Raw genomic sequence first — 72,089 nt, 5'->3', positions numbered from 1 at the left:
ACATGTTTTCCCAGCCCAACAAAATATGCTCTTATATATTCTGCCAACTAGACATTACTATAGCTAGGTTAAAAGACACCCTTCCCATCTCTCCCCAAATGCAGTATGGTAGATGAAAGAGTCCTGAATTTAAAGTCTTGGGATCAGAGACCTAGAGCTGGAAGGTCCTTTGGGGTCATCTAGTCAATTCTCATTTTACAAATGGGGAAATCAAGGATCAGAAACTTAATACAATACAAGTTAAGTGACCTGAAGTCACACAGGCCGTAAGTATCAGAGTTACGATTAGCAAATCTATATTAGTATTCTAGTTCCAACACTCACTGAAGGCCAGGGGCAACTCACATCACCACTTGTGGTCAGATTTTTCTCATTTGTAAAGCAGGAATTACAAGATGCAATACCTATCTAACAAGATGGTTGTGAAGAAATCATAAATCATAAATTCCTATGGAGAAGAGAATAATCATATATTAAGAGACTACAACATACCCAAAACTAAATACTTTGTAACATAACTATTATTTCGTTTGATCTTCATGACAGCCCTGAGAAGTAGATACTATTATTATCCCTACAGCTGAGGAAACCAAGGCAAACAGAGGTTAAGTGACTTACTGAAGGTCACAAGGCTAGTAGTCTGAGGCTAGATTTGAACTCAGGTCTCCCTGACTTCAGGCCCAGCACTCTACCTACTGCACTGCCTAGATGTCTCTATTTCCATAGAAATGTAAATTATTGTTACAGTATAGTAGGAAGTTCTTTGTGACATATAATACTGGAGTTTTACAACTAGAAGGGACATCACTAATTTAGTTTAATGGAAAAACAAAAGAATGGTGGAAGGTTGGGGAAGGAACACACATTAACTGGCAGGATGTTGCTCAGCAATTTTCAGCTGTGCCCAATTCTTTGTGACCCCATTTGGGGTTTTCTTGGCAAAGATACTGGAGCGGTTTGTCATTTTCTTCTCCAGCTCATTTTACAGATGAGGAGACTGAGGCAAACAGGGTTAAGTGACTTGGCCAGGGTCACACAGCTAGTAAATATCTGAGGCCAGATTTGAACTCAGGAAGATGAGTCTTCCTGACTCCAGGCCCAGTGCTCTATCTACTGTGCCACCTAGCTAGGCAGGCTGTCCACTGGGCAACTGCTGTACCTTGAAGAACATAGATAGCCACCTTCTGCCAGGTGTTAAATTGTGATACCTCCTAAGCTCTCATAATTTAATTTCTCCTTTCATACTTTTGCATTCTCTCTCCAGCTACCTCATTTTCATTTTTGCAATGTTAATGGGAGCTCTTTGGAGGAAAGCTGATTTGTAAATCTTATAAATATTCATACAAATCAAAGGACCAGGAAAGGACAGGCTATCACTTCAAGATGATAAACTACACCAGCCTCAAGTATTCCAAAAAGCAACCTGAATAGGAATGAAAACATCCCATTGAATAAACAAAACAACTCAATTTCATTTGGATTTCTTCTTTTTTTTATGCTACATTATTAGGAGTTGTAGATAAATATAAACTAATTAAAATGACTGGGAATCATTTTTGAGATCCAAAGTTTTAGTGTTGCTTAATATTGTGGCTTCTTGAAACCCCACAATAGGCTGTATACAGCACACATACAGGCTGAATAGCTGTGTGGTATAGTCAAAAGAGTGGTGGAGTCAGAGCCTAAAGAGCTGAGTTCAAGTCCCAACTGTACCATTAACTGGAGGAATCACTCGGTCTCTTTAGGACTCAGTTTCCTCATATGTAAGAAGACAGCATGGGATTAGATCTGTGGCTTCAAAACAAATAGAAATGGATCCCTGTGGGTCATATATTGACTTAGAAAACCACAAATTAACAATATGTTGTATTTTTACTTATTTTGTTAAGCATTTCCTAATTACATTTTAACCTGGTTCTAGGAGTTTTGTAACTGGGAGCTTGACACCTCTGTACTAGATGGTCCCTAAGGCTACTTACAACCATGCAATTCTGTGAAGTTTTTCCTCTTCTCTTATGCTCTCTTCACTTATTGGCATTTTAAGTTGGTGTCAACACTCTCCACTCCTCACCTCCCCTCACAGTCATTACAGTAACAGTGTCTACACCTAAAAAGTTGTAATAAAGCTCATATTTATTTGTCACGTGAATGTTGCAAAGTGCTTTCTTTACAACTCTGTGGGGTAGGTTATATACACCTCACAGAATTATTATTTCATTTTGCAGATAAGGAGACTAAAGATCAGAAGCTAAGTGAGTTCCCCTTGATCAAAAAAGGTAATAAGTATTAGAGTTTAGCTTTGAACCTGGGTCTTCTGATGACAAGACTGGCCCTCTGATTTTCTGAACATTATATAATGGAGTAGGTCAACCATTTCCTAACACAGCTTTCCTTACCCTGACAGAGCTTTCTCTACATGCACAACCCCTCTGTCTCACACACACACACACACACACACCCATTTCTTCAGCACCATCTTTCCTAGCATCTTCCCTGATGAAGCTATCTCCCCCACAAAACCTGATTCACTAGGGCCAATGAAAAGTCCAAGCCATTTTGGGTTTTGCGGCTCTTAAGCTTAGTGTGTTGCCAAACCATGATGTCTTACTGACTAGACATTTCTAAATGGATGTAAGGGCATCCAGAGAAGCTAGGTGCCACTATATCCTTATTGCATATCTTTTTCAGGGAAAGTAAGCCTCTTCTTTTGATAAATATTCAGTGACTTGTGAGTGCCTCAGTTTGTCCCTAAACTGAGCCTGAACCTTAATTCAGGGTGTTAGCTTTAAAGTAACATCTACCACTCTACTCAGGTTTACTGATGAATCCTTCAAAATGTATCTCTAGCTCCAGCCCTTAGACTGTAATAATTCACAGTTTAACCAAGGCCATCTTCCCACTGTTTCTTGACACATATACTCCTGTTGCTTCTCTCTGCTTAATACAATGTCCTCTGGAAAAAGTAATCAAATCAATACCACCATTGTGTCTAGAAAGGGGGAATTATGGCTCCACTCACCAAACTTGGAATCTTCATCACTTCCTGACCATGACTCCTCCATATTTGGCATCTCTCCCTATTAGAAAATGGTGAATATTCTTATATTCTATTAGAATACCTTGTGGACAGGAACTGCTTCTCTTTTACATTTGTTTCCCCAGAATTTACAAGCATTGCTTCATTGAAGCTATTACTATAAATTAGATGAATATAATTCTTGTTCTTGAATTATTGGTCATCCATTTTGTTTTCCCTATGTAGATTACGCCAGAGACTATATATGCACATCACTCTAAAATTATAGCAAAAACATGTTTTTATACTTTCTAAAGTATTATGTTTTGTTTTTATTTTGGCTTCTTTTGCTTTTCAGATTTAAAAATAGTTTCTTTATTACTAATGACTATCTTGTTCTAGATTAAGCAGTCTAGTGGAGTAGAAAAATGCTGGGTTTGGAGCCAGTGGATTGCATTTGAATCCTGACTGGCAGAATTAACTTCTTTTAAATTGATTTTCCTACTCTGTAAATTTTGAATAATGTCTTCTACTTACCACATAGAGTTTTCATAATGAAAATATTTTATAAACTCTAAAACCATATAAATATGAGCTATTATTACCAGAATTGTCATAATATCCGATTGTCATTATAAATAAGAATAATAATATAAGATTTCTTCCTTCCTATTTTTTTGCTGTCAATCACCATAGGTTTTGTGCCACATAGAGCAAAAAAAGTCTTCATTTCAATCATGTCTGGTTCTTTGTGACCCCATTTGGGGTTTTCTTGGCAAAGATACTGGAGTGGTGTGCCATTTCCTTCTCTAGCTCATTTTCCAAAGGAGGAAACTGAGATAAACATGATTAAGTGACTTACTCAGGATCACAAAGCTAGTAAATATCTGAGGTCAGATTTGAACTCAGATCTTCCTGACTCCAAGCCCAAAGAGTATAATATAGAGGTCTCATCAAAGGGAAAATCCATGAATATTGTGTTGATTTAGTAACAAAGGTTTGTGAAAAGAAAATTCCCATGAAATCCTAATGCAATATCTCCTGATGGAATTGAAAAGACCTGGGCCTTGAAAAAGGCTAAAACCTCCTCCTCAAGATTGGGTTAGATGGGGGCCCAACATTTCCACTCTGGTTAAAAACAAGGCAGCTGGTGGTGTAGTAAAGGGACTTGAATTTTAATTTTGTATCAGATAACTACTGTCTGGTGATGAGTCTATTTTCTGATCTATCAAATGGAGATGATAATCATACTTTACAAAGATGTTAGGATCCGATTCACTAGTATATGAAAAGGACTTTGTAAACCTTGAAGTCTAATATTATTAGCTCAAGTTATTGTTGTTGATAGCTAATGTTCTTGTAATTATCATTATTAAAGACTTAACAATTGCATAAAATAATAGCAGCTAAAAATTAAACAGTACTTAATATGGGCTAGGCACTGTGCTAAGCACTTTACATTATCTCATTTGATCATCACAATAATCCTGGGAGGTAGGTGTTATTATTATCACCATTTTACAGATGAGAAAACTGAGACAAACAGAGGTTAAGGTTAAGTGATTTGCCCAAAGCTATGTAGCTAGTAAGTGTCTGAGGCTGGATTTGAACTCGAGTCTTCCTGACTCTAGGTCTGGTGTTCTATTCATTGCTCTGATTACACACACACACACACACACACACACACACACACACACACACACATTATCCATGCTATAAAATAATTTGAAAAGTAATTAAATTCAATTAAACATACTTTTATTAAGTACTTACTGTAAGCAAGGCATTGTGATAGGTATATATGATAAAATAGTCCTTACCCTCAAGAAGCTTATATTCTTATATATGTATTATGGATGATAAAATATGTAGAGTAAATGCAAGGTAATCTGAAGGGGAAAAGAACACTAGGAAAGGTCCCAAATGCTCCCTTATCTCTGCTCTGGGCACAGGGCATGCCTTGCTTCCTATTACTTCCATATTTGGACATTTTCTAAAACTTTCAAAACCTTGTGCTTGGCTTTTTTTGGTTCAGTCAAAGTATTTGTATTAGTTAAAGCTTGACATTTTCCTGCCCATGCCATCAGAAAGAGAAACCAACCAGACTGACCTGAGCACTGAACTACTTGTCCCCTTTCACCAGCAGTTATGTTGTATACCTAATCTGTTCCACTGATGGATTTCTCTATTTTTTAAAATAAGTACCAAATTATTATAATAATGATTGCTTTGTAGTATGAAATCTGCCTTTTCTTTTCATCATTTTTCTTGAGATTCTTGGTAAGAGAGAAAGAAAGGAAGGAAGGGAGGGAGGGAGGGGGAATGTATGGAGGAAGGAAGAAAGAAGAAAGAAGGGAAGAATAAGGGATGGAAGGAAAAAAGGAGGGAGGGAAAGGAGGGAGGGAAGAAGGAGGTATGGAAGGAGGAAGAGGAGGAAAAAAGGAAGAAAGAATAAAAAGAAAATACTAAAGAAAGAAGGAAATTAATGAATTAATAAACAAATGATTGAATGGATAATTTTTAAAAGGCAGCTGCCAAAGAAAAATTGTTTCTTGGATATTAGTAGGCAGATGACACCTTTGGACAACAGCCAGGAGCTGCTAGAGCAGAGCCGTGGTAAACAGGGCAAAAAGGTGTCATAATAGCAGGGCATATTCACTAATCACATTTTTGTGATAGAATTAGGGTGTTGGAAGGAATTTTAGAGATCGTTAATGCTGCTCCTTCCATAGGAAAGAAAATTTAGGACTCCAGTAGTGGAATGACATAATTTCTCACATCATTTGGGTATTGCAGCCCATTTTAGTGCATCAGAGTAAAAAGTACAGGTATGAGTTACAAATTTCCCAGTGCCCGAACAAATCAATGATCTAACTGATGTGATATTCTTTCCGGTGGTGCAGATTATAACCCCATCCATGCCTGCCCATTCTGTGTGACAGGTCCACAACCTGTCATACAGTTAGCCACAGAGAATTGACCCAACATTCAGGGGACATTCTCTGAGTTCTTTTGACACAGAGAAGTTAGAAATGGAGCATGTGGATTTTCACTGTTTATCCTTTACTCTCCTTAGATAAACAGCCCCTCTTTTATTTCATTCATGCATTTTTTGGTGCTATCTTTGTTGGACTTGAAGCTAGGTCGATTTGAGTTCAAATCCAACCTCAGACACTTAGTAGCTGTGTGACTCTAAGAGTCACTTAACCTCTATCTGCCTCACTTTCCTCATCTGTAAAATAGAGATAACAACAGCACCTACCTCCCAGGATTGTAATGAAGATAAAATGATATTTGTAAAGTACCTTGAAAACCTTAAAGCATGTTGTTGTTGTTGAGTTGTGTCCAACTCCTCATGACCCCATTTGGTGTTTTCTTGGAAAAAATGCTGGAGTAGTATGTCATTTTCTTCTCCAGTTCATTTAACTGATGAGGAACTGAGGTAAACAAGGTTAAGTGACTTCCCAGGGTCACACAGTTAGCAAATGTCTGAATCTAGATTTGAACTCAGGAAGATAAGTCTTCCTGACTTCAGGTCCAGCACTATATCCACTGTGCCACCTAGCTACTAAGAGCACTGCCTAAATACTAGCTATTATTGAAGAGATCCTGAGGTTTTGGGGTGCTCGGAACCCCAAGATCATGGTGCCGGGCCCTGCCTGAATGAATTCAACTGAAATCTTCTTCCAGCCAGAGAAATAGTTTATTAGAGATAAAACATATAGGCCACTCTTAAGGAACCTGAAGATTAGTAACACCTCTTAGGGACAAGAGGGCATGAGAAAATCTCAGCCTCTGGGCATGAGAGATTCTTAGTGTTTGAATGGGGGCCAGGGTGGATCTTATATACACTAAAGTAACTTTTGGGTGGCTAGAGGAAGGGGGGTTGGTTGGGAATAGGGTCTAGATGAGAATTCTGATTGGAAGGTCTGAGAGATTGAATAAACAATAGGAATAGATAATGAAGGGAACTGGAAGGAGGAAGTTTGAAAGGATCAGAAAGTGGGGTTGGGGCTTTCAAAGGGAGATAAAAAGAGTAGATAAGGAACCTAAAAGTTTAAGGGTTTTCTGGGACCCATAGACAAACAGGAGCCAGATTCCTTTTAGGGCTAGGGGCAAAGGTGCATCTGAATAAGATCAAAAGGTAAGGCTAAGGCTTTCAAAGGGAAATAAAGGGAGTCTATAAGGAATTTAAAAGTTTAAGGGTTTTCTGGGGTCTGTAAACAAATGGGAGCCAAATTCCTTTTGGCTGAAAAGGGGCAAAGGTCTCGGCTTCTGAAACTGAATGATACCCCATCATTATGATTATAAATCCTGTATTGCAGCTACCTCACATCAACTATAAGCCTCTCCAATGCCCTTTGGTAACAACATAAGCCATGAAATCTGAAATTAAATCTGAAAAAATAATTACTGTAGATCTTAATGTTTTTTGTTTGAAAAGGAATTGGCACTTGACACTAGCTGTGCCACCCTGGGCAAGTCATTTAACTCTGATCGCCTCACCAAAAAGCCAAAAAAACAAAAAAGGAAAAAAAAGAAAAGAAAAAGAATTGGGTGAATTCTATAACTATTTTTTTAAAATTTGATATAGACAAATTTTTATCTTTTATAATATCTTCATCCTAATCATCTATGATAAAGTGATCAAGAAGAAATTACTCTTAACATGACAATCACATTTTCTGCTGAAATATTGCCTTTAAAAATTCTTGGAATATGTGTTAGATAGAGAAGTCTTAAGCAATTACATGTGAATCTCATATCTGAATTCAGCTACATTTGCAGCTGTGGTACTAAGCAAAATTGCCTTTCATTCCCCCCCCCCCAAAAAAAATACAGAGAGTGGTTTCCTTCTATAGCAAAAAATGATGGCATTCATTTATGATCATTTATATAATTTTGTGATAAGAGACAGGATAGAGAAGGAAAAAGCCTAGAGGGTGAGGTAACTTTTCATCCCTCTTTTCTCAGGGTTCAATTCCTAGCTTAAGGAAAGAAACTCCATTATTTGGTAAGGGGCTAATACCTTTTCATATGCAAAACAAAGTGTGTGTTTCTATTGAATTTAAAGATGGGAATCATTAAGCCTAATAAGAAGAAAACTCAAGTTCTATCTTTTCTTTATAATCTCACTTGTCTTAATGGGGTTGAATCATATTAAATAACACTACCTGAGGAAAAGAACATTGAAGTTGTACTGCAATTTTTTATTAACATTATTTTGTGTTATTAAAATATTGATCAAATACCTACATTTTCATGTGGTCCTAATCTATGCACAATTTAGGAAATAAGAAATTTGTCTTAATTCACAGTTTTATTTATTGAAAAAATGAACACAATTTTTGAAAGAAAATTTGAATTGTAAAGAAATGTTAAAGAGGGAGGGAGAAGAGAATCAATATAGTGGAGTAGGAGGAAACAGTGTAGCCCAGACCCTAAACTATTCCAACAAGTTATAAGAAAAACATGGACCAAGTATGTAGTGATAAGGAAAATGGAGGAGAAACTACAGTGGGCTTATTTCAGTCCAAGATCACAAATTCAGCATACAGGTAAATGATCAGGGCAGGAACTGTGGATCATAGTTCTGATCATAAGTCAGCCAGGATCATACCTAGCACACAGAGACCCCAGTTAGTCCAGTAGTATAGGGGTCTCCAAGAGGAGTGGAGAATGCAGAGCTCCTACAAGGGCCAGCAATGTGGGGGGGAACCTAAAATTGTCTCTAACTCACCTCCCTTCTCAGAGCAGCAGCAGAGGGATCTCCCAGAGGGGACAGGATCCCAGTTTCAGCCCCTAGAATTCCCAGTTAGGCAGGAATGCTACATTGCACAGAGTATAGAGCTGGAAGTATGACAAAAAAAAAAAAAGTTATTATGCAACCTGGAATCCTGAAATGCTCAAGATATAAACACACAACAAGGAAAATAATTCCAAAACTATTACAAGCAAGGCTTCATATATATATATATATAGCTCGTCCACAAGATCAGTTAAAATGACTAAAAGAAATTTTGCAAGAATTTTAAAATAGGTTTAAAATTATATGAATTAAATGAGAATGATAGAGGGAAAAGAAATTAAAACTATGGAAAGCCTTGGAAAGAGAATTAACAGTTTGTAAGGGACCACAGGCCCAGTATGACCTCTGGAAAATTACTAGGTTACAGTTGTCAAGGCCTCCTTGTGATAAGAACAAATTACTACCTCTTCCTGGAATACCCCTATACCTTTGGTGGTCCTTGTGATAAGAACAAATTACGGACAAAGCTGTACCTCTTCCTGGAATACCCCGCCCCTATACCGGTGGTGGAACTCCCCCACTCCCTCTTACGGTGTGTATAACTACCCTGAGCTTGCCTTCAATAAACGAGACTTGATCAGAAAGCCTGTCTTGTCTCCATTTCCTGTGTCCCCTGCTCACCTCCTTCTTTTACAGGTCCGGACCTCCGTTGATGTCCCGCGGGACGGGACAACACTTTAGCATAAATGATATAAAATGTTATCCAGGTAATAATCTCCAAGAAAATCAGGGTGGATCAAATAAAAACTAATAACCCCATGAGACAATGAGAAGTATTTTTTAAAAAGTCAAAAGATTTGGGGCAGCTAGGTGGCACAGTGGACAGAGCACCAGTCCTGAAGTCAGGAGTACCTGAGTTCAAATTCAGCCTCAGACCAAACACTTGACACGTACTAGCTGTGTGACCTTGGGCAAGTCACTTAACCCCAATTGCCTAAAAAATAAAAAAAAATTTAAAAATTTAAAAAAAGTCAAAAGATTGGAAAAAAATAAATTCATATAAAAAACCATAACTGACCTAAAAAACAGAACTAGAAGAGAAATTTGAAGCCCATCAATTAAGGAATGGCTAAACAAATTGTGGCACATGGAAGGTTCACAAGTATTGCACATTAATACATTGAAAGTACAAAAATGTGCAATCAGTTATACTTATTTTTTTCCTTTTCTTTAAGAATATTATTTGTTATATGTCATGGCTTTCTGAGAGGGAGAGGTCCTGGAGAAAAGTATAATGTAAAAAAAAAAATCAATATATTTTTTAAAAGTACATATATATTTTCCTCTGGAGAGCCTGGTTGTTAGACAGTTGGCAGCACACGCATGTGTTGTCACATAAACATTGCTCAAACTCTGCAGGAATGCAGTAGAAGGCTTTGAGAATGAAGTCACAAGCACATTGGAAGCCTCATCAAAAGTAACAGTAACAAACAACACTGGTATATGCATAGTACTTTAAGATTTGCAGAATATTTTTCATCCATGAACTCATTTAAGTCTCATAACACTTCTACTCCTATGCCTTTGGCAATCTGATGAAACTAACGTACTCCTCAGAATCACGTTTTTCAATGTACATACTAGAATATATAAAATTATAAAGGAAGCCAAATACGTTAAAGTTGTCACACTATTAAAAAAACGTTCCTCAACCCCAGGTTAAGAAATCCTGCCCAAGAGATCTTTTAATTCAAAATATAAATTTTATTTTCCTTAATTGTTTTACTCATTAAGCATTTTTTTCAGTGTCCCACATCTCTTCTGTTCCCTAACTGGAAAAAAAAGAAAGAAAAGCAAAACATTTGTAACAAATATAGGAAGTCAAACTAGACAAATTGCCACATTTAACAGGTCCAAAAATGTATCTCATGCTACATATTTAGTCAATCACTGCTCAGTCAAGAGGAGGGTAGCATTCTTCATCATCTGTCCTCTAGAATCATGGCTTATATTGTGATAAACAAAGTTCTTAAACCTTTCATAACTGTTTTTACAATGTTATTACATAAATTGTTCTGATTCTGCTTACTTCATTCTGTATCAGTTCATTTAAGTCTTCCCAAGTTTCTCTGAAACCATCTCTTCCAACATTTCTTTTTTTTAAATTTATTTATTTTTTATTTATTTTTACTTTTCAACATTCACTTCCACAAGATTTTGAGTTCCAAATTTTCTCCCTGTCTCATCCCTCCCTCAATCCCAAGATGGCATGTATTCTGTATGCCCTTTCCCCTAATCTGCCCTCCCTTCTATCTCACACCCCCCTTCTCTTATCCCCTTCCTCTTCTATTTTCCTTTAGGACAGGATAGACTTCTATACCCCATTCCCTGTATTTCTTATTTCCCAATTGCATGTGACAACAATTTTTTAACATGTGTTTTTAAAACTTTGAGTTCCAAATTTCCTCCCTTCCTCCCTTCCCACCCACCCTCATTGAAAAGGCAAGTAAATCAATACAGGTTATACATGTGTAGTCATAAAAACACTTCTATAGTAGTCATGTTGTGAAAAACTAAGTATATTTCCCTTCATCCTATCCCACCCCACATTTATTCTATTTTCTCTTTTGACCCTGTCCCTCCTCAGAAGTATTTGCTTCTGATTACCCATTCCCCCAATCTGCCCTCCCTTCTATCATCCTCCTGCACTTTTGTCCCCTTCCTCTCCTATTTTCCTATAGGGTAAGATAGATTTCCATACCCAATTGAGTGTGTATGTTATTCCCTCCTTAAGCCAAATCCTATGGGAATAAGACTCACTCATTCTCTCTCACCTTCTCCCATTTCCCCTCCACTGTAAAAGCCTTTTCTTGTTTGTTTCATGTGAGATAATTTACCCCATTCTACCTCTCTCTTTCTCCTTTTCCCGGTATAATCCTTTCTCACCCCTTAATTTTACTCTCCAGATATCAGCCCTTCATCTTCAACTCACCCTGTGCCTTCTATCTATCTATCTATCTATCTATCTATCTATCTATCTATCTATACATACATATAATTTTTACCCTCCAACTACCCTAATAGTGACAAAAGACTCATGAGTTACAAATATCATCTTTCCATGCAGGAATGTAAACAGTTCAGCCTTAATAAGTTTCTTATGATTTCTCTTTCCTGTTTACTTCTTCATGTTTCACTTGAGTCTTGCATATCAAAGTTAAATTTTCTATTCAACTCTGGTCTTTTCGTCAAGAATTCTTGAAAGTCCCTTGTTTCATTGAATGACCATATTTCCTCCTTAAGGATTATGCTCAGTTTTGCTGGGTAGGTGTAATCCTATCTCCTTTGCCCTCCAGAGTATTATATTTCATGCCCTGCGGTCCCTTAATGTAGACGCTGCTAAATCTTGTGGTATCCTGATTGTGTTTCCACAATACTTGAATTGTTTCTTTCTGGCTGCTTGCAATATTTTCTCCTTGACCTGGGAACTCTGGAATTTGGCTACAATATTCCTAGGAGTTTTCTTTTGGGGATCTTTTTCAAGAGGTGATTGGTGAATTCTTTCCATTTCTATTTTGCCCTCTGGTTCTAAAATATCAGGGCAGTTTTCCTTGATAATTTCTTGAAAAATGATGTCTGGGCTCTTTTTTTGATCATGGCTTTCAGATAGTCCAATAATTTTTAAATTCTCTGTCCTGGATCTGTTTTCCAGGTCAGTTGTTTTTCCAATGACATAGTTCACATTGTTTTCTATTTTTTCATTCTTTTGGATTTGTTTTACAGTGTCTTGATTTCTTATAAATTCACTAGCTTCCAATTGCTCCATTCTAATTTTTAAGGAAGTATTTTCTTCAGTAATCTTTCGGACTTCCTTTTCCATTTAGCCAATTTTGCTTTTGAGGCATTCTTCTCCTCATTGGCTTTTTGGACCTCTTTTGCCATTTGAGTTAAGCTATTTTTCAAGGTGTTATTTTCTTCAGTATTTTTTGGGGATCCTTTAGCAAACTGTTGTCTTGTTTTCATGATTTTCTTGCATCACTCTCAGTTTTTCCTCTACTTCTCTTACTTGCTTCTCAAAATCCTTTTTGAGCTCTTCCATAGCCTGGGACCAATTCATATTTTTCTTGGAGGTTTTGGATGTAGGAGCTTTGACTTTGTTGTCTTCTTCTGGTTGGATGTTTTGATCTTCTTTGTCACCAAAGTAAGATTTTATGGTCTGACTCTTTTTGTGTTGCTAGCTCATGATCTCAGCCAATTACTTGAGTTATAAACTCTTTGTTAAGGTAGGGACCTGCTTCCAGTGTGAAGAATGTACTGTCCCAAGCTTTGGAGGTTTTGTGTAGCTGTTTTCACAGATACTTCTAGGGACCTGTAAATTTTCAGTTCTTCCAAGGTGCTATGATCAAGGGTGAGGAGTTTACTCCTTTTCTGGCCTATGCTCTGGTCTATGAGTGAACACAAGCACTCTTTTCTGTCTTGGAACTGTGAGGAGGATTTCCTCTCCATCACACTACAAGCTCCACCAGGCTAGAGCTCCTCCTTGCCCCAGGACTACCACCCAGAACTGTGACCCACATCTAAGAATGGGCAATGCAAGAGAATCCTGCACCAGCAGAGAGATCCCTGCAATCCCACTCTCATCAGCCACTCAATTCCCCCTCAGTCTGTGGGCCAGAAGCTCCAGAGGCAGCCACCACCCTGGGGCAGTGCTCAGGGACTGGGGCTGGGACCCCACACTTCTCTCTATCACCATAGACACAGACCTTTCCTACTGACCTTCTAAGTTTTCTTTGGTGTTCGTGGGTTGAGAAGTCTGGAAACAATCACAGCTGCCTGTGATTCAGTCCTGTGAGGCCTGCTCCATGTTTGCTGAGACCTGTTTTGCCTGTACACCCATATTAAACTGTGTTCCTCTCCCAGCCCCACGAGATATACCTTTCTGATCAACCATGCAGGCTGTCTTGGGCTGGAAATTCTGTCTTTTTGTGGATTCTGCTGCTTTAGAATTTGTTTAGAGCCATTTTTATAGGTATTTGGAGGGGTTTGGAGGAAAGCTCAAGCAAGTCATTGCTTTTACTCTGCCATCTTGCCTCTGTCCCCCATCATTTCTTAGAATAGAATAGAATATGTCAATAAAACCACTTCTTTTTTTCAATGAGCTAACTATATCCTGCCCAAGATTGTGCATATAGCTATTGGCAAACTCAGCCCCAGAATTCAAGTTAATGCCTTCTCTTTTATCTTTTGCTAAGTTGGCTGGGACTTTTCTGTTTTACTGCTTTAGGATGAAGTACGCCCTAAGATAGTTCCACCTTATCCCCCAGTCATGTACCTAGGAGATTAGAATCCTATGACTTCACTCCTGGTATTTCTTCCTAAGCCCTGTCACGGCATAGGGTTACAAGGCCACTTCTGTCTTGGGTTAGTCTGGGTCCAAGTTTTATTAGAAATGTCTCTTGAATCATTGGCAGCTCCTTAATATTAGTGTACATGGGGGTACACGTAAAAGTTTCCTTTTCTTTCATTTATTTATACATTAATTCATTCAGAAATATTCATTAAGGTCCTATTGTGCTTGGTATGGGAGACCAAACATTTAGATAAGATTTGATTTCTGCTTTTCTAGAGCTTTTAGTCTATTAATGGGATAAGGTCTACATACAGGAGACTGAGTCTAAAATCAGAGAGCTTCTGTTCAAATCTCTCTGCTATCACTTATTAAATAACCTTGGACAAGTCACTTAATTTCCTTAAGCCTCAGTTTTTTAACATGTAATAGCATAGCTTCAGAATCAATGACCTTTTAGGTCCTTTTAAGCTCTAGATCTATCATCCTAATGGCATTAGAGAGTTGAAAAACAGTGTTATCTGTGTCTTGAGGTATAACATTATTACTCATTGGGTATATATACATGGAAGACTTTGTGGAAGAGGTGGCATTTGAGTTGGCCTTTAAAGAATGGAAAGAAATTTGACAGGTGTTGAAGGTGGGGGAAGACATTATAGGCATAAAGTCATCTTAGTTTTAGAGGCAAAGGGAAACTTAAAGATCATCACACAGCTAGTCAGGATACAAATCTTGCACTCTTTTTTTCCTATGCCACACATAGAGAACAATGTCAGTGAAGGCATAGAGATGGAGTGGCACAGTGTGTGTTCAAAGGCAGAAAGTAGTTCCATGTAGTTAAAGTGTGGTTGAGAGAGAGAATAACAAAGGACGAGATATGATTCTTACAAATCCATTTTGGTAAGATCAGTTACAAAACATAAATAGCCAGGAACAAGTATTTATTAAAACCAAAAGAGAATGCTTAAATTGTTTAAAAAAAAAAAAAGGAAAGACTGTGTCCATTTTAGCACAGCCATTTACCCTAGACAAGGAAAACTCTACCTTCTTTATCAAGTAGTCACTAAACATTGGTTAAGGGCCTTCTATAGGTACTTTATTAGATTGGATAAAAAAGATGAGGTCTTCCTGGGAGTATTGAGGTCCTCTAGGTTTTCTTTCACAGTCTTCAAGCAATTAGTGGGAAGGGAGGTCTTAAAGAAGCCATTAAGGTATATCAAAGAGGTATCACAGAAAGAAAAAAAAACAGCAAATATAGGACAAAATGGAGTCAGTTACATTCTCACAAAAATCCACTTTCAACAACTCATATATATCCATATTGTCTCCTCTGTTAGAATGTGTACTCATTTCAAGTAAGGATTATTTCATTTATTTTATGTGAAACCCTAGCATCTAAGACAGTGCCTGGCACATAGAAGCTGCTTAATAAATTCCTACTGATTTACTGATTGATCAACAAAATGATTACACTCCTACTTTTTGTACTAAAAAAAAACAGAAATGAGAACAATATTTTACTAAACAAACATGCATTTTGGCAGAAAAGTATAATTTGATTGAGATTTTAAAATGTAAACTATATGCTTAGGTGAGGTTTATTTTATATCTTGAGGTTGATTTTTTCTCCCTACAAGAGCACATCACTATTTTGATCAGAGAAGTAAATGGAAAAACATAATTCAGTTTCAGAAATATATATATAGTCATTTTTCAGAAATATAATGGATAGAGAAGTGTACTTGCTATCTGGAATTCAAATCTTGCCTCAGACATTTGACTCTGGACTGGTCATATAAACAGTCTTAGTCTCAGGCGCCTCATCTATGGAATGGAATAATAATGTCTCTATCTCACTGGGTTGCTGTGAGGATCAAATGAGGTAACATATATAAAGTAATCAATAAACCTTAATGTGCAATATAAATTCTAGATAGTAGGCTATTCCATAAATTGAGGCTCATGTGGTGGTGGCTAAATGGAACATATCTTACCTTTGTTTTGGTGTTTGTATTGAAAAAAAGAAGATATTTTGGAGATCACTTTTCTTAGAGATCTCATTATTTCCTAGAACAAAAATAATAATTTTCCTTTGGTGAGAACTAAGATTTCATTGCTAGAATGAGTTGGTGCTCATCCCTAGAGAGAGATAATCCCTTCTGGTTAAGCCAATCCTCAAGTAATATCACTCAACTTTGATTCTCTTTCTCTCATGGAAACAAAAGAGTTTATGTATTAGCAAAATGCATTTTATGTAACACTCCCAGGGTTTCTTATCAGCACTGGAAAATGACCAAAATTAAAAACATTAAAAAAGAAAGAAAATGAGAATGTAGATTACAGAAAAATTACTTTTAGGAAATAGCATATCTCAGAATCCTAAATGAAACTTATTTTCAGTATTTAAAATTAATAATGGAGCATCTATATAATGCATAGACTATTTCAAATAATTGAAGACCAGGTCTATTTAATCTTTCTTAATTCATAGGTTGCATAGTTCAGATTCAAACACTATCTTTGTCTATTTAAAAAGTTCTGATGTGTTTTTCTCTTTTCTTTCCTTCTATTTTATAAGTTGATAATTTAACCAGAAAGATTCATATACCATAGATCATCTTATCCTTTAAACCACTCATCCAACTGTAGGGACCTCAGGAGAAAACACTTTTGAATGATTTCCAACTATATTTTGGAGAGAGGAGAGGTTTGGCTGAGGTGTCAGTACATTTAAATATTATCTGAAATGAGATTGAAATGGGAATCTCCTAAGAATTACCAAACACTACTAATTTCCCCGATCAAGAAAAGAGTAGTGAAAAAAATTCTAGGAAGCCCTTTAGAAGAAAAGATTTTAGAAATTAGAACAGAACACATGAGGCACAACTCAGTTCCAAGAGAGAAATGGAAAGATAGCACTCTTTCAGGAAAACATGTGCAAGGAAACAAAATCATTACAATTTGAGAGCTCCTATTTAGCCAATCTCAAAATAGCAATACCATCCTTTACTCATTGCAACTCTAAAACATTCTGCAAAATGAACCTGACAAGTTTTGGGAATGATTTACCTATCAAGACTTCAGATTCTTCATCTGTAAAATGAGGATATTAAATTAAATGTCTCCTAAGGTGCCATTCCAGGTCCAAACCCATTACAGTGTGATCCTCTGATCTATTAATCCAAACAGAAAATGTCTTCACAACTTGGAAATTTCACAGTTGGCTTGTTGTCTAACATATCCTCTATTAATGCAGCTGAAAACGCAGACCATAGCAAAGAGGAGAAATCCATTTCTACCCCTATCACTATCAATATATTAACTGGACAAGCAACACCTACTAATTAGATGTCCAAAGTGAATGTCTGGTATACTATAGTTCCTTTATTTGGGGTATGTAAATAGAACAAGAGTTTTCTATTTCTTAATCTTTGTCTTTCCTTAAACTGTCCTAAAATACCCATTGTATACCAATGACTATTCTTTTATTTCACGTTAAAAAAACTTTCAAAAGCTCTTGGACAATAATTTGGATTTTGGTTTTGTCATTGATGTTTCTGTCTAAAGGTTCACTTGTTTGTTTATTTAATGGATTTGCTGAGAAATACAGGAAAATACAAATAAAGGAAAGATTAAGCCAAACTCTACATTAATCTTTATATTAGTCAAACCCCTGGTTTCTCTCTGTCTCAGCATTATGGACTAATAAAATGTTCACAGTATGTGGGTTCTTAGCCTAAAATCCATTAATTTGTTTTGATAGTTGTATTTCAATGTAATCTGTTTCCTTTGTAATCCTCCTTTTTTATTGTATGCATGTAAAAACTATATTCTGAAAAGGGATACATAAGCTTCACCAGGCTGCCAAAAATGTTCTTGAAACAATAAATAATAAATAAAATAAAAATAAATAAATAATAAATAAAAGGTTAAGAATAATAAAAGAAATAAAGGTTAAGAAGTCATGCTTTGAAGACATTTCTTCAAACTTTCAATCAAGCAAATTCTGAATATAAATAGGCCACAAAACAACTCTGGACACCTAATATATGTGTCTAGATTAGTATCTCGTTCACTTCTAACCTCATTTATGATCATGATTCATTTATGATTTATAATTAATTTACAATCTAATGATTATAAGTGTGCATATCATTTGCAGAGGTATATATTAATTCTAAAATGTCATTTCCTACTATTTACATTAATTGTTCAATTAATCATTAAGGATTTATTGAGTTTATATACTAAGAACTGGGAATAAAAAAAAAAAAAGTAAAATAATCCTTTACCTTAAGGAATTTATGGTCTATAAATGGTGACGTGTACACATTATCTGTCTTTCCTTCTTTTCCCCTATCTAGCTATCTATCATACATCTCATTGTCTATCTGTACATATGCAATACATTTGTAATATATGTCCTTTAAAGTTACTAAGCAAGTCCATTTTGCTCAGAATTCTAAGAGAAATAATTATTGAAGCAGTTACTTTGACTCAGAGTTCTAGGACAATTTCTACTAAGTTTTGAATATGACAAGCTATAACAAACTGGGGAGTATAGCTAGAACTGTAGTGTGATTATGGGACAAACATATTTCATCTAATTATAGACAGAAGCTGAGAATTTTATTGCTAACCTTACAATAAGGTAAGGTTATTTGCATTGAAGATCTAAAGTCTGAAGTGAGATAAGAGAAGAAAGAGAAAAGTGAAAAGACAGATTTTGTTATTGCCTCAGCTAATGTGGAAGCTTAAAGTGATGAATACTATCAGTGTTGTTGAGGGATAAGCCCAATAGAAGAGAAACAAATCAGAAACAGTGTAATCACTCAGGACAGACACAGATCAACTAGTTTGTCTAAGATACGGTGCCCAGTAAGGTGTTAGTAAAACATAGTATGGAACGGCTTGGTTTAACAATGGAAGTATCTATTCATCATAGATGCTCTACTCATCAAGGAGCCTTTATAAAGAGTTCCTGAAATAGAAAGGGTATCAAAGTTTGTAATTCTGGTTTTATAAATTTATCTTGAGAACATGTTTTCCTTATTCAAGTATGTCTTTGACAGGTTTCTATAACTATGTGCCTTCTTTCCCCCACAGATACTGATTAAATTATGACCTAGACCAGGGGTGGGGAACCTGAAATCTAGGTCCTAAAGTGTGGCCTTTTGCATGAATCCAAATTTTACAGAACAAATCCTAGGATAATTTATTTTTATTAATATATTTTATTTATCTTTTATATTTACATTTTATTTTTAAAATGAATATATTCAAAATACCAAAGAATAAAACAAGTTTCAATAAAATAATCCTCCCAGATTGACCAGTACAACTGGAATTAGTAAGCCATAAGGGCTTAATTAACAGCTGCTATACTCATTATTTAGTTCTAACTTCCCCCACCTGACTGGTACCACTACTGGCTGATTGGTGAGAGTTTATGGGGGGTCAAGTACACCAGTTTGTTATCAGCTTTTGACAATGATGCATTGTGTTTCTGTTTGAAGTGGAATTTATGTATAATTGCACACCTTGACAGTATTTTCTAATTCTGTCTGCTTAACGTCCCATCATGTCAAAGAAGACCAAGAGAACACAGAAGGAAGAAAACAGATTTTTTAATGAGGATTGGGAATTGCAATATTATCTTGTTTCTCCTAAAGATAAGATGATTTGTTTGCTCTGTGATACTGCAGTATCAACATTAAAGAAATTCAATGCTCATCAGCATTATAACACTCATAAGGACCACAAGTATTTTAAATTAGAGGGAGAGGAGCAAAAGGTTGTGCTGCAGAAATTAAAAGATGAAAAGCAAAAGCAAATACAATACTTTCAAGCAGAAATAAGACCTGGAGATAATGCAACTTATAAAGTAGCTTGTATATTTGGAGGAAAAGGGAAGCCATTCAGTGTTGTAGAAATTGTGAAAAAATGCATTGTCAGAGTTGTAGGATGCTTACACCCTGATAATGTTTCAAAGTTCAAACAACTGCCTTTTTCAAGGATAACTATAACTGATTGGCAGTATGAATTAGCCTTCGACTTTACAGAGCTTCATGCAATACTTCAAAAGGGAAATATATATGTGCACGCACAAACATACATATATATTTATTCAATTGCTTTGGATGAATCAACTGATACTACTGACAGCGCAGGTCATAACAGAAGATTTTCTTTGTTATGAAGAGTTGTTTGCTTTGGGCACTCTTGTAAACAGAACACAGGAAATAGATATCTTCAACAGCTTTCAAGTTAAATGTCATGAAGTTGGGCTGAATTTGGTAAATTTTGTGGGTCTATGTACAGACGGTGCACCTTCCATCAAAGGAAAATATAAAGAGTTTATTGCACAGGTAAAAAAAATATTATAAACAGACTTAAATGCTCTCATTTCTTTTCATTGTTTCTTGCATCAGCAAAATCTCTGTGCTAAAGCTACTATTTTAAGTGACACTTTGCAACAAGTTATAAGTAATGTTAACAATATTCATACAAATGCATCATGGCATCATTAATTTCATAACATGCTCAAGTTGAATGAGGAGGTATTCAGTGCGGATTTGCAATATCATTCTAAAGTTCATTGGCTTTTGTAGGGACAGGTGTTAACCAAAATTTTACCTCTTCAAAAACAGGTAGTTAAGTTTTATGAAGAACAGAATCAGCAATGTGAATTATTGAAAGAAGATTTCTACAGGAATGCTGTGTTTCTGTGTGATATGTCAAATCAAAATGACTTGAATATTTCTTTGCAAGGTAAAACTAAGTCTATATATATTATGTGGCAAAAAATCCAAGCATTTTGCAAAAAAGCTATCTTTTTGCAAAACATTTCTTCTTCAAAAGGAAATTTCAGATGAATGTTTTCCCCAGTTAGCAAAAGTCATTGATGAGCAGGATGATATATGCAAATCATTTGAAGAATATGCAGCTGTTACAGACCTGTTAATTGAAAAATAGAATGAAAGATTCACTGACTTTCAGAATCATGACATCACACTCAAATTAGCATTTCAACATCACCTAGCTGATATAACCAAGGTACCTAAAGAACTACAGATGGAATTAATCTCAGTAAATGGCATTTTAATGTCATCATTTGATGATAAGAAAGATCCAATTGAAATATGGGAAAATGCAGTAGAATACCCACACCTGTGGCAACATGCCCAAAAAATGCTTTCTTGCTATTTAACCACTTATTGCTGGGCATCTACATGCTACTACCTAACCCAAATCAAGAAACCCTTAAAGTCACAAACAACTGATACCCATCTAAAGGATCAACTAAAACTGCAGACCTCCATCCTGCAACCAAATATTTAAATGCCTTTCAACAAAAAGCAGACATGACAAGGCCATTAAAAGGTGAGTTAACTTTAAAATTAACAAATAGTTTTCATTATTTGAAATTATCAAGTACATAATAGAGTGTTACAAAATAATGTACATTTTTTAAGCATATTGGGTTGAAGTTTCTTGAATGTGACCTTATTTGAATACAACTAAATATTAATACAGCCTTCCAATATGAAAAGTTTCTCTACTCCTGACTTAGACTTATGTGTAAATTACGATGTATTTATTATCCATGCAGTTTCTTTAATATATAAATAACTAGTATGTGAGGGACTGTCTGATGTTGGCAGCTGCCGGTCGGGTACTGTGGCATGGGTAAGGTAAGATCTGGGTATTTTGGAAGTCGAGGCAGGGACTGTGGTAGGCAGAGTCGTGTGTACTGGGATGGGCTGGATTCGGAGAAGCCATGAGGCAATTGGGCAATGCTATGAGATAAGCTGGGTGCAAGGAAGTAGCCAAGCCTGAGCTCCTGAGGCAAGGGGCGGTGCCACGTGGGAGTGGGATGGCAGAGGACTGAGTTCCCTCTGCTTAGTCCCCTCCCTATATGCAACGTCATCCCCAGATGCCTCTTGTGACCTCCTGACCTTGTGCAGCACTGACCCAGTCCCCTCCTGAGTCTGACTTCCTAGGTCACGTACTCTTGTCTATGCGTCAATCCCAGATGCCTCCTTCCTGTATCCAATCCTAGCCTCCTACGTCACTCCCTCCCCCTTGGTGTGCTAAACTCAGACAGCCCCTTCCGGTATCTGACCCTACAATCATTGGCTAGTAGCGGGCTGGGGAGGAGGGGCTAAGTAGGTACTTAGGAACAAGCGTGGTCAGAACACACGTGCGCGCTCCCCTGGCTCCTGCTCTGTTGCTCTGGCCTTGCTGCTTGGGCTTGCTATGATGGTTTGCTGTGTTGGCCTCTGAATAAAACTCTGGTGTTGGTGCCTTCCCATGGCTTGTCTCTGTGTGGTGATCCTGCTGAGGACCGAGGACCCAGGCATGGGTAAGACTCTGGCAGTGCACTTCTTTTAAGGGAAGTGGGTACTGGCACACGACTGGCAGAGGGTCGGCGTGCGGCCCGTATACTAGTATGTCATCACCTTCTTATTACTATGTGGTTATGTTTAAGATCTAAAAACATCATTATTTTGAGTTACTAGCTGTGTAAATAGAAATGCATCGATGAGAAAGTACTAATGTGGTTATTTAGAAAGTATGCTCTTACAAAATGGTTTTCAGCAGAACCCAGGGATAATTTGAATGAAAAATGTGTGATGTTATTCCTTCCCGAGAAATTTAGACATGCCAATATGAAAGCAGTTTGGCATGAGCGAGTCAATCCAGAAATAATCACAGGAGTTGTGTGGTATTAGAATGTGGGTGGACATAAATGATGTGTTTTTTTTTCATCTACCCCAATTCATGAAGATTATCAACTAAAAGAGGGTTTTAGTAGAGGTAGAACCTATACCAATGAAATTCTATACCTTGAAATATTGTCATTTGTTACTATAAATAACCCTTTTTCACGTATTACTTTCAGGCATACAACCAGATTGACTCAAAACATGGGAATCAATGCCACAATTTCCATTATACTCAGCTTAAAGATGAGCAAAGAGACTCAAGGAGGTTAAGTAATTTGCTTAACTTTGGGAACTAATGAATGGTCATAAAACTTGAGTTGGATTTGGAGTTTAAACCCAGATCTCCCAACTCTAAATGTATCACTATTTCCACCACACTCTACTTTTCAAGTGTGCAATAGAAGTTGGAATAGCATATGATAAGCATTATGTGTCATTTATCTATAGCAGTAGGACGTACGTTCTGTTGAATGATAGTTTAAATATTCTAAATATTTAGAAAGCAGGTTTAAAGTTATCTGTATCTTAATACTTCTTGAGGAAAAAACCCCAAAAGTGGCCCCTGTTCTCCAACAAACTTTTAGCTCATTTGAGTCCACATTTCTTTTTCTTTAGTTTCCAACTTTCCTTTTTCCCACCAGAATAATAGCAATAGTAACAAATTAAAACCACAGCCATGAAAGAAGTAGGCATTTAAAGTTTGGCATCAAACTATTCCAAAGTCTAAAATACTAGAGCAGTTATCTTGTAGCTTAATTTTGTGGGACTCCCTTCTATAAACCTACAACACATGGTGCCATTTCATTTATCCATTCCATAAACATTTACTAAGAACTCAACTGTGTCCAAAGCAATGAACTATGCACTTTTGAAACATATTTCTCTGAATATAGTCTTTTGTAAACTTGTTTCTACTAGACCATTTGTAGCAAGATTAGTTAAATATAGACAGTAGAATTAGTTTAAAATTAGTTAAAATATTAATTAGGACCTGCTTCTAAAATAATCATATAACATTGACTTTACAAAAAAATGACTATCGAAAATCTGATAATTCTAGTTTCATGAATAATATTAGTCTAAATAATTTGGTTCCTGCCAAGATTTAAATGTAAAGCATCTCATTTTCTAAAGGCTCTTTCTTTCTACCAAATGATCTAATAAACTTCTTTCTAAAACTATTTCAAATTCTGGGGTTTGTTCTTGCCTTAGTAATTATTGATATTCTTTCTTTATTTTGTGACAATATGATGTGTACCCAACACCAGAGGGGTGCTCTGGAATAGTTAATGACTTTCCTGTCCTCTCAAGTTTCAAGTTCTCAAAGCAGTTAGTTTTCACTGTCTTCTTTTCAAACCTCATCAGGGGTGATGTCTAGTTCTTATATCTGTCTACAGGTATGTGGGGGGGCGCGTGGTAACTTCTAATCAAACTCATGATGTAATAAGTCCTCTTCTTCCTAGTCAACTTCTTTTTTTTTGTTTGTTTTTTGTTTTTGTTTTTTTTTTGGGGGGGGGTGTTAGGCAATGGGATTAAGTGACTTGCCCAGGGTCACACAGCTATTAAGTGTTATGTGTCTGAGGCCGAATTTGAACTCAGGTCCTCCTGAATCCAGGGCCGGTGCTTTATTCACTGCGCCACCTAGCTGCCCCACTAGTCAACTTCTTCTCTCCCTTACTTGCCTGTGCCTCATTTAAAATAACTCCCAGAGATAGACTCTATAAAGGCTTTATTCAGAACAATGGGAAAAAATCAAATCTTGTTAATCAATCTTGTTAATCAATGAACACATGTGTCTAACTCATGATTTTGTTCATTCCTTTGTCAACTTTCAAGGCACCAGGCAGGGAAACTGTCAGATGGGTCAACTTTAATTGATATGACACAGGCAGGAGCTCAGAGCATTTTGTTGGTCTTTTCTGACAGCTGCACAGAAAAAGGGTACCAGAACTTGGCTTCACTTCCTAGCAGTTATGTTTCTGTTCCCTTATCACAAGCTCACATTCTCTTCTGGCTAGAAAGGAGATGCATTTAATTTAATTATATCACTTCCTTCATATAGGACAAGTGTGAGATGGTTTTCTCCCATTAACATAAGGTCACTGGATATTAGAGACCTGCTAACATAGCCAAGTTATCACAAGTTAAGCATAATTTACTTCTTCATGTTCAAATGTAGTCTTTTAAAATCCACTACCTCAATTTTCTCATTTACGCATTTGACTACAAGTACACTCCTGAGCTGTATATGGGGCTATATACACACACTTGGGCAAAATATATGCACATCATGAAAAGGTTAAGAATGTCTTACAGTGACCAAACTAAATAATCCTTTTTAGTATAAGGAGATGTGCTAATGACCACCATCTAGTGGTAAAAAGGAATAACAACTTTGTCAAAAGAAGGTCATTGATGGTGCTAATATAGAAAGTTTTGGCAACCATTTGATACATCACTATGATATTCCTCTGTAATTATGGACTTACCCATGTGGGTACTTCCACCACTGGCTTAAATCAAAACCTATGTAAAATGAGTCTTTTGGACTTGAAGATGTCTACCAGCACTAAATCTATGATTCAACATGCTTCCTTTAGACCAGTTTAGGGTTTTATTTAAAAATTTTAAAAAACATACTTTGTGAAGAGCATTATATAATTTGCTGTACATTTGTTTTTTTTTTCATTCTCACTGAATAATCAGACTACCTCCTTTTCTAATAATACTTTTGAATAAATTATTAAGCATGTATTGTATGCAAAACACTATGCTAAGCACTGGTAATACAAAGAGAAAAGCAAGACAGCCCCTGTTCTTGGAAGTTTATATTCTAATAGGATATAGGTTCCTAAAACTGGGGCCCATCATAGACCAACACCTCACACTCTATACCAAGATAAGATTGAAATGGGTACATGATTTAGACATAAGGGTGATGCCATAAGTAAATTAGGAGAACAATGAATAGTTTTCCTGTTAGAGCAATGGAGGGGGAAAGAATTTATGACCAAAGAATTTATGACCAAAAGAGATAGAAAACATTATGAAATACAAAATGGATCATTTTGATTATATTAAATTAAAAAAGATTTTGCACAAACAAAACCAGTGTAACCAAGATTAGAAGGGAAGCAGAAAGCTAGGGAACAATTTTTACAGACAGTGTTTCTGATAAAGGTCTCATTTTTAAACTATATAGAGAAGTGAGTCAAATTTATAAGAATACATGTCATTCTCCAATTGATAAATGGTAAAAGGAAATGAACAGCAGTTTTCAGATGAAGAAATTAAAGCAATCTATAGTCACATGAAAAATGCTCTAAATCATTATTGATTAGAGAAATGCAAATCAAACCAACTCTGAGGTACCACATCACACCTATCAGATTGGCTAACATGGCAGAAAAGGAAAATAGTAAATGTTGGAGATGTGGGAAAATTGGAACACTAATGCATTGCTGATGGAGTTGTAAACTGAACCAGCCATTCTGGACAACAATTTGGAACTATGCCCAAAGGGCTGTCAAATTGCATATTCTTTGATCCAGAAATACCACTACTAAGACTGTATCCAAAGAGATCATAAAAAAGGGAAAAGGATCCACATGTACAAAAATATTTATAGCAGCTCTTTTTGTAGTGGCAAAGAATTGGACGTTGAGGGGATGCCCATCAACTGGGGAATGGCTGAACAAGTTGTGGTACATGAATGTAATGGAATACTGATGTTCTAAAAGAAATGATGAGCAGGCAGATTTCAGGAAAACCTGGAAAGATTTACATGGATTGATGCTAAATGAAGTTAGCAGAACTAGGAGAACATTATATGCAGTAATAGCAACATTTTGCTATGATAGACTTAGCTCTTCTCAGCAATACAATGATCCAAGGCAATTCCAAAAGACTGATGATGTAAAATGCTATCCATATCCAGAAAAAGAGTTATGGAGTCTGAATGCAGATCAAAGCATACTATTTCCACTTTTTTTGTTTTTCTTTCTTTCTCATAATTTTTCCCTTTTGTTCTGGATCCTTTTTTTTTTAACAACATGACTAATGTGAAAATATGTTTAACATGATTGTACATATATAACTATATCAGATTGCTTGCTCTCTTGGGGAGAGGGGAGAGAGGGAGAAAAAATTGGAACTCAAAATCTTACAAAAATAAATGTTGAAAACTATCTTTACATATAATTGGAAAAAATAAAATACTATTAAGTGATAAAAATGGGGCTCATGGACTCCTGGTTTCAGGGAATCTGAAGATTTGGATAAGAAAAAAATATTTTCACTAACTAACTAAAATTTAGCATTTCCTTTAGTTATGAATGTAGGCCACAAAATATTATTTCAGAAAGGGTCCATAGATTTCACTAGAATGTCAAAGGGATATAGCACACAAGCATAAAGTTTAAGGGGGAGATAACACATATTGGAGATTTCAGCTGCAAGTCAAATGGAAAGGCCTAGTGGTCTTTAGGGAGCAGTTTCAAAGGACACAGTGATACATATTCGTTAATGTCATTTCCATTGATTAAACCAAATCTACTTTTGATTGTTTGACAATTGACAAGGACTTTGATGGTGAGAATGGTAGTTAAAGAAGCTAAGGAGACAGAAGCTATAACACCTGCAGAGGTTGAATCTTCCTTTTTTTCAATCATTTACTTTTACTCCTCACTTTTCCCTTTCCCATTAAAGTAGGAAGGAAGGAAGGAAAGAAGGAAGGAAAGAAAGAGGTGGGTTGCATGCTTTATTTTTGATCTTGTGAAATCTCATGGTTTGTTACTACATTGATCAAAGTTCTGAAGTTTTTCAGAGTTAATATTTTTATAATATTGTTATCTTTTAAACTGTTCCATTTTGTATTAGTTCATACAGATCTTCCTAGTTTTCTCTGAAAAAGACCATTTTGCCATTTCTTATGGTATAATATTCAATTTAATTCATATATCATAATTTGTTCAACCATTCCCCAAATGGTAGATATCCCTTAGTTCCCAGTTTGTTTGTTTTGCTGCTATAAAAAGACCTGCTAAAATATTTTTGAACCTGTAGACCCTTTTCCTATTTCTTTGATTTCTTTGGGGTATAGGCCTAGTAATAGTACTGACCATAGTAATAGCCAAAGGGTTCAGTAACTTTTTGTACATACTTTCAAATTGCTTTCCAGAATAGTTGGATGTGCCAGAGTAAAAAAAGTGGAATAGGGTATCTCAAAGAAATTCAACTGACCTGGAAAAAAGATCAAGAAGAAAAAACATTAAGAATTATTAGATTATCTGAATGCCTGACCAAAACAAGAACCTTGATATCCTACTTCAAGAAATCTTAAAAGAAAACTACCCAGATCTCTTAGAACCCAACAGGAGAGTAAAAATGGGGGGGGGTGAAAATCATCAGTTACCTCCTGAAAAAAAATCCCAAAGTGAAAACTCCCAGGAAAATCTTAATCAAAATCCAGAACTTCTAGGTCAAAGAAAAAAAATATTGGAGGCAGCCAAGAAGAAAGACAAAAGGAAAAGACAAAGTAAAGACAGCTCTAAGCTGCCTTGGGCTGGAAAACTGTTTCATCCCATCCTTTAATGGGCTCTGTCACTCTAGAATTCATTTTGAGTTGTTGTTTAAAGTAGTTGGGAGGGGAATTAGGGAGAGCTCAGGCAAGTCTCTGCCTTTTCTCCACTATCTTGGCTCTACTTCCCACATTGCTGTTTTCAAAACTAGTTCTAGGAGTATGCAAGTCTTTGGTGTTTCCAAGGTGGTGTTATCATGGGACAGGTGTGAATATTGCTTTCCTGATCTGCACTCTGGTCTTTACCCAATCAGGGCCTCTACTCCTCTGCAGCTACAAGTGCCAGTGCTCCGCTTGGCCTTTGAACACTGCTCAAGGCCTCTGCTCCCTTATAGCCAACCACAAACACTCCTCTCTGCCCTCAAACTGTGACCTAGAACTGCTTACAGGCAAAAGACTTGCCAGTCAGAGTCAGATGCAGAGAAAAGCATCCCCAGTAATCTTTTTCTGACCAGTCATTCAACTACCCTTACCATCTTTGTATTGAGAGCTCCTGAAGCTACTGCTATCTTTGACACTTCCAAGGCCTACCACTAGTGCTCCTGCTGTACTCTGGGTCTGTGCCCACTCCAGGTTACAGATTTCTGCAAATGTCCTAAGCTATCTTAGACTGGAATAATTTCTCTCTCTCACCTTTTCATTTCTTCTGCTGCTGCAAAGTTTGATTTGAGATGTTATTTTTAAGTTGTATTGAGGGAAATATTGGGAGAGTTTAGCTCAGTCCTGGCCTGTATGACACCATTTTGGATCTACCCTAAAATATTTTTTTTTGTAAATGTAATGAGAGCCCTCAAGAAAAAAACTGGAAAATAAATGAAAGTTTGAAAAAGAATTAATAACTTAGAATAAGAAGTGCAAAATTTTGCCCAAGCAATATTCTCTGAGAATTAAAATTGACCAAATAAAGCCAATGACTCCACAGGATAGCAAGAAATATTCAAACAAATTCAGAAGACTAAAAAAATAGAAGAAACTATAGGGTATCTCATAGCAATTCAACTGACCTGGAAATAAGATCAAGAAGAAAAAATTAAGAATTATTAGACTATCTGAGTGCCTGACCAAAACAAGAACCTTGATATCCTACTTCAAGAAATCTTAAAAGAAAACTACCCATCTCTTAGAACCCAAGAGGAAAGTAAAAATAGGTGGGGGAAATCATCAGTTACCTCCTGAAAAAAAATCCCAAAATGAAAACTCCCAGTAAAATCATAATCAAAATCCAGACTTTCTAGGTTAAAGAAAAAATTTTGTAGGCAGCCAGAAAGAAAGAATTCAAATACAAAATGGCCACAGTCAGGATCATGAAGAATGGTTGGATATACTCACAGCAATGCCAACATTTGTCCTTTCTTTTTCCTTCTTTCCTTCTTTCTTTCTTTCTTTCTTTCTTTCTTTCTTTCTTTCTTTCTTTCTTGTCATATTTGCCAATCAGATAAATAGGAGATAGAAACTTAAAGTTGTTTTAATTTTCAACTTTCTAATTATTTGTGATTTGAATCCTTTTTTCCCCAAATGGTTGTCAATAGCTTGGATTTCTTCTTTGGAAAACCCCTTGTTCATATGACCAGTTGAAGTTCCATCACAGTTGCTGCCCTTGTTAATATATACAGGGGCTAGGCCAGTAGCAGTGTTTGGATACCCAAATACTATTGTTCAGCAAGGTTTTTGTTGGAAATATTCTATAGCCTTCTTGTGGTTATCATTTCCTACACCACCCCACCCCTTTGGTTTAACTACAACTTCAATTCTTTGGAGATTTGTAGTCTTCCCAAATTTGTAATCATATAGCACTCCTGAGAGATGATTTTATATAAAATGGTGAGATTTTTAAACCAGGGAGCAGGTTGAAATTATTAAAAACATCATTTAATTTTTCAAAAGCAATGCAGCCTGTTCTCTTCCTCTTGTTCAATTCTAAACCTAACTCATCATCTAATTGTATTGCCCATCCAAGATGTGTGTTCTGATGGACTAACGTAATGGATTAGTCATCCATAATAACCATAATATCTTGAATTAATATATACTATTTTAAGTTTATAATTTGTTTTTCTCCTGACAGTACTATGGAGGCAAATAGTACAAGTATTATTATACCCATTTTGTGGATGAAGAAAGCAGGACTCTAAGAAGTAAGGCACCCAGGGTTACACTACCATTGATTGGCAGTGATAGGATTCAGGATCAGAATAAGATCAGAATAAGAATAAGATAATAAAGAAAGATAATGAAAATAAATAAAGAAAAGACAAATGGTCAAAATCCATTACTCTTTCCACTATATACTGTCCTTTCCTCTGTGTGAATTTTACTTTCATTCTTCCTGATATCTCCTTCCACAATCTTGACATTTCTATTTTTTATTCTTATCCTTTTTCTCCCATTTATTTTATTCCCCACCATCACACACACACACACACACACACACACACACATCCACACCTATCTTCAATGTAAGCTTTCATCTTTGCCCTGAAAATTGCAAAACTGTATGCAAATGGGAATCTACTCTGTTAATTTGCTCTGGGGTGTGGCAGAAGACAACTTAGGTAGGAGGGGGGGTAATATTCATGACTATTATCTTCAAGCCCTTTGTAACATCTGGTCAAAAGGGGAATGGAGGAAACCAAACCAACTAAATATTCTGCTTCTTTCTGAGATGTAGGCTCCATCTAGGATAAGAAATATTATTATTATACTCATTATGTGTAGGAGATGGTATAACAGTTGTAAAATATAGATTATTAGAGATCCCAAATTACGTTGTATTTTATGAGGGAAAAAATCTGTCTTGAACTTCCAAAAAAGCAAAAGAATGAGATTTTTAGGATATTTCTTATTTACAATTATGGCAGTTTCCTCTTTTTAGCTTTTTGATTTGTTAATAATAATAATTAGCATTTATATAGCACTTTAAGGTTTATAAAGCACTTCACAAATATTATCTCATTTTATCCTCACAACTCTGGGAGATAGCTGTTACTATTATGCCCATTTTACAGATGAGGAAACTAAGCAGACAAATTGAGTAAGTTGCCCACGGTCATATAGCTAGTAAGTATCTGAGGTTGAATTTGGACTCAGGTCTTCCTGACTCCAAGTTCTGCACTCTAGGTGCTATGTTACCTAGTTTCTTCAGGTCTGACTAATTTAAGCTGAAATAGAAGTCTTTAGGATTATTCTTATAAACTAGGAGTCATGAATCAACTAAGAACAATGAACTTTTTGGGTCATTCTGTATTGATATTGAATGCACTGCCATTTATATTCCAAATCAATCCAATCTAATAATCATTTATTAAACACCTACTATGTGCCAAGCACTGTGCTGAGCACAGAGGATACAATTAATAGAAAGATAGTCCCTGTTCTCAAGGAGTTTACAGCCTAATACAGGAGATGACAGACAAAAAAGGAAGTAAATTGGAAGGGGGTTAGGGAGTCCTCAGCACAGGGACATTTTGTACTAGGGAGTTGAAACCAGACAGAACAACAGATATAAAGTGAAGTGAATTGAGAGTCCAGTTTCTGGAAGGCATTGGGAGGAGTTTGGTACTATGCCCTCTAGCCTCTCAATCAGAGGGGAGAAGAGGCTAAGGGAAGTGGTGTCCAAATATTGTCAGGGTTGTAGCTTCTGAAATGGTAAGGAGACTAGGAAGACCTCCAAGTATAGCTTGATGAATAAATAGCATAGAGGTGACTCCATTTTGGAGTTCAGTGGTCTATTGTCCATTCTCAAAATTATGAGAAGCATATTGTGAAATTGGTGGAGAGCCTGCCATCTTATCTATGGTGATAGTCTTTCAAGTGTTTCAAAATTCTCAAGATGTTCAGAAGCATACACTGTTCTATAAAATGAGCTCTCCACAATCCATGAATGTAAGTGGGTTAAAAAAAATCCACGAACACAGAAAGATATAAACTGAGCTAATTAGGAAGTATATTTCACAGCACATGGCTCCACAATGGTTTCTTTCTTTTCCCATGAACATGTATCAAAGTCCAAGAAAATGAAAGCTTTCAAGGAGTCATTGAAGAGCTGTCCACAACATTAATCTTTGTTCATACCATGGGTCAAAACTTCTGAGTAAATTAATTCAGACCTCTACCATTGAGACAAAAATTATATGCACATAGATACATCACAGGTATGGAGTAACATGTGTTCAAATATGTGTGTATGCAGATATTATTGCATACAACATAGACAGCTAAAATAACACAAATCATAATCTATTCAATTAAGCAACTGTTCCAAGAACATATTTAATATGTTTAGAGATTTATCACATTAATGTTTCCTTAGTTGAGGTTTCCTTAGTTCATATCTGACATTTTCTTTTTTCTCTAATCATATGCTAAGGCTAGGGAATTTTACTTCCTCAATATCTGTCTTTTCATTGCCCTTGTACGGGCCCTCATTATCCTTTTCTTGAAGTACTAGTTAGAGCTTCCTAACTGACATACCTGCTCCTAGCCTTAAGAATCTTCAAGGCAGGGAGGAGATGGAGGATCGGAAACTCACTGTATCTCTAAGCAGCTCATCCTACTTTTGGACAACTCTAATCATTAGGAAGATTTTCCTGACACCAAGCCTAAATTTGACTCATTGCAACTTGTGCCCCTAATACCTTCTATTTCTGCCTTCTGAAGTCAAAGAGAATAAGTCTAATCCTCTCTCCACAAAGCAGTCCTTCAAATATTTATAGAAACTCTTTTTGTGGTGGCCAAAACAAAAGCAAAATTAGAAAGTGTGGGGATACCCATGAGTTCAGGAGTGGCTAAATAAATTGTGGCATATAAATGTGATGAGTGCTATTGTGCAGTAAGAAATGAGAAAGGGATGATTCCAAAAAATACATTGAAAGATTTGTATTAACTAATAAAGAGTGGAGTTAAGTAGAACCAGAAAAACTTATAATGTTTTCAACATTATAAAAACTAAAAATTTTGAAGACTTTTATGAGTTGGTGAAGACTAAAATGAGTGGAACCAGAAGAACCATTTATACAACAGTAACACTATAAAGTCAACTTTGAATGCTGTAAGAACAATGAAAAATGAAATGACTGTCCATAATTCCCTGATAGAGAAGAGATAGACTTAGGATGCTGAAGGGAGTATGGTGCACACACACACTCACACACACACACACATATTTATATGTATACATGTATATATGTGTCTGTTTTATATTTACATTTATATATATATATTAAATTGTTTCACTTGACTATGTATATTTGTTAAAAGAAATTTGTTGTTTTTAAACACTAAAAAATAAAGATGCCAAGGACTATAGATATGGAATTTTGGATCAACTTTCATGTAAGTTCATTTTATTAGTGGATTTTGTTTAGTTGTTTTATTGTATTGCAAGAAGGCAAAGATAATCTGCAAATGTTTTTTTAAAAAATTTTTTTATTAATTTATTTTGATTTATCAATAATCACTTCCATATGCTTTTGAGTTTAAAATTTTTCTCACCCTTCGTCCCCACCACCCTCCCCAAGATGGTGCACAATCTGATATAGGCTATACATTTACATTCATATTAAACATATTTTCACATTAGTGATGTTGTAAGTAGAAATTAAAACCAATAGGAGGAACCATCAGAAAGAGGAAACAAAACTCAACAGAAGAGAAAAAAAAATTCCATAGTTATTTCTTTGACTGTGTATAGCATTTTCCATCACAAGGCCTCTGGAGATGTCTTAGATCCTTGTATTGCCAGGAAGAGTTAAGTTTATCAATATTAGTCATCACACAACATGGCTGTTATTGTGTACAACGTTCTCTTGGTTCTGCTCACTTCACTCAGCACCAGAACATACAAGTCTTTCCAGGGTTCTCTGAAGTCAGCCTGTTCATCGTTTCTTACAGCACAATAGTATTCCATCACATTCATGTACCACAACTTGCTCAGCCATTCCCCAGTTGATGGGCATCCTCTCAATTTCCAATTCTTTGCCACCACAAAAAGAGTTGCTATGAATATTTTTCTACATGTAGGTCCTTTACCCATTTGTGTGATCTCTTTGGGATATAGCCCTAGAAGTGCTATTGCTGGGTCAAAGGGTATGCACATTTTATAGCCCTTTGGGCATAGTTCCAAATTGCTCTCCAAAATGGTTGGATCATTTCACAACTCCACCAACAATGCATTAGTGTTCCAATTTTACCACATTCTCTCCAACATTTATCATTTTCCTGTTTTGTCATGTTGGACATTCTGATAGGTGTGATGTGGTACCTCAGAGTTGTTTTGATTTGCATTTCTCTAATCAATAGTGATTTAGAGCATTTTTTTATATGACTATAGATGGCTTTAATTTCTTCATCTGAGAACTGTCTGTTCATATCCTTTGACCACTTATCAATTGGGGAATGGCTTGTATTCTTATAAATTTGACTTAATTCTCTATATATTTTAGAAATGAGGCCCTTCTCAGAGAGACCGTTTGTAAAAATTCTTTCCCAATTTTCTACCTTCCTTCTAATCTTAGTTGCATTGGCTTTGTTTGTGCAAAAACTTTTCAATTTAATGTAATAAAAATTATCTATTTTGCTTTTTGTAATATTCTCTATCTCCTGTTTGGTCATGAATTCTTCTGTTCTCCATAGATCTGACAGGTAAACTATTCCTTGCTCTCTCAGTTTGCTTATAGTATCAGCCTTTACATCTAAATCATGTACCCATTTTGACTTTATTTTAGTATAAGGTGTGAGATTTTGGTCTATGCCTAGTTTCTGCCATACTCTTTTCTAGTATTCCCAGCAGTTTTTTTCAAAGAGTGGGTTCTTATCCCAGAAGCTGGGGTCTTTGGGTTTACCAAATAATATATTACTATAATCATTGACTACTGTGTCTTGCATACTTAACCTATTCCACTGATCCACCACTCTGTTTCTTAGCCAGTACCAAGCAGTTTTGATGATTGCTACTTTATAATACAATTTAAGATCTGGAATGGCTAGGCCAACTTCCTCTGCATTTCTTTTCATTAGTTCTCTTGATATTCTGGACCTTTTGTTCTTCCAAATGAATCTTGTTATTATTTTTCTAACTCTATAAAATAATTTTTGGTGGTTTGATTGGTATGGCACTGAATAAGTAAATTAGCTTAGGTAGAATTGTCATTTTTATTATATTAGCTCAGCCTACCCATGAGTAACTGACGTTTTTCCAGTTATTTAGGTCTGATTTTATTTGCGTGAAAAGTGTTTTGTAATTGCATTCATAGAGTTCCTGGGTTTGATTCAGGAGGTAGACTCCTAAGTATTTTATAATGTCTGCAGTAAGTTTAAATGGAATTTCTCTTTCTATCTCTTGCTGTTGGGCTTTGTTGGTAATATATAGAAATGCTGATGATTTATGTGGGTTTATTTTATAGCCTGCAACTTTGCTAAAGTTGTTTATTATTTCAAGTAATTTTTTACTTGATTTTCTGCGATTCTCTGAGTATAATATCATGTCATCTGCAAACAGTGATAGCTTTGTTTCTTCTTTGACTATTCTAATGCCCTTCAATGTCTTTTTCTTCTCTTATTGCTAAAGCTAACATTTCCAGTACAATGTTGAATAACAGTGGTGATAATGGACATCCTTGTTTCACACCCAGTCTTATTGGAAATGCTTCTAGCTTGTCCCCATTACATATTATGCTTGCTGAAGGTTTTAGATAGATGCTATTTATTATTTTAAGGAAGACTCCATTTATACCTATGCTCTCTAGTGTTTTTAATAGGAATGGGTGTGGTATTTTGTCAAAAGCTTTTTCTGCATCTATTGAGATGATCATGTGGTTTCTGTTAGTTTTGGTGTTTACATGATGGATTATGCTGATAGTTTTCCTTATATTGAACCAGCCCTGCATTCCTGGTATAAAGCCTACCTGGTCACAGTGTATTATTGGTGTGATAAGTTGCTGTAATCTATTTGCTAATATTTTGTTTAAAATTTTTTGCATCTATATTCATTAAAGAAATTGGTCTATAATTTTCTTTCTCTGTTTTAACTCTTCCTGGTTTAGGTATCAGCACCATATTTGTATCATAAAAAGAATTTGGTAAGATTCCTTCTTTACCTATTTTACCATATAGTTTATATAGTATTGGAATTAATTGTTCTTTAAATGTTTGATAGAATTCGCATGTAAATCCATCTGGCCCTGGAGATTTTTTCCTAGGGAGTTCATCAATGACTTCTTCAATTTCTTTTTCTGAGATGGGGTTATTTAAGTATTTTACTTCCTCTTCTGCTAATCTGGGCAATTTATATTTTTGTAAATATATATATATTTCACTAAGATTGTCAAATTTGTTGGCATATAGTTGGGCAAAATAATTCCTAATTGTTGTTTTAATTTCCTCTTCCTTGGTGGTAGTCTCACCCTTTTCATTCTTGACACTAGTAATTTGGTTTTCTTTCTTTTTTTTAGTTAGATTAACCAAAGGTTTATCTATTTTATTGGTTTTTTTCATAAAACCAGCCCTTAGTTTTATTTATTAGTTCAATAGTTTTCTTAATTTCAATTTTATTAATTTTTCCTTTGGTTTTCAATATTTCTAATTTGGTATTTAATTGAGGATTTTTAATTTGTTCTTTTTCTAGTTTTTTTAGTTGTATGCCCAATTCATTGATCTCCTCTTTTTCTATTTTATTTATGTAAGCATTTAGAGATATAAAACTTCCCTTAAGAACTACTTTTGCTGCATCCCATAAGTTTTGGTATGTTGTCTCATTACTGTCATTCTCTTGAATGAAATTATTGATTGTTTCTATGATTTGTTGTTTGACCCAATCATTTTTTAGGATTAGATTATTTAATTTCTAATTATTTTTAGTCTATCTTCCCATGGCCCTTTATTACATATAATTTTATCGCATCATGATCTGAAAAGGATGCATTTGCTATTTCTGCCTTTCTGCATTGGATTGTGAGGTTTTTATGCCCTAGTACATGGTCAATTTTTGTGTATGTGCCATGTACCACTGAGAAAAAAGTATATTCCTTTCTATCCCCATTCAGTTTTCTCTACAGGTCTATCATACCTAACTTTTCTAATGTTCTACTCACCTCCTTAATTTCTTTCTTGTTTATTTCATGGTTAGATTTATCTAGTTCAGAGAGGGGGAGGTTAAGGTCCCCCACTAGCATAGTTTTGCTGTCTATTTCTTCCTGTAACTTGCTGAGTTCTCCTCTAAGAATTTGAATGCTATACCATTTGGTACATATATGTTTAGTAATGATATTACATCATTGTCTATGGTGCCTTTTAGCAGGATATAGTTTCCTTCCTTATCTCTTTTGATAAGATCTATTTTTGCTTTTGCTTTGTCTGAGATCAGTATTGCTACCCCTGCTTTTTTTTACTTCAGCTGAAGCATAATATATTTTGCTCCAGCCTTTTACCTTTACCCTGTATGTGTCACTCTTTTTCAAATGTGTTTCCTGTGAACAACATATTGTAGAATTATGGTTTTTAATCCAATCAGCTATACACTTCTATTTTATGGGAGAGTTCATCCCATTCACATTTACAGTTATGATTATTATCTGTGTCTTTTTCTCCATCCTTTCCCCCCCATTTATGCTTTTCTTTCTTCTTTCTCCTTTCCCCCTCTCATTAGTGTTTTGCTTTTGACCAGCGCCTCCTTAGGTCCCACCTCCCTTCTATTATCCCTTTCCCTTTTCTTCCCCTTTATCCTTATTGCTTTTTCCCCTCCCTTCTATTCCCCCTTCCCTTTTCTTTCCCCTTTCCCCTCCTACTACCTATAGTACAAGTTAGATTTCTATACCTAACTGATTATGTTATTCCCTTCTTGAGCCAAATCTGATGACAGTAAGGTTCAAACAATGCTCATCCCCCTCCCTTCTTTACCTCTGCTCTAATAGGTCTTTGTGTCTTTTCCTGTAATGTAATTTGCCTTTGTCTGCCTCCTCCTTTCTCAGTACATTTTCTTAGCTCAGACTAATCCACTTACTTGGATCCATTTAACCCACTTGATTAAATTTTTTTTTATCATTACATCAAAGTCAACTTATATCCACCCCCTTTATGTATACTCCTTTAAAATGGTATAATAACAATACAGTCTCAAGAGTTGCAAGTGTCATCTTCCCTTGTAGGGATGTAAACAGTTTGCCCTTATTAACAACATATTGTATCTTTCTGTCCCATTTACCTTTTTACATCTCTCTTGAATCTTGTACTTGAAGATCAAATTTTTGTTGAGCTCTGGTCTTTTTATCAGGAATATTTGGAAGTCCCCTATTTTGTTGAATATCCATCTCCTTCCCTGAAAAATCATGATCATTTTTGCTGGGTAGTTAATCCTTGGCTGCATTCCAAGCTCCTTTGCCTTACAGAATATCATGTTCTATGCCCCATGGTCTTTTAATGTAGAGGCTGCAAGGTCCTGTGTAATCCTGACTGTGGTTCCATGACATTTAAATTGTTTCTTTCTGGCTGCTTGCAGTAATTTCTCTTTTATCTCATAATTTTGGAATTTAGCTATTATATTCCTTGGCATTTTCAATTTGGGATCTCTTTCAGGCGGGAAGCGATGGATTCTTTCTATAGTTATTTTACCTTCAGGTTCTAGGACTTCAGGGCAGTTTTCCTTTATGATTTCCTGAAGGATATTGTCCAGAAACTGAGGCACCAGAATCTCCTCCTGGTGTGCTAAAGTGGGTCTTTCCACTAGCTGGCTGGGTGACTCCTCTTTCGTACTGCTCCCCTTCCCCCAGGGTAAGAGGGGCCTTTCCCGTTAATCCCTCTAGCTACCTGGGCTACTGCACTGCTGCACCCCGTCTTTCTTCTGGTTCAACTGTTCCAGAGTTTTTTCTGGGGTAAAATTTTCTGAGTTTTCAGAGGTTGATAGGGGAGGGTGAGAGCGACTACCTCTTTATTCTGCCATCTTGGCTCCGGGAAGCAGAAGTCCTCTGGAAATGCTTTTTAATGTAAAAATGAAACATGTCAATAAAACTTTAAAAAATAAACACTTGAAGATAGTTATATTAACCATGAATTTCCTCTCATGTGAATATGCCCAATCCTTTAACTGACCTTCATATAACATGGATTCAAGGCCTCTTACTTCCTTCTAGTCACCTTATTCTAGATATCCTGGAAGGACATATCAATGTCCTTCTTAAACCATAGTGTCTCATACTGAACACAGTATTTAAAATGTGGTCTGAAAAGGACAGGGTATGATGGGACTATTGACTCCATATTTTTTATATCCATGTCCTTTTTAAAGATTCCATTTGATTTTTGGGGGCTTCCACATCACACTGCTGACTCATATTAGACTTGAAGTCCACTAAAAACTCCAGATCTTTATCAGAAATGCATGTGTAATCATGAATACTCCCATCTTATATTTGTGAAATTGATTTTTTTTCGTTCCCAAGTACAGAACTTCATATTATCCCTATTGAACTTTATCTTATTAGATTCAGCCCATTCATTGCTAGCATTGATCCAGTAAGTCCAGCAATCCATCCAGTTCTGGAACTATCTGATTATATTGGTCTTCATCTAAATCTAATCTCTCTATATCTTCCAAAAGAATGAGATACCTTATTAAAGTGTTCCATGAAGCCCTACTTAATGCCTCTAATTAAAAATAATCTCTTTTGAGGCTTTTCTTTGTTCATCACACTCTACATTACATTGTTATTAATTACGCATATATGTCATAACCAATCCCACCATTATATTTTAAAGTTCTTGAAGACACAGCTGTTATTTTTTGTATCTGTATCAATATATCAATAGAACCTAACATGTTGGGCAGTTGTTGCTTGGCATTCACCTGTATTCCCAAACTGGTCCAGAATTTAGCTATTTAAACCCTGTAAAGTGCTTCCAATTTTTACTTGTCCAATGAGATTGCTCCCTTTAATTTTTTCAAAGGAAGAGGTCCATATTTCTTTAAAGGGATATTTACATCTTTTAACAAGTTAAGATCTCATTTCTTCTCTTATCCACTCTTTGCTTTTTCTGACTATATCAACTATGTATGGTGTTGGGGTGAGGGATAACAACCTTATTCATTTATTAATTACATGTGCTAGCTACTTTGTGGTTGCTGGAAGAAATCTGTCTTGCAAATATAAAACCAAGCAGTATACAAATAATAATAATGATTTTTTTTTGTGTTTGTGTTTTAAGTCTATTTTCATTCTTATGAAAATTAATAATGATTTTAACTTCATGTTCCTGGAGACAAAACATGCCTTGGATGATATAAATGTTTTGAAGAAATGTTGAGATAGCAGCCTATGGATCAATTTCATTTTTTATCTTATTGCCTTTTATGATATGCTATCATAGAGTTATCATTCTACAGATATCTGAACCCTGAGCTCCTTTGAAGAAGCCTGGCTTGTAACTTTGTGGTTGTATTATACTATGTCTCTATGTGGGGTAATATTTTGTATGCATGTGCCAATATTTTCATACAACACAGCCTTTTCATTGGCAGTTTTATTTCTTCTTCCTTTTCCCAAACATCATTAACGATTTTTGAGAGATACTGAATGTATCTGTCTGTGCCTGGTCCTCTCTTAACATAATTGTAAGGCAAATGAAATTCTATCTTTCAGTGGTTTGCAATCAACATTGACGCTGATTTTCTCAAACACCATCAAAAGGTGTTGTAAATAAGAAAATTTCTATCCTGCAAAATGAAATATTTGTTCCGAAATGCTTTGCTCCTGTCTCTACAGCATTAGCATTAACTGTAGGAAGTTTAGTTACTCCCAATGTTCCTTTAAGTAAAGGAAGGAAAAGAAAGAGAAGGAAGAGGAGGAGTAAAATGAGGAGGAGGTAGAGGAAAAGAGAAATGATGAGTCCCTATAGTCCTATTCTTAATTTCTCTGCTACTGACTGAAAAGAGATCATTGTAATTATGCCTTGATTCCTACATAATGTCAAGCCAATTCGCTATGATCTTTGGCTAACCTTAAACCAATTTCACTTTTTCTAGGCAATTAGATGGCATAGTGGATACAGCACTAAGCTTGAAGGCAAGAAAACCGGAGTTCAAACCTAGCCTCGGACACCAGCTATGTGATCCTGGGCAAGTCACTTGACTTCTGTTTGCTTCAGCTACTTCAGCTGTAAAATGAGGCTAATAATAGTACCTACCTGTCACCATTGTTGTGAGGATCAAGTGTGAAAATATTTGTAAAATGCTTAGCACAATGCTTGACACACAGCAAGCACTATATAAAACATTTATATTATTTTCTTACCTTCTTGCCTTCTTTTCTAGCCACAGATTGGAACCAAGTCAAATGTTTCCAGAAACTCCAATTTTATAAGACTCTTCTTGTTTTTCCTCTCAGGATGATTCTGAGAATGATTCAGGAAAGGGGCTACTGTTCCCTAAATACTGTCAGCCATCTTAAAGGTATGTTTCTCTTAGAGCTTCTCCATTTGATCTCTTAAAACTAATTTTCTAGCTGTTAACATAATTTAAATTATATTTGCAAAGGATGTAATTTCCCATTGTGTCCCTCTAGTCATCCATCCAGTATTAAAATGATGTTTACCATTTGGTAACCTTCAGAAATCTGTCTTGAACCGAATGAAAGAGTGGAAATGTCCAATAAACCATTTGAAGCACGTGCCTAGTCTAATTGCCTTCCGGGAAGAAGGCAGAGCTATTAAGGGAAACAACTTAAGAGATCTATGTCTATCATCACAAATATCCATTTTTTAATCCATACAGAACAGATAACATCCTTCCATCAACTGTTTATCCAGATTTCTCAGATAGTAGTGATTTTTTTCAGTGACACCATTTTCAAATATAATCAAATAAATATAATAAAATAAAATCAAACCAAGTAATAATTTTCTAAATCAGTACATTGTCATATCTGTATTACCTGACTGCTTCTCACTTTCAGATCTTAAAAGTGTATGCTATGGAGCTGAGGAATATATGTGTATACGTGGGGTGTGTGTGTGTGAAATCCTTTTACTTTATTCCCAGGGTTTCTGTTTGCTTATTCCTAGTTAAGAAAATAGAATCACTCACCTGAAGCTTCTGCAGGCACAGCTATCAACTAACAGCTAACTCAAGACCGTATTAAACAGAGCAAAGAGCTGCTTAGGGACATTGTTAGAACTGAAAGAACTCTGGGGGCATAGATGTTGATGACCCCATTTATTCAACAGACATGAAGTGATTCCTTACTTCATGTGTAGCACTCTTAGGCACTACAGAATGTGTTGAAGGATGATATTAATCATAAGCCCAGACAGTTCTCCATGCACTGCTAAACAAGGAGAGCTTCAATTTTATAGAGGACTCTGGAGTTTTAAGAAGAACTCATACCCAGGCATTGTGATTCCTAATCTTCTGTTTTTTCTATTGCACCAAACTAATACTGCCTAGTATATTAGAAGAAATATTCTCTTATCCTGTAGCTATTAAAAAACGCTTTATGATTTTCACCCCTAGTTGGAGAAACAAACTTTTTTTTGGAGAGGAGAAGTGTATTAAATTTAATTCTGAAATTGCTTATTAAAGACCTACTATGTACAAAACACTGTGTCAGATGTTGGAAATACAAAGACAATATGAAAAATACCCTTTGTCTTCAAAGAGCTCACATTCCACTGGGAGTATAAGCAGATAGGTGTCCCAATGGATAGAGTCAGGAGTTCAAATTATGCCTCAAACACTTACCAGCTATGTGATCCTGGACAATTCACTTGAACTCTACCTGCCTCAGATTTGTCATCTGTAAAATGGGTATAAAATACCACCTACCTCTCGTGGTTGTTTTGAGGAGATAATGAGATAATATGTGCATATTATCACAAAGCTTAAAATACCATATAAGTGGTTTTGTGGTTATTCAGTTGTTTCAGTTGTGTCCAACTCTTCATGACCCAATTTGGGGATTTCTTGGTAAAGATACTGGAGTGGTTTGCCATTTCATTCACCAGTTCATTTTTACAGATTAGGAAACTGAGGCCAACGTGGTTAAGTGATTTGCCTAGGGTCACATAAATAGTAACTTTCTGAGGCTAGATTTGAACTCAGGAAGATGAGTCTTCCTGGCTGCAGACCTGCCACTCTATCTGATGTACTACCTAGCTGACCCATTTAAATGATAGCCATTATTATTATGAGAGGCAGCATCTGAGCTAAGCTGTGAAGGAAACTAGAGGTTTTAACAGGTGAAATGAGGAACGAGTACATTAGCAATGATGTGCATATTATGGAGGCAGAAGCTGGAAATCTGAGTTAGAGCAAAAGCAAGGAGGCCCATTTGACTATAGCCCAGAGAACACAGAGGGAAATTAAAAGTGAATACTTACCTACTACATCATTTTTATTGAAACATTGTCCCTTCTGTTGTTGCTAAAATGGCAATATAAATGATTCTTCCACTAATGATTGTCCATTAGGTTGTAAGTTCCTTGAGGGCAGGGACTGTATTTTACCCCCTTTTTATGTCATTAGTGCATAGCACAGTATGGAGGTTTGGGCACAGAGGTGATGTCTTCAGTGAACTCTTCTCCAAGGCTTCCTAGAATCTGCTGTACTAGAAAATACCAAAGGCCTAAATTTCAGGTGTTATTTAAACTGAAGGGGGATACAGTTTAAGAATTTTCTATATTAAAATATATATGATTCAGTTCAAGATACCCTGGCATGCAAAAATTCCAACAGCAGCAGATCATGTCATTTCTGCTTCATAAAAGAATTCTGTACCTAACAACATGATTTACAGGTTTTCTGTAAATTGTTGCTGCCCTGGTATATACAAAATGATTGATTTTTGTGACCTACCTTTCTGTTGTGGTAAGTGAGGAACTTTTCTCATGAGGGAGTAATTCACACGAAGGTATATATGGGAACATTCAATCAACAAGCATTTATTAAGCACCTATTATTGTGCTAAGTACTAGAGATAGAAAGCAAACAAAAGCAAGGGCTCCTGATCTCAAGTAGCTTACATTCTATTCAAAGACAACATGTATACATCAAAGTCAATTCAACTTACCCAGGTTCATCTTAAGGACATGCTTGCAGCCAAGCATAAAACAACCTCTAAAATATAAAGAAAAACTTAGCCTGGCCTAGGGAAAAGCATGAGCAGTTAGGTAGTGCAGTGTCTAGATTGCCAGGCCTGGAGTCAAGAAGACCTGAATTCAAATCCAGCCTCAGATGCAATAGCTATGTGACCCTGGGCAAATCACTTAACCTTGATTGCCTCAATTTCTTCATTTGTAAAGTGAACGGGAGCAGGAAATGGCAAACCACTTCAGTATCTTTGTCAAGGAAATCCCAAATGGGATAAGAAAGAATCATACAACTGAAATGACTGAACCACAACAACAAAGGAAAAACATTGAGCTAGAAGTCAGATTTAGTTTCTAGTCTTATCTCTACCACTAGCCAGTCATTTCAGATGGAGAAAACCTGTTCCTATGAGAAGAGGGGAATAAAAATCTGTCCTACTTGAGTCACAGTGTTGTTTACAAGGATAAAGTAGCATATGTGAAATTATTTAGAAAAGTAAAAAAAAAAATATTCAGAATAAGAGATATTACCAAACAACACTGAAAGGCAATGGCTAAGTATTTTTTTTCTTTAATAGTTTATCAACCTCTGTAAAAGAATTTATGTTTTGAATTCATTCCCTTGAAGAATCATTGCAATGTTTTTGTTCATTTACCTCAGGCAGAACACCTTTTGCTTACAGTGTCTGCTATTATATCTTTTATACTTTGCAATGTTAGAGAAAAAAAAAGATAATGAACTTTAAATTTTCCTCAGCTTTTGTTATTTGGAAGAATGACATTTGTTATACTCCCACAAATTGCTTTCTTTTCTTCTCTATGGTAAACTCATTTTCAACATGACCCAATAGTGTTTTATTACAAGATTACTATTCCTCATTTAGTTTTCTTTACCATATTCTAAGAATTAAAATATTAAAATAAGAAATAAAATACAACCTATTACAATATGTTCTGTTGTTGATATTTAACTCTGATGGTCTTATTTTATTATGATGCTTACCTGATGCTTAATTTTATTTTATTTTTCTATCAAATAACAGAATCCATCATCTCAAGAATGATGTTACTCAAATGTTTTCAGTTCAGAATTCCATTTGGTATTGGATAAATTTTGCAGACCACTTCCAGTTTTGATTTAGATCATGAGTTCCTTGAGGGCAGAGACTGTCTTTTGTCCTTTGTAACCCTGACATTTATTACAGTACTTGGCACATAAAAGGCACTTAATATAATGTTTAATGACAGACTATTTATGGTCAGTTTGCCTTTGTCTCATCCCAGAGAATAGTCTCTACACACACACACACACACACACACACACACACACACATATGTACATATGTATATACACATATATCTTTTATGTATTTTACACTCAGCATATACTTAGATTTGTATACTCACTCTTATATACTTTATACCCAATTATACATGTATACACACACACGTACACCTAACTCAGAGGAAGAATGGTACAATAGATAAAGAGCTAGTCTTGGAGCCTGAGTTCAAGTACTTCCTTTCACACATATGGGCTATGTGACCCAAGTCCCTTAACCTTTCAGTGCCCTAGGCAACTCTCAAAGACTCTAAGATTCAGAGAAGTTGCTGGTCTATTCTGAAACTCTCCTTATTCTTCTTTCACAATCCAGTCATTGGGCTGTTCTCTTATTTAGCATTTCTTCTAGAACCTAATTGTCAAGTTGTCCATCCACTGAGGTTTCTGATCCCTATCCCAGTTCCTGGCTGAGAGTCAGTCAACAGAATTTATGGAGTGCCACTAAAAGCATAACACTCTACTAGGGCCTGTTGATCTCCATCCTAAAAAAGGCTTCTTCTTAGTGGATGATCAATTGCCCTATGATTCCATTCATAATCCCTGTGACTTCTTAGATCAAATCTCTCTTCTAGGGAAAGGAGATATAATATGTCTATTGATCTTTATAACCACTATTATTATTTCCATTTTAGTGATGAGGAGCCTGATGAGGTTAACTGACTTATTAAATGTGACTTATTCTCCAAAACATATAAAATTCCCCTTGTGGAATGTCTTGAGGGCATGGACAATATTTTGTGCATAGGACAAGAAGGATGCTTAATAACTGCTTATTGATTGGTTGACTGACTTAATGATCAGATCTCAGAAAATCTTGTTTTAAGAAATAATCTAAAAGGTGTTTTATAGAAACTCTACTTGGCTGCCAGCAATTCATTAGGATTATAGTCATATTGGGGGACCTTAGAAGTCATATAAACTAGTCCTTGAATTTTGCAAATATAGAAACTGAAGCTTAGAGGATAAAATGACCTTCCTAAGGCCATAGAGTTAATAAACAGCAAAGTCTGGATTCAAATCAAGGTCTTATGACACCAAATCCAGTGTTCTTTTCCACTACATCAACCTGACTACTCTGTTACATATCTGTCACACTCATTTTGTAACCAACATTTCTATCTTTTAGCAAAAGCAACTGATTGAGTTGATTAGTTCTATATGAAACAAAGCGCATATTACTGAAGTCTAGAGTTGGAAGGAACCCATCATGGACCCCAAAAAGATGACATCTACCATATACTTGATGAGTTGTCATGCAGTCTTTACTTGAACACCTCAAATGAAGACCCAATACATCCCAACTTCCACATGAAAACCTTCCCTACCTAATGTTTTGAGACCCTCTTCTCATTTTGTTAATTCAATTGTTATAAAATTATACATATATATACATATATACACATATATACACACATACATATATACACATAACATACATGTGTATATATATACACATACATGCATATGTACGGATAAGTGTGTATATGTATGTGTATATACATATATATTCTAAAACTATTTTATATCTCTAAATATTATTTGTGTGTATTTATATATGGATTAATGTGAGTATACATATAACTATATGATTATAAATATGATATATACATATAAATATTATACATACTGAATATATAACATAACTAGTAAGGCGCTAGCAAGACATAATGTAAGAACTGTAATTTTATAGTGCCTCATTAAAAAGAGGCTATTTTATCTTATTACAAATGTTAGAGTAAAAATCCATATGCAAACCATGATATCACTATTGGAGGACCAAGGAAAGGAAAAGTAAGAATCAATAAAACATCACACTCAAAGAGGCCTGGAAGACTTTGAATGGAAATTATAAGAAGCATTTTTAGGTAAAGGAGAAGACATGACCGGCACAAGAAAAAAAGGATATTTAAAAATTAAAATACCACAAAGGTGCCTCTTTTCCAAACTCTGGTTTTATTTTGACCCAGATCTAACAATCAATAGCATTATAGAGACTTACAGAGGTGTTCTGTAAGGAGGCTAAGGTACAATTTAGTTGAACACTGATTAGAAATTAAAATATGACATGGTTGAATTCTGGGTAAATGTCTTTCTGTAACATTAACAGAATTCTGTTCTACCCCAAATCTTAAGTTATGTGTGTAGTTCTGGCAAAATATACTCTGAAAGACAACAATGACTGAATTAAGCAACTTTTTAAAAAATTTCTAAATTTACCAAATTTTCTCATTTGAAAACAAGTATATATCACATTTTAAAACAGAATAAATAATACAAATAAAAGTAAAATATCTGCCACAATAAATATATTGTGACAATATGATTAGTTGCATAAGACATTTTATACAAAACAAATTTACTTTACTATTATCTATCTAGTTTCCTTCATAAAATATCATTAATACATGTAGTATTGCATAAGAAAGAAAACTATTAGTTTTAAAATCTCACTTGAGCAATTAGATAAATCACATTATGACAAATATGTCCTGTTACAAATTATTAGCAACACATTCATTTTAGCTCCTAAGCTATTAAATCTTGCAAATATTGCAACTTGAAACAGATTTGCACAACATTAACATGAGGGACTGAAGAAGAATCTATTATAACTCTGGTTGTTAAAAAAAAAAATAAGGGTACCAATCATGATCTCAAAAAAGGCAATAGTTCACAGAAAAAAACTGAAAGAGAAGGATGTGAATCACATTATTTTAATCTAACCATAGAAAAACAGAAATAATAGAAGAAATATATATATATATGTAATAGTATCTAAATGTCTAAAGCTAATGATAATTTATCTCTATGGAGAAATAGATACAACAATACTTGTTGGGGACCCCAATTTGCTTCTTTTGGAATTAGACAAACTTTTTTTTAAGAAAGATAAACTAGAAAGAAGTTTAAGATCTGAATAGAGATTGGGAAAAGTCAGATATAAGAAACCTCTGATAAATGGTATATAGATAAATATGAAAATATGAATATATACATATGCATATACAAGTGTATGTATATATATACATTTCTATCTTTTTATTATAATTTTAAAAATGTTTAGGAACTAGGGCATTTTATATATATATATACACACACACACACACACACACACAAATGAGGAAAATCAAAGATATTAAACATATTCTTACTGACCACAACACCATATGAATTATATTGAAAAGGGGAAAATGAAAATACAATTTCAGATATAAAGACTAAATAATGTAGTCATAAAGAAGGTATAGTCAAAGAACGAATCATAACAGAGAAAGAAATTATTATCAAAGAAAATTGTAACAATGAAATAATATACCAAAACTTGTGGGATATAGTCAAAGCAGTCATTAGCAGAAAATTAATGTCTCTAAACACATTTAACTAAAGAGAAAAACAAGAGATTACAAATTGGACATGCTACTAAAAACAAAACAAACTATAAAAAAGTAATAAATAAAAAATCCCACAAAATTAAACATTTTGAAAAATGAAGAAGAGATTAATTAAATTGAAAAACGAATGAAAATAGAAGTTAATATTGAAAAGACTAATAAAATATACAAATGTTACCTGATTTGATTTTAATGGAGTAAAACCAAATTACCAAAACAAAAAAAATTACAAAGGAAAAATGACAACAGATGAAGAGGTAATAAAAGATATTTTTTAGAAATAAGTTTTCCCAAACATAAGACAACATAACTGATGTTATAAATGTATACAAAATACCCATGTTAACATAACAAGAAATAGAGAATCTAAACAACTTGATTTTGGAAAAATAAATTGAACAAGCCATAAATGAACACTTGAAGAGAGGGAAAAAACAGGCTCAGAAGGATTCATAAGTGAATTCAAGTATACAATCCAAGTGCAGTTAGCTCCAAGACTACATAATTTTTCTGCATGAGAAAAGAGGTTGCAGGAATATATTTAAAAAATTATTCACCATGACCAATTAGATTGAACTTATACTAGTAATTCAGGATTTGTCCAAAGTTAAAAAAAAAAAACTCTAAGCACAATAAACTACTTTAATAGCAAAAACAATAAGCACATAAAATTGTGCCAATGAATGTAGAAAAAAGTTTTTGAGAAAATATATTTTAAAAACACTAGAAAGCATATGAATAGACTCTCTCCTGATAAGGAAAATAACATACTTCAAAACAAAGACCAGCACTATCTGTGGTGGAGAAACACTAGAGATCTTTCCCATAAAATAAGAGAGAAAGCAAGGATTTTCATTGTCACTGCTATTATTTAAAATAGTTTTGGTAATACTAGCTATCACAATAAGACAAAAATAAAAGGAAAATTAGTGAATAAGCATGGGCAAAATTAGAAGCAGAGGATGTGATATTAAGTGATTTATTTAGATTTATTTAGATAAGCTAAAACATGAAGTAGAATGAAGACCAGTGCACTTAAAACAAAACTTAACCTTTTATATATTACTAAAAAATCTAGCTGAAAGAATTTTTATTCTCACTCAAAGTAACTCCAAATTGCATTAAATATATGGGTAACCACCTACCAACTATTATATGAATACAACTAAAGATAATATAATTTCATAGAAATAAATAAAAAATAACTTGAGAAATATTGATGGTTCATTATTGAGCCATGCAATATAATAAAAAGTGCTATCATATCTAAATTAATTTATATATTTATTGTCATACAAATGAAAGTAATGAGTTATTGTCTAGAGCAAGATAGAATAATAGCAAAATTCATCCAGAGGTACAAAAGTTCAAGAATCTCAAGAAAATAAAGAAAGACAGGAATGAAGGGGATCAAGTAGTTCTAAATCTCAAACCATGCTACAAATTTACTAATATCAAAATAGCTTGGTACTGGTTACAAAAGAAAAAGTTGATCAGTAAAATAGATTAGGTACATAAGATACAGAAAAAAATGAATATAGTAACAGTATTCAATTAATCCAAGATCCCCAACTATCAGGGTTGGCCTTAGCTATCTGAGGTGGGGGGTGGTGGAAGAAAGAGTGCTTAGAAAACTGTAGAAGAATCTAACAAAAATTAGATTTAGAACATCACATAACATATATATAGATGACCTAAATATAAGTCATGTCATTAAAAAAAATATTGAGAAGAAAAGAAATTGCCTTTCATAAACAAATCTAGTGGAAGAATTATTACTTAAAAAAGGATAGAGAAGATCAAAAAATATAATTTGGATAATTTCAATTATATAAAATTGAAAAGTTTCTGCACAAACAAAATAAATATATTAGAATTAGAAGGGAAAAAATCAGACAATAAATATTTATGGCAAATTTCCTGATAATAGATAATATTAAAGATGTAAGAGTTGACAGAAATGTTTTTTTTAAAGAACCATTCCCAAAAGATGCTTTCAATGGATATAAACAGGCAATTATCAAAAAAATGATGACAACAACAAAAGCCAAGAAAAGGCACATGAATATACTCCAACTCACTACTAAAAGGAGAAATGAAAGTTAAAAAAAACTCTACCTTATAGCAATTTGATTAGCAATGGTTACCAAGGAGAAAAGTAGAAATTCAGGAAATGTATAATCAGAAATATAGATGTCAGTCAGATTCAGTGTAGGAAAGGACAGAGAGGCAATCTAAATGCTACACTGATAACCGAAAAAGTAATAAAATACGTGGAAGAGAGTGTCCAGCATATTGTGTTCATTGTCTATGGGAAAAATATAAGGATACACAGAAAATAATTATGGTGAAAAAAATGATTAAGTTGTGATCCACAACATTGGAGGAATAACACATTAAAGAAATGATAAATCTACTGTAGTATAAGAGAATGGGTTATGAAATAACTATATCTGGAATAATTGCTAAGTTGCTGTCAGAGATCTTTAAAAAGCAGTGTAAAAGAGGACAGGCATCACAAAAAAAGGAGATAAGAAAATGTAATTCCATATTTCAGAAGGCAAAAGAAAGATTCTTCAAACTCCTGACAGTTAAGCTTGACTTTGATTCTTAAATACACACACACACACACACACACACACACACACACACACACACACACACAGAATTTTTATCAAAGATACAGTTTATAAGTATTTTCAAAGCACAAGAATCACAAAAAAATAAAGGAACATGGATCAGTGCCAAGTAAACTGTTGTTGCCTTGGCTACCATCACTTTCTCCTTGACAAGTAAGTCAAGTATTTGCTGATTAAGGCACTTTTTAGGTTTGTTTTGTGTCCTTGCTATGGTACTTGCATGTTATCAGTTAAACTACTGAATAAAAATATTATGATTGATGCTGGTGTCCTATCAATTGTCCATAATTACCCATTGCTATTATTATTTCTTTCTTTCTTCATTATTATTGCTATTATAATTTCTTTAAATAGTTCAGGAATGAGTTGGTTCAATTGTACCCAACAGCTTTTTCCTCATTATTTTTTTCTAGCTTTCTATTAGTTTTGATCTCTGCTCCATCAAGTTGGTAGTCTGATTGTATTGAACCCATTTGGGGATTACTCCTTTATCAACAATGATCCTTTTCCTGCCTGTTATTATGTAAAATTTTAATTTCTGTGATATTATTTGGTACTTGATTATGTTCAGAGTCTCCCATTTCTTTTTATTTAATGAAAGTATTCATGATGTAAAGGTATAGATTTCTGGAGAGTAGACAAATCTCTGGTCTTTTGTATTGTTTATTCTTGAGCATTGCATGACTCACTGACAAAGGTAGAGATTATAAGTTCCCACTGTACTCATTGTTTTTAGGTCACTTTAAAATAACACATCTAAAAGAGAAATGTGCCATTTTTAAGTCTTTCTTCCAACAAAATGTTTCTACTCAAACATTGAAACCATTTCAATTCCTTGAAAGATGGCAGAAACAGACTTGTTCAAAGATCAGAGACATCAAGAGAGGAATTAAATAGAGACATGACTGCTCACTAAAGACCTTCACTATTGTGATGGAGATCTAGTGAGGAATACAAGTTGAAGAGGGATTCCTTGTAAATTATAATGTCATCTAGTTGTTCCTTTTTTTTCCTGTATCAAGCCCTGGAACATTGCAGAGCTTTCTGGAAGAGTTCTACAACCACCTAAAATAGTGTGACCTAACCATGCAAAAGCAAGTGAATGAAGAATACATATTACCCAGGTCAGATTTTTGACATGCAGTTGGAAAGACAAAATATAGAATTTGTCCATCAGTATATTTATCTATGACATACAGTTCAGAACGACAATGGATTAGACCCAAAACTAAACAGAGCAGTCTGGATTACCTTCAGCAGATTCCAAGGCTCCTTTAATGTTCTTCTCCTTTAATGAGACTTCTCTAAGAAATAATGGCCCATCTTTTAAATTTCAATAATCTACCAACGAGTCTAAAGACTATATCTCAAGATTACCGAAAAAGTACTAAACTGCACCGGTTGAGTTTCCTCATCTCGAAGTTCCCTATGTAATTGAAGTTACAGGTCCTTTTGTTAGCATGATGACCTTTGACCCAGAAATGTCCCAAACATGACTTTTGTAATTATAATTTTCTGGATACTTTACTGGCATCCAAATATGACTAACAAAAATATATATATAATTGTAAGTTATTATTATTAAACTTCAGGTACCATTAAATCACATCACAGATTTGGTAACAGTTTATTATAGGTAGGGTTAGTTCAGAATGGCAAAGGAAATTGAACTGAGTAAAAGACCACTAAATACTGGTGCCTGCTGGGCCCCTCTTCCTAACAGTGCACTGTGGGACTGATACCACAGAAAGCTAATATGACATGTGAATTACAACAAGCAAAGAAAACCTGTCATTCTCAATTCAGTCTGAAGTACCTTAAATGGTGCTTGGGAGGCAGGATACCTAAATATTGCTTGTTGATCACTAAAATGCTTTGTCTCAAACCCCTTCAAAGAGCTTTTTTTTAAAAAGTATTGAAACAAATGGTCCTTGAGAGAACCCAAATCCCATATAATTCCCTGTAGCATTAAAAAAAATCAATAAAGCCCTTCCTGAGCTGTTTTTTTTTTTCAAAAGGAGCTTCCTTTTCTTTCACTGTGACTCATTTTTCACTTTACAAAGTCTGAATGCTTTCATTCCCACTTCACATTTTATATTTGTGTCTCCCATTCTACTTCAAACTGTTGTTTTGCTACTAGTTATCTCTTTCATATGTTCTCTCAAAGCCCTCCTGATATCCCCTTTCAGAGTAAATGGAGACCAAAAGCATCCTGATAGGAGACAAGTCTATACATTCTGAAAAATTTTCCAAAATGATGTCTGAGAGCTTGGCATAAAATGAATACTAAGAAATGTTTCACTCTGAAACACGTCTACCTCAGGACCAGGGAAAGAAGATGAGGCCATGCAAGTAACAACAATGAACACTAGAAAGAAAGCATCTATGCCCATCCTATATAATTAAAATTGGGGTCATGAAACCACAGAACATTAAAGATGGAAGGGAACCCCCAAAATCATCTCTGACATGGTCTGAAAACTCTCTTCTTAGATAATAAATAATAATAATAATTAGTATTTCTATAGTGCTTTAAGGTTTCCAAAGCACTTTACAAATATTATCTAATTTATTCTAACAACCCTGGAAGGTAGGTGTAATTATTTTTCTTATGTTGCAGATAAGGAAACAGAGGCAGGTGTTAGTTAAATGATTTGCCCAGTGTCACACAACTAGTAAATGTCTGAGGCCAAACAAGAACTCTGATCTTCCTGACTGCATGGCTAGGATGCTATCCACTGTGCCATCTAGCTACTAAAGAAGAGGAAGGAGAGAAGAAAGGAAGGGAGGTGAGCAAAGGGAAGAAGATGACAAAACAAAAAAGGGAAGGGAGGAGGAGAGGTAGAGGAGGAATTACTTGTGTCAGGCACCACTTCTGCTTATTATGTGCTCGGCACTGAATTAGGTAACTGGCATAAAATACAAAAGTAAGATATTTTCTACCCTCAAGGTACCTATATTCTAACAGGGAGTGGTGGCCAGGAAAAGGATTTTTGGTCTATAGAATTATAGGAATTTTGGGTGAAACCCTAGAGCATTTGATTGCCACATACTCAGTAGCACTCGTCATATTGATTTGATTATTATTTCCACAGAAAAAAGTGGAAAAGTGCAGGGTACATAAAGAATGACAGGGTAGATGACAAGATGCCCCTGCAGTTACTGGTATCTTGATAGATGTCTGTAAGGGCTGTGACGCAGAGTCCAGGGCCAGTGGGTTACAACATATTGGGTAAGTTTGCATTCATTCTTACCCACCAATCAAGAAAACTCAGTTAGCCATGGGGAGAAGTTACATAAAAATTAAATGGAGGATATGGGCAGTCATGGTCATAGGAAGGTCACTAGTAACAGAGGGAATGAAGATAGGCTTCCTAGAGGTTCTGTGAAATGGAGGTGAAGAAAGACAACATTTCAAACTTGGTGAGAAAAACCTAGGCAAAAACCCTGAAACAGAAGTATAAGTTACTATAAATGGCCAATTTTGCTGGAACATATGAATGTGTGAAAGAAAATGATATGCATAAGCCTGGAAATGTAAGCTAGAAACATAGGAAAAATTTCACAACACAGAGGACTTTATATTTAATCCTAGAAGCCAAAGGGACCCATAGTAGCTAGTTTCTTGGGCAGGGAATGATATGGTTAGGTACATGTTATAGGGATATCAGTTTGACAGCTCTGGGAAAGACCGGTTGGAGGGAGGAAAGACTAGGAGATGGGACATGAATTAGTATGCTCTTTCAACAGTCCAGGTGGCAGCTAATAATGGTCTTACCTAGGGTGGTGGCTTTGTGAAGAGAGGAGAATGGACACAGTGCAGAGTGTTTGGCACAAAGTTAGCAATTAATAAATAATTGACTGATTAATGTAAGAATGTAGGGTGTACTTTGAAGGTAAGATAGACTACAGCAACTACAAATGGTCTCAAAGATGTTGCTATGTTTTCGTAGAGGTTTAGGTTGAATCTAGTGGGCCTGAAATAATCCCTGAAGTAGAGGACCCAGGACACATGTCTGAATACACCTATGCATGGAGAATGGGACAAGGATGATGACCTAACAAAAAAGAAGGAGAAGTGGCCAGAAAAGGAAAAGGAAAACCTGGTGAGAGAAGTGGAATGAAAACTCAGTGAGGGGGAGAGTCTCTAGGGGGAATGAGGGTACCAGAAAAAAGGCAACAAAAAACAAAACAAAACAGAACAGTTCTGTAAGAACAGTATGAGAATTTTAAAACAAAGAAATTAAAGGCAAAAAAAATTTTTGGTATGGGAAAACATATGGGGGGAATGATCAAAAAAGAGATAATACTATTTGAGAGTAATGATAAGTAATGACAGAGAAACAAATATTTTGGCTTCATTTTTCTCTGCCAAGGAAAATTACCTTTGGATTGGAAAGGATAAATAAAAAATGGCTAATACTAAGTTGATAACAATGATAAGTAAAGAGTTAATAAGAAAATACCAACCCACCCACTCCTGATTATTTCAAATCACCTGGGCTAGATAAATAATCTAGTTACTAAAAGATCTGGCAGACATAATTGATGAGCAACTGTCAAAGTATTTTTTTAAACATTGTAACCAATGTGAGAAATATTGCAGCACTGAAGAAGGGAAAATGATAAACCATTTTTTTGGGGGCTAGGCAATGGGGCTAAGTGACTTGCCGAGGGTCACACAGTAAGTGTTATGTGTCTGAGGCTGGATTTGAACTCAGGTCCTCCTGACTCCAAGGCCAGAGCTCTATCCACTGCACCACCTAGCTGCCCCTTAAAATAGAAGAAAATGGACTATATAAACTTCAGACCAAGGAGGTTGGCTCTAATTCCTGGCCAAATTTTTTAGTATATCATTAAAACTTATTAAAGAGGTAATGGTGGCAGATAGAGAGGTAGCCTCAGAGCCAGGAAGCTAAGTTCTTCTATGACATACTGGCTGTGTAGCACTAGACAAATCACTTTACTTCTCCTTGCTCTAGGAAATTCTTAAAGTGCCAGAGGGTACACAGAGCAGGGGCATGATAAAAATGAAAATAGAATCAAAACTGAGCAAAGGAGCTGGTGGCAAATGAAGAGATGACTGGCATTTTGAGTCCTCTATAAAGAGGGGCTATGGGAGGTGGTCTTTTGCTCCACCTACCAGCTCTCCAATGAGAGAGGAAGAAGCAATTGAGGGCACTGATGATGTGTGAGTAGCATAACTGAAGCAAAGTACCTGATGAGAAGTTTCCCTGGTGGTGAGTTTATTGTGGGTAAGGCATGAAGAGGAAGGTGGTGGAGTTGAAACCAAAGAGAGAAGTTGGTGGCAAATGAAGATAAATACCTAGAATCATATTCTCATTCCTCCTCTACCTTGACTAGATTTCTACCTCTTCCCTTCTTCTCCTAGACCACCAATGTGGTGCCTGGTTTCATTATACTTTCCTTAACAAAAAGACTTCTTAAGAGTTTGGAGATAGGTATAAAAGGGTGAGAGAAATGCTAGATGAATTGATGGAAGGGCTAAATACATCCAAGACAATGTTTTTAAAAGAGAAAATTATAGGAAGAATCTAATGTTTTTCCAAAAGGAAAACATATAGATGTGACAAGAAAAAAAAAATCAAGCAGGAAGTTTAATTGAAGTCCCAAAACATCTACAACTTCTTAGGAAGTGTAGTAAAACTTTCAACTCCTTTAACCTAAAACTGCTCATGTTTTTAGCTATGTTCACTATTTGAGTGAAGAGTAATTTTGCATTCCAGAAGATGAAGATTACTTATTCCTCCTGGTGCTTGACCCCAATTTTTGTCCTTGGAAGAAGGAAAATAGCTTGTTTCCTTCTGAATACAAAGTAGAGCAAGTACCAAAATGTATTAAGCCATTCAATGAGTCATTTTAGATTGCTCATGTTCTTTTCCAATATTCATGTAGTTCTATCTTACCAAGTCTTCCATTTGTATGGTGTAATTGTTGATCCAGATCCTGGTCCTTAGCCACTGAACATGGTAAATCTTGGCTAATGGAAATTTCTCATGTGATATACTCTTATAACTGTTAACTAGGTGATTTTAATAACAGAACTTACGGATCATTGCTAATGTCATCTTTCACCTCTTTTAACCCTTTCATTGACCTACTTTAATACCCCACATCAAATTCAAGTTCTCCCCATTCAGTTTCAAAGGCTTCCAATAACCTTATTTTGCATTAAGGACAGATGTAAGCACAGTGCTAAGAGTTATCAAATCACTTATTTTGAGTCTCACTCCAGGTACAAGGACACAGATGATATCACAATTAAATTTAAGGGGAAAAGTTTAAATGACCAACTTTCAGAAAAATACAAATAAAACCAGGCTTCCCAAACTAGAATTAGAAAGATGAAAGATATCAATATGCATAAGATAACAGAGATGAAAGTAAACTAAAGTCTAGTTAACCATGGTTTCTTAATGTTTGTTTGTTTGTTGATTTTAATAGGACATAGTTTGCTAGGGAGCCAGTATGACATGGTGTATTGATGACCCACATTTGAGTCAGGAACACTCAAGTTCAAATTCTGCCTCTGACACATACTAGCTATGTGACAATGGCATAGTCAATTAACTTCTCAATATCATCACCAGTTCTCTAAGACTATAAATTATAGGTGATATGTCAATCAACATCTAAGAGGAGAGTTCCTACATAGGAAATTTCCTCCACTGATGAACTCCCAGATCCAGAACCACAGTCCCACTAAATTGTTGTGCATATCTACAGAAAAGCATGGGGTGATTTTATAATTTGTGCATATTTTAATATTCATTTTAGTGTAGCTTAATAAATCCACTTCAAAATAGATCACTAAATTAAATTGCCATTTTTATTCATCTTCTGAAGGCATGCATGTAGGACAGTATACAATTACTTTAAGAAATAGAACACAGTGTATGAAGAAGTTGTCATAAGTTTTGGCAGAACCAAATAGAATTGATGCTCTTAGAATTGTATGATTCTCCTGAAATGTCCTTTGTTTCTTTGAATTATTTCAGAGTTAGGCTTATAGCTGAAGAGGGAGAAAATCTGCCAAAAAAACTGATAGAGGTTATTTAATGAGGATTACAAATACTTGAAATAATCAGCTGTACTTGTCTCCCATCCTTTGAAGCAGCCAGATAGACAATAATGTACTCTTTTTAAGAGATGATTTAACTGAAAGCAAAAGACTTAGTACAAAATTTGAAACTAGTTTCTTAGTTTAAATCCATCTATTTTCTGTGGCATCTAGGACACCCCCTCACACAAGTCCCCGGAAAAGTTTTCCCAGATTCAAGGCATTGAATGGGTGAGCACCCACTCTAAACTATAGTTCATGAGCCTCTTTTGATGTGCTTAATTTTATCAGTCCAACAGAAGACACAATAGTAAAAAGTAGAAGATAGTTAATCAAACAGCATTGCAAATATAACATGAACATACCCCAGACCTTTACAGTTGAAGTACCATATATATGGTATTAAACTTCTAGAAGGAGTTGGTATTACATGTGCAGAGAACATGTGTAACAAGGGAACATAAAGATTACAACCAAGGGAACACATAAGACACAAGAACCTATGAGGATATAGGTGTTAGTAACTCATGTGTCCAGAGTATATACATTTGGAAGGTCCAAATGTAGGGAAATATGTGTCCAGGGGAACTCAAACGTCCTATCTTTCATAGCTTCTAGTATCTTTTGATAATGTAGTAATAATGTTCTCTGCCACTTTCTGCTGGGTATTTTTATATCTTTATTTTCTTTTGGATGTGTCACTTTTTCAAGATATTCCATCTTTGTGCTAGATGCAGCATCTCAGTACTACATTGACTACTCCACTGGTTTTATTGCTAATAAATTTATCTCTGCTATTACTTTTGAGATGAGGCTCTTCAGCACCACCCATTAGGTAGATGACTTTCATCTGCTAAGGTACCATGACAGTAATATAGACCGGCTAAGAGCTTAGTTATTTAGTCCATGGCCAAGGTTATATGCCAACATACCAAGGTGAGGGCAGCCAACCAAATGTAGTCAAAGTGCCCCTAGACTAATATTAGGTAGATTTTTGACTGCTTCTGCCTTATAGGTAATGATTTAAAGTTAGTGGTCCCAGACAACCATGTGACCTTTTATTTTTTCCCACTGCACTTGTGATTACATTGGCATAAGTACCTTCTTAGTGAGAAGTATTTTTTCTAATTTTAAAGGTTTTTTTTTTAAGAGATACAAATGAAGATTACAACATGAATGAGGGATCATCCAGGGACAAAATTATCTAAAGGGCTAAATATTTAAGGTGAACTTATTGTATCCAGGGAAACAGAGATAATTTAATTATATCCTACACACTAAAATTCATACTTCCATGGCAGTACACCTTTTTTTTTCCAGGGGAGATATAATATGGTAGAAAGATATTCTAGTAGGGAGAGGAAATACAAGAGACAAAAGAGAATAGAAATATATTCCCACCTATCCAAGACGGATTGAAAAGGAATAGTACTTTCTCTAGTCTCCTGACAATCAATGTGTGGGAGAGTATTTATCAACACCACATGCCACTTTTACTGAAATAGAACCTATGTTATGGTATAGATAAATTATAAAGAACTGCAAAAATTCATAAATTCCACCAAAAAATCCTTCTTTATAGACCGTAACACTAGACTGAAATAAAATGACATTGTGAATAACAAATGGGTCCAAGAACAAACCATAGAAGTAATTGTCAACTATTTAAAAGAGATTAACAATGAAGCATTATATAAGAATTTTTATATGCAACTGTCAGTCCTTGGAGAGAAAATTTTAAATATGAAAAATAGCATAACAAAATGGAAAAAGAAAGGATTAATGAGCTGAATATGCAGTTAAAACCTGGGAAATGAATAAATTAATGAACCCAATAATAACAAAAGAAAAAATCCTAGAAGTTGGAAAAAAATAGATAAAATGGGAAATGAAAAGGGCTAGAAAAGTGATAAAATGAAGAGTTTTTTAATGACTGCAAAAATCAATAAACTTTTTAATTAACTGAATTAAAAACATCAAGGAAAATCAAATAAAAATTTAAAATGAACAAGGTGAATTCACAATGAATAAAAAAGAACAAAAAGAAGAAACTACAAATTACATAATTACATGACAAATAATAATTTAATGGAATTTAATGAGACTTTAATAGAAATGGATGACTACCTACTAAAACTTATACCCAAACTAATAAAATAAAAAAAATGGAAATCTTCCAAAACCCCTATTTCAGGAAATTGAACAAGCTTTAATGGAATTTTCAAAAGCGGAAAAAAAACCTAATCCACATGGGTTAAAGGGTGAATCCTCTAATATTTGAGGAGCAATTACTACCTATTATTTAAAAATATTCTCAATAATGGAAAAATAAAGTAATTTCCCCAAAGTTCTTTATAGGACAAATATGACTGTAAAATCAAAACTAAAGAGGAAAGAGAAGTCCAGATAGATATCACTAATGAATAGAGATAGGGACTGGACCTATCATTTCATTGATGTAAATAAATATCCATGTGAAGAAACTCCATTTATTAATGCAGGCCAGCACCTTCAGTGCAAATTATAACTTTAGGGAATTGCTTAGAGCACAGAGAGGTTAAATAAGTCATCCATGGTCACATAGTATATGTCATAGGTAGGGTTTAGAATTCAGGTCTTTCTGGCTTCAAGGCTAACTCTTTCTATTCACTACTCCTCATTGCCTCTGAGGCACTCCATTGGAGACAGCTCTCCAAGTTTATGTTGACCCATTAATGACTAATCTTTGTGTCCAATCATTCTACTGTCTCCCAAATCCATATAACTATTAAAATCTAGCCCATATATTTTCATGTTGTTTACAAAGACCACATGAGAGATTCTATTGAATCTGAGAAGAATTCCATTGAATTCTGAGAGAATTCTATTGAAATCTCAGTATACTCTTTTTACAAGCAGAAACTGCCTTGATTTTTCTCTTTGTATAGCCAGGATTTGGCACAGTGCTTGGAACCCAGTAAATATCTAATGGCCTTTTTCCTTCTGCATTTATTCATTTATTTATACATTATTTCCATTATCTAATAGTTTAGCTCCTTTTTTGTCTCTAACATGGATATGAGGTTAGTAGGACCAGACTTGTTTTTGTTGAAGGAATGTTGGCTTTCAATGATCACCACTTCCCTTTTTAAGTGTTCACAGGGCAATTGATAATTCATTCTAGAATTTTTCCAGTAATTGAAGTTAACATCACTAACCTAATCTTTCAGGCTCCATTATTTCCTCATTTTTCTGATAGCAGCTCAGAAAGCACTTGGGTCTTTTTGGTTTCAAGGCTAGCTCCCTATTCACCACTCCTCACTCCACTGGAGAGATCTTTCCAAGTTTACGTTGACCCTTAATGACTAACCTTTGTGTCTAGTCATTCTGCCATTTCCCAAATCCATGTAATTCTTATTATTTAGTTAGTTTTTAGTTTGTTCAGTTCTTGTGATTTAAACTCATCAGGGTCAGTTAGGTGTTCTCTTAGTATCTCTCATGTTCATTTTCAACTTACAATTAATCATTTCTTTTTTTCTGTGTGTGTAAATATCACAGGAGCATAGATTCAGAGTTGGAATTGGCCTTAAAGGTCATGATGAGTTCATCCCCAAATAAACAAACTGAGGATTAGAGAAGTAATTTGCCCAGGCCACATAGCAGTATATGTCTGCGGTGGAATTTGAAGCTGCTTTCCTGAATCAATTCCAGCTCTCTAGGCACAGCACCATAAGTCATGTCACTATTGTTGTCATCATCATTAGTTGCCAAATTGGCTTCTAACATTCATGACATAATCCTTACAGGACCATGGTGCACTTGTGTGTCTATCCTCAATTACTTGTCCTTAATGCTATCTGCTGTACTATGAATCATAGACTTAGAGATGTAAGGGGCCTTACAATAGCAGTTAAGTGACTTTCCTAAGATCACGTCAGTAGTAAGTACCAAAAATCAGGATTTGAACTTAGTAATTCTTCTGACTCCAAATACAGTAGACTCCCCACTCCATTATGCTGCCTTCACAAATCATTTTTAAAAATGGTTGGTCATATTATTCTTTTGAGTCATTTTCTCCTTTTTCTCCTCATCAGAATTATTTATACAGGTTTTTCAGAATTTAATTGCTGAGTGTTTCCTTTTGGTGTCATCTCTTACTATAAAATTTTAGTCCACTGAATTCTACTTATTTTTTAAGTAAACCTTCTGAAAACTACCTTCTCCAAATCCAGGGTGCATGTCACTATACCCAGATTCCCACTTCTCTATCATGAACTCTAAGAAGGAAAAGTTGAACTACTCCCAAGTTTCCTTTCATCTCCCTTCAGCAATGTGATCTACTTTATTGGTCAGAATTATATTTAGAATATAAATTTCCCTTGTTGTCTATTTCATTTTTTTGGAAAAATAAAGAAATTTTTATTAACGCAAGTCATGAATTTCTCAGCTGCTCTGTGTACTTTTGATGGATAGAGCATAGGAACAGATGAATGCAGAGTTTAAATCCCCTACCTTTGCAATATCATGCCTCTGAACCATATTTATGATCTATTTCCCTAAATTCTTGTTTAATCCCTGCTTCTGTCTTATCTTGAGTTTAGATTGGTAATATTGCTTCTGTATCTATTTGTTGACACCAACCCAAGGGCTGTCTCATATTTCCCCCTTTTAGATACCTGGATTTTCTCACTTGAATGTATGCTCTCAATGGTACTCCTTTATCCTTTTATCTATTCATTTCCACTGAAACAAAGTATATCTATACAGTCATTTTCTGTTGATGAGGCATATCTCACCAAGTGACAGATCCATGAGGTTAAATTCTCTGCCTTGGTTTTGGATTTCTAATTTCCCCTTTTCACTAGCCATATTTTGATCATTGTCCAATTAATGTCATATGTTTTCAGTTTTGCTCTTTTTTTACATAGTTTCCTATGAACTACTGATACTCTCTATTGCTATTTTTCCCATGTTGTACGTGCCATTCTATGGGCATGGGTGACAAAGACTTATGTGGATCATTTTCTCCCCATCTTTCCCTTTTCAATTTTTTTAAATTTTATTCATACCTTTTGTTTAAACAAGATCTCTTCCCCATTCGGTAAGCCTTCTCTTTTAACAAATGTCTGAAACAGAAACTATTACCTTTTCCCCAAAACTTGCCCTTTTCCCCAACTTTCCTAGTATACTTCAGGGCACCACCATTTTCCTAGACTCACAACCTTAGAGTTATTCTCAACTCTTCACTCACACTAATCAAAAATATTCAATCATTTTTCAGATCTTGTCCTTTCAACATTCACAATATCTTTCCTATATGTCTCCTCTCTACTTATACTGCCAAAATTCTAGTACAGGCCCTCACCATCTGTCACCTAGACTACTGTAATATCCTTCTATAGCCAGTGTTTCTTTGACTCAAGTCTCTCCCCACTCCAATCCATTTGCTCCTCAGCTGCCAAAGGAATTTTTCTAAAGCCCAGGGTCAAGAAAACCCAGGCACTCCCACTTACCTCTAGGATCAAATACAAATGTAATGTAAATGTTAAATAAAAAAGAGGAGTGTCACAAATATGGCTGGGGAAAAACTTATCAAAACAAAGAATAGAGGAGATCATTAAAGAGAATAATGATAATTTGAATTATACAAATTTGAAAATGCATTTACATAAAAAGTACCATAGGAGAGGAAGAGGAAGAGGGAGAAAGACAGACAGAGGCAGAGGCAGAGAGAGACAAAGACAGGCAGAAGAAAAATGAAAGGATGAAAGATATGTAATTATGTGAAACAAGTCACAAAAACATCCATATCCTTTAATCAAGAAATACCCCCAAGACATTGAAGACAAAAAAGGGTCCCAAAACATTTATAGCAGAACTATTTATGGTAAGAAATAACTGGAAACAGTGTGATACCTATCATTTGGGGAATGACTGAACAAATTGTGATACATCAATGTAACGGAATAATACAGGACTAACAAATAGTGAATATGAAGAATTCTGAGAAATTTTAGGAGGTTCATATGAACAGATTCACAGTGGACTAAGCTGAAGCAAGAAAATCAGATATATACAATTACTATAGCAATAAAAACAGAATAACAAAATTAATGTTACATAATCACAAAGACCAAGCTTGGCCTTGGAGAAGAGTTAAAAAATTCGTTTTCCTTCTTTCATTGCAGAGGTGGGAGATGATAGATTATATAATATTTCACCTGCTATCTAGATATAACCACTATCAGATGGTTTTACTGAACTGTTTTTCTTTTATCTTTTAGTGTTAATCAGTTAACAAGCATTGTGGGGAACAAAGAATGTTAAAAACAACAACAACATAGTACTTGCCCTTAGGAACTTCACATTCCAATGGGGAAGACAGCATGCACATAATTACATGCCTACATAATATACACCACATAAGTAGACAGTAACCTCAACTGGAAAGCACTAACAGAAGTGAGGGGGAAAGAGTGGACCAGGAAAGGTTTCATGAAGAAGGATCTGAGCTTAGTTTTGAAGGAAGAGAGGGAGACTATGAGGCAGGATTGAGGAGGAGGGGAAGTTCAGGCTTGGGTTACTATATACTAAAGAACACAATCAGGAGAGTATTGTGTGTAAAGAAAACAAGTAAGCCAGTGTAAGTGGATTTGAGAGTGTTTGCAAGTAAATTGTAGCAATAGTGGATAAGTATGAGAGTCAAACTTTAAATACTAAAGAGAAGATTTTGTGTAATGAGGCTTGTCTAGACATGCCTGGATCCCTTAGCATCTAGGCACTCCTATCATGTGGATGAGGATAGTAGCCTCCTTTGATTGGCTATATAGTTGGAAAGCCTGTGGAAATGATGAATCTTTAAATCTGGCCAGACTGAGATAGTACCCTTTTCAAACACTCCCAAGCCCATTTCTTAGAATCTGGGTAAAAAGGAGGGGGAAGGTATTCCTTTCTCCTGGTGCCAGCACTATGGGTGAACAGTGATCTTCATCCCTGGGATATAACAGGAAAGAGGGCTGCAGGACAGGAAAAGGCATCTGTTTCAATCTGACCAGCTCTGATATAGCCTTTTTCCTATTCAACCAAAGGAGGTTTTGTAGTTGTTGTTCAGTAGTTTGGCAGTCATGTCTGACTCTTTGTGACCCCATTTGGGGTTTTCTTGGCAAAGATGCTGCAGTAGTTTACCATTTCCTTCTCCAGGTTATTTTATAAATGAAGAAATTGAGGAAAACAGGGTTAAGTGACTTGCCGAGGGACACATAGCTATGAAGTGTCTGAGGACATATTTGAACTCAGGTCTTCCTGATTCCAGGTCCCTGTGATAGATGCATTGTGCCACTTAACTGCTACTTAGATGCTACTCCCACTTACATGGTAGTGGATGCTGAAACATCTCTGTGCAGGTGATCTAAGCATTTTATTTATTTATTTTTATTTTATACTCCCCTAACTTTGTGACTTATTTATGATATGACTTTTTATATTTAGTATAGTAGATATTTGGAACTTATTATAGTATGTGTGTGATGCTGGCATAAATATATTATCAATTTATTTTAATTTCCAGACTACTAGTCAGCAAGTTGTTGGAGTTTATTTAGCCTGTTTATTATTTTTTTAATTTATCTATTTTTTCTGCCTCTTTCCCTCTTCTAATTCCTTTCCTAATTAAGTGAGTAGTCTAAAATCTGTGCTTGCTCCTAAGGAAGCTAACACAGCAATAAAACAGTTCTTGCTCTCAAGGAATTTACATTCTGCCAGGGAGTCATCATATACCGGCTTAAGTACATAGAGAGAGTAAAAACAAAATCAAGGTTAGGTAGGAAGGTAATTAACAGGTAGATCAGGAAAGGCTTCATAAAGTAGATAGTGCCTGAGCTGATTGTTGAGCATGTAAGGAATTCTTTTGGGTGGAAGTGGAGATGGAGAACATTCCTGGCACTGGAGTTAACCATTGCAAAAGGACAGAGGTGAGCAATAGAGTGCTATAAACAGCAAGAATTTGGGCCTGGCAATATCTTAGGGTGGGATACGGGAAGCAACAGTACAATGGAACACTAGGCTGGAAAAGTAGGTTGGGATCTGACAGCAAAGGACTTTAAAGGAAAAAGTTTATGTTTTATAATAGAAGCATTAGGAAGCCACTAGAGTTTATTTAGTAAGAAACTGACATAGTCAGACCTGTGCTTAAGAAAAATCATGTGACCTCAGATAAGTAGGCTACAACTCCTGGACCTGGATGACATTCCAGGTCATTACATTTAGCAGTTCAGCCCTCATCCTCCCAGTGGTTGCAGCAAATCTCTTTAATGCCCAGAGGCCTAGGCAGTACAATAGAACCTAGATACATACACATAGTTAAAGTCACAAACAACAAATGCTCCCTATCACACTGTTCTCACTTATAAGAAAAATGGTTGTGTAACAATAATGAGGGGCCTAATAATGTCTTTCCAGAGATTTAACTTCTCTGTCTTTTATCTGAAAGCAACCTCAGAGGAGAAGGTAGACTAGTATAGTCTTCAGGGAGGGCTACTTCCTAGCTACTACTTGTCATTCCCCTAGCTGAGGAGACCTAACTTCCTGAAAAGGATGGCATAATAATAAAGAACTCATCAGGCAGTTTGATTCACATGTTGGACATTAAGGGCACTTTACTATAATAAGTTCATTATCTAAGGATTTTAACTAATACATTAGACAATGTAGGGAACACTCACCAAGAATGAGGCCCCTTGATCATAGCTATCCTTGAAACAGAATAATGAATCAATCTTGATTTTACATGGCTTAAATTTGTAAACATCTAAGGATGATTTATAGTTAACGTCTTCCTACAGTGTCCCACACATGGAAAAATAGAAAAAATGTGAAATACAACTTTAATTTGTAGGAACAAAAGTATAAAAGTCAATTGGAAGACAATTAAAACTGGAAGACAATTTGAACTATATCACCAAAATGTCACTAAATTATGCGTGACTTTTAACCTAGCAAAGCCACTACTAGACACATGCCCAGTGGTGTACTGATAAAGAAATTTGGGGTCATTAAAAGCTCAAGCCCTGGAGTACTACAGAACTTCCTGATAGAGATTAGCAAATAATCAAAAGAGTTTTGCCTAATAATCCACAAAAAACAAAAAAAAACTGGTGGATGAATACCATCTGGAAGGATGTCTGAAAAAATATCTATTGCCCACATTACAATATGCATTTTTAGCTCTGAACTTCATTTGAAATAATTACAATCTTGGAATCAGAAGGCCGACTTGAGTCATGGCCAAGAGCTCTTCAGAGGAGTACATTGAGTTTGTCAGAGACAGACACAGACTGAAGAGTGTGAACTAGGCAGCACCAGCATTAGTGAAAAGACTTTAGCATCTCCATCCAGGATGTAATGAGCCCAGCTGGAGAGAATAAGTGGCACAAGGGAAGCAATCAAAAGGGAAAAAACAAGGCAAAGGGAACCAAAAAGAGAAAGTGAAAGAAGGGTTGAATTGTGCCAGAGAAAAGAGAAATTGAAGTGATCCACCAAACCCCATAAATTATCTTGAAACAGAAGAATCAGAATGAAGCAATCATACTCTCAAAGGACTAAGGAGTGCTCCCTAAAAAAATCTGTTCTCCCCTCAACTTCTCACCATATCTATCAAGTGTCTGACAATGTAATATACTCTGTTCATTTTGTTGTTGTTGTTACCTTTAATTTAGGACAGAGATCTAAATATCTGTCTGAATGTTATTTTCCTAAATGAATGCTTGGAACTATTGTAATTTCACAATAAACTCCTTAAAACATTAGAGAAAGGGGCAATAAGGACCTGAGGGATATTATATTGCCCCTAATTACATCTTTAGTAAAGGAGTCAGGGCAAGAGAGGTGAGGTCTAAGTAAGATTCAACTCCATATTTTCTAGAACAAAGGAAGAAGCCGAAAGTATCAAATATCTTCTAAATTACCCTCCAGTACTATCTATTATCCATATGCCTCTCTCTCTCTCTCTCAATATCTATATATGTTTATATATGTGTATATATATACACATATTAATATATATGTACATGCCTACATAAACATATGTGTGCAATATAGTAACTGCATATATGTGTGTTGTGTGTATGTATGTACATATGTACTGTGTGTGTGCCTGTACATGTTTATATATGTCATATACATGCATGGACAAATTCTCCATGTATCACATAAGTTATTTTGCATAAGATTCAAATAAATAAAAGAAGTATTTCCTACTAATGATAAGGTTATCCAAATATTTCTAATTCATAGAGGGCATCATGTTAATGACCTTGAGCTCTGGAGAAGTAAAAAGAACACTGAATTCAGAGTCAGAGGACCTGGGTCCAGATCCTAGTTCTACTGCTTAGTATGTTCATAACTTCAGGCAAATTGCTTTGTCACTCTGGTCCTCAGTTGTCTCATCTGTAAAATAACTAGGGTGGACTAGATGACCAGTAAGGTCCCTTTCAGCTATAAATCTCTGCTCCTTTGATCCTTCTCAATCTAAATCTGTAATGCTATAATCTTGTGACAATTAGGTCTTGTCAGTGAAATCCACAATAATTGAGACAGATTGGTGGAGATAATAATAGTCCCTAATTCACCACACCACACTAGGCTACCATGAGATTCAGTCTTCCAACTTTTATTTTATAAGAATGCACCCATCTAAATGTTGACACTGGAAAGAGAAAGTAAGGACATACATTGCTCGGATTAGGACGTGTAGCCTGACATAAAGCCAATCAAATTGGCATATCCACATGTACATTTTAAATATAGTAATGAACTGAGTCTGGGATTAGATAGAAAGAGTTCAGGCTTGATTGTATTAGGGAGATGGTGAAGTACTTTCAATGGCTACAGATTGCTCATTACCACCAAATTCCATCTCATTAACCTTTGGGATTCTAGAGCAGTCCTAATGATGCTTTATCATGGTAATGGGGCAGCCATGAAGAGATTCTGCATTTTATAAAGCTAGTTCCATGGCACATAAGCCCTGGCATATCCTACCAACCTGGAGAGCTTCAATTTGGTGGTCCTGGTGATAGATTGCCTGCCTGTTGTCCAACTAAACCAGCTAAGCTAAATTTCAAGAAGTTCATTAGATTGTATTCAAAGAGATGAATATAAAGCTATGAATTTTATAGCCACTTGGAAGACTATCACTAATTATTATATGGATTGAAATCTACAATATGTTTAAAAAGAATAGCCAAGATATTCAAAGAACAAGAGAGTCATTAGCTGGCATTTATTTAGTGCTCTTCATTTTGCAAAGCTCTTTACATATGTTAACTCATTTGATTCTTAGGACAATCCTGTGAATTAGATACTATTGTTATCTCCTCTTTACAGATGAGGAAATAGTCTGAGAATTTAATAAGGTGCTCTTGACTTCAAATTCAGGGCTCAATCTGTTAGGGCAGATCTTCTATGGAGGATCTGTGAGACAAGAATCTGCTAGGATAAAAATATGACACATTCTAGTTTACGAAGTACTTTGCATCTTTTAATTCACTTGATCCTTAACAACTTTATGAGGTAGATAATATGAGTATCATTGTATTCATTTTTCACATGAGTAAACTGACATTGAGAAAGGCAAAGTAATTGACCCAACCACATCTTATAAATGGCAGAATAAACAGATTCATGTCTTCTTTCTACTACTCTGGGTTGAAGTTTCCATCAGATGGAGAGAGTACTCACACCAGTGAAATAACTGATCTATTCAAAGAATCATCAAGGTTAACCAAAAATTTCATAGACCTGTTAGACTACTCCCCATGTCTTTTGGACACACTTCCAGATCTTTCATGGGTAACCTCTTCTGAGTTTATTATTAGAGTTTTGCATGTGGTTTTAGGAATTTTTTTAGGTTATGTTAATTCTTTTTGTACTACAAGTCTTTCCTGATATGAATTTCTCTTTCCTTTGAAACCTCCTTTGTGACAAAGAAATATGGCCAACAAAACAATTAGATCTGATAGTGTGTACAAAATGTTGCTTAGCCTCCCATTTCTCTACCAGAAGCAGGGCAGTATATTCCACCATGTGGTCTTCAGGACAGAGACAGATCATTATTGTAATGACAAGAATTCATCTGCCTTTTGGTTTTCCCATTTATATTCATGTAGTCTGTGTTTTATTATGCTATTTTTTCCTTCTCTTTGCAACATTTTATATAAATCAATTACATCAATGAATAAGTCTGTACCACGCACTTTGACTAGGCACTGGGAATTCAAGAAAAAGACACACTCTGCCCTCAAGAAGTTTCTATTTGTCTACTGACCTTGTATGATAATGAAAAAGTAAATATAAGACAGATACTGAATAAATACACTCAGGTTTTTGGGGCAGGAAGGACTAGGTGAACAAATAACTTGAGAAAGCAGGACAGGTCTGTTGAATGAGGTTACATATGAGCAGAATCTTGAAAAGAGAGGGTAGTAACAAGAGGTTAACATGAGAAGTGAGAGCATTCAAAGCTTGGGAGAGTACAAGCACATAGAGAAAGGAGAAGGAGTGTGCTGTACTGGAAAAATAAGCAAACAATTTTTATTAGGGAGCATAATGGGGAAAATAATAGCCTGATCAGAGAAGTTGAAATCAGATCATGATGGGTTTTAAGTATTGAACAGAAGAGTTTATTGTTTCTCCCAAAGTCAATAGGGAACCAAGTGAAGCTTCTTGAGCAGAAGAATGATGGATCATGCCATGCTTCACTGAAGCTCATATTAATCAATTTCATTTCATTCAATTTGCTCCACCACTCCCCATATGATAGGTTCCAACTTTGTTTCCAGTTTTGGTTTTTGGGGTTTTCTTTTGGCCATAGAAAAGCTGATAAGATGTTTTGGAATTTATGGACTCTTTCTTCTTCAAAGAAAAAAATCCTCTAGAGTACATGCCCAACAGACAATTATGCCACAAAAATTGCCATGAATAAAAATAGACTATTTCCTTCCAAATGAGAAAGCTGGACCAAAACCATTTTTCTATTGACCAATTGTTAGCTGCTGTTTCAATACAAGGTTTGATTGTCAATGTACATAAATTCACAAACACAGAGTAAACATTACATTGTGAAATCTAACGTTTTGCCACAGTAGAGGAGATATAGGATACATATTTTAAAA

Source organism: Vombatus ursinus, unplaced genomic scaffold, assembly GCF_900497805.2.
Source record: "Vombatus ursinus unplaced genomic scaffold, bare-nosed wombat genome assembly UNPS02015175.1, whole genome shotgun sequence".
Classification (NCBI taxonomy): domain Eukaryota; kingdom Metazoa; phylum Chordata; class Mammalia; order Diprotodontia; family Vombatidae; genus Vombatus; species Vombatus ursinus.
Note: the sequence above shows the minus strand (reverse complement) of the source record.